Consider the following 72089-nt stretch of genomic DNA (forward strand, 5'->3'; position numbering starts at 1 on the left):
TGCTCTTCCATGAGCCTTCATTTTGTAAATAAAAATAAAATTGATGAATAAAAACAATCATTAAAAGCATAGTTGGGAAACAGACAATTTCCTGTTTCTGTCCAAAGCAGACCAGACTACCAGAACCTGTGGAATTATGGTTAGAGTGTGGGTTCTAGGCCTGGCGGTATGATTCTGACCCTGGTCAAGTCGTACTAAAGACTTAAAAATGGGGTGCAGGGCTTCCTCACTTGGCACTTCTCTTTCAGGAAATAGGGCATGAACATACCTCATGGGTTGGCATCTCATGGTCGATGAGGAGAAAGAGTGGTTGGGGTGGTAATTCTCCTTAAATGACCCACTGATTGCAGAGGGGGGGGGGGAGTGATGCCACAAGATGGCATCACCTGCGTCCTGATTGCTTCATGAGGTTAGGTCATCTCGCCAAAACTTTGTCTGAGCTCACGTATGCTGTTGGCTCATGTCTCTGTCTGCATGCGTATGTGATTTGTGTAGCAGATCCTTCATAACCTTTAGACCCTGCAGACAAACAAACAATTTTGGTACTCCATTGATTATACTAGTGCGTTTATCGGAGCTTGACCCAGAGTACGTGCTGGAGTATGCTCATCTGCTGGCCTTGGGTGGCCACTTGAGGCCAGTATTGGGGTTGGAACCAGAAGTAGAACTAGGTTTGGAACCTCTAAGTCGGCCCAAGAACGGTTAAATGTCAATTTTGTAGTTTCGGTGACATCCATGTTTGCTCCATTATCGTAAGAATATTTAAAACATTGCTTACAATGAGAAGTGGTTACGTAATTACTGACCTATTAATTGGTGTAACAGGTTAATTAATGACTTGACCTATTGCTTTGCTCATCATGTAATGTCCAAAGGTTGGGACCTTGATATGTTTCGATTTACAGCAACTTCTGCTCAAACGGATTCATTATGGGCTTATAACAATCTGTTGCCTTAATTTCTTTTTAATTTTTTTTTACACCATCAGAACTGCATAATCAGACATGGCTGCTAATCTTAAGGCATGATTTGCATAACATTAACTTATGGTGGTCATGTGCATTAAAATCGTTTTAAAGGTAAAATATTAAAAGTTTCAAATATACAAATTTGTTGTTGACTGTCTATGTGTGTAGGGCTGGTAGGACAGATAACGGGTTTACGCCCTCACTTCCGAGCTGCCTCGCATGGGGTCGAATCTCGACCCAACTATGGACTGTCATCCTGGTGTTTCACAGGCAGGGTGATCCATGAATGTGTGCGCCGTCCATTGGAGGGATGTTAAGCTGGAGTTGTTGATGGATGTTGGAAATCCCTCTGTGTTTTCTTTTTTCACAAAGAGGCAGCGATATCGCCAGCACCCTGAACAAAGTACAAATAATTACTGCCTAAGCTGTGGGTAGCCAGTGGTCTGGTCTTTTTGGACCAAACTTGATATCATGTTACCCTGCTTACTATATCCTTGAGTGTGCCTGCTGCCTTCTATGTTCGTGCGTGATGTAATCCAAGAAAGTGTGAAAGCAGGTATCAATTTATCATTAACCTCTGCCATCGAAGATCGGAGGTTACTGTTTTCACCCCTTTGTTACTTACGAAATCTAAAGATTTCGTAAGTATATTGATGCCTTCCGTTTCTGTTTGTTTGTTTGTTTGTTTGTTTGTAGGCACGATAACTCGAGAACGGAAGAAGCTACCAATGCCAAATTACACCTCGTGATTCAGGAGGGTGATTGCTGGTGCTGATTAGATTTTGGTCAAAATCGGTCAAAGGTCAAGGTCAGAGCAAGGTCAAATATTCGATTTTTGATGGTTTGGTACAGATAACTCGAGAACGGAAGAAGCTACCAATGTCAAATTACACCACGTGATTCAGGAGGGTGGTGGCGAGCGCTGATTAGATTTTGGTCAAAATCGGTCAAAGGTCAAGGTCACAGTGAGGTCAAACATCCAAAACATTCGATTTTTGATGGTTTGGTACAGAATCATCTTAGAAACTTCTGGTTTGCATCGCTACGTTCTCTCGAGACAGCCTTTATTAGACTAGGTCAGTGGTCAAGTTGACGATTTCGTGAGTACCAGTCTATGACTGCTTGTTTGTTACTTACGAAATCTAAAGATTTCGTAAGTATATTGATGACTTCCATTTCTGTTTGTTTGTATGTTTGTTTGTTTGTTTGTTTGTAGGCATGATAACTCAAGAACGGAAGAAGCTACCAATGTCAAATTGCACCACGTGATTCAGGAGGGTGATGGCTAGTGCTGATTAGATTTTGGTCAAAATCGGTCAAAGGTCAAGGTCACAGTGAGGTCAAACATCCAAAAAATGATAACTCGAGAACGGAAGAAGCTACCAATGTCAAATTACACCACGTGATTCAGGAGGGTGGTGGCTAGCGCTGATTAGATTTTGGTCAAAATCGGTCAAAGGTCAAGGTCACGGTGAGGTCAAACATCCAAAACATTCGATTTTTGATGGTTTGGTACAGAATCATTGTAGAAACTTCTGGTTTGCGTCGCTACCTTCTCTCGAGACAGCTTTTATTAGACAAGGTCAGAGGTCAAGTTGACGATTTCGTAAGTTCCTGTCTATGACTGCTTGTTTGTTTGTAGGCACGATAACTCAAGAACGGAAGAAGCTACCAATGTCAAATTACACCACGTGATTCAGGAGGGCGATGGCTAGTGCTGATTAGATTTTGGTCAAAATCGGTCAAAGGTCAAGGTCACGGTGAGGTCAAATATTCGATTTTTGATGGTTTGGTACAGATAACTCGAGAACGGAAGAAGCTATCAATGTCAAATTAGACCACATGATTCAGGAGGCTGATGGCTAGTGCTGATTAGATTTTGGTCAAAATCAGTCAAAGGTCAAGGTCACAGTGAGGTCAAACATCCAAAAAATGATAACTCGAGAACGGAAGAAGCTTCCAATGTAAAATTACACCACGTGATTCAGGAGGGTGGTGGCTCGCGCTGATTAGATTTTGGTCAAAATCGGTCAAAGGTCAAGGTCACAGTGAGGTCAAACATCCAAAATATTCGATGTTTGATGGTTTGGTGCAGAATCATCGTAGAAACTTCTGGTAAGTGTCGCTACCTTCTCAAGAGACAGCTTTTATTAGACAAGGTCAGAGGTCAAGTTGACGATTTCGTAAGTACCAGTCGATGACTGCTTGTTTGTTTGTTTGTTTGTTTGTAGGCACGATAACTCGAGAACGGAAGAAGCTACCAATGTCAAATTACACCACGTGATTCAGGAGGGTGATGGCTAGTGCTGATTATATTTTGGTCAAAATCGGTCACAGTGAGGTCAAATATTCGATTTTTGATAATTTGGTACAGATAACTTGAGAACGGAAGAAGCTACCAATGTCAAATTACACCACGTGATTCAGGAGGGTGATGGCTAGTGCTGATTAGATTTTGGTCAAAATCGGTCAACGGTCAAGGTCACAGTGAGGTCAAACATTCGATTTTTGATGGTTTGGAACAGAATCATCGTAGAAACTTCTGGTTTGCGTCGCTACCTTCTCTATTGACAGCTTTTATTTGAGAAGGTCAGAGGTCAAGTTGACGATTTCTTAAGTACCAGTCTTAGACTGCTTGTTTGTTTGTTTGTGAACAGTATTACGGAAAAACTCCTCGATGGATTTCGACGAAACTTGGTGGACGGAATAGGTATGGTCCAAGGATCATGCCGTTAGATTTTGGACTTGGTCCAAAATCCAATAAGGCCGCTATGGCGGCCATTTTGAAAAAATATTTGAATTTTTTTTTTTGCATTTCTACATGTTTTAAGTGATTTACAACACCCCCCCAAAAAAAAAAATTCTTAGAGAAAAAAAAAATTTGCAACTTTTTTTCAACAAAATTTCGATTTTTTTTTTTGCACTTCTACATGTTATAAGTGATTTCCAACAAAAAACACGCCAAAATTATAATTGCGGCTGATTTTGGAACTTCAGGTGGATATACCCACGTAAAATCAATTTCTGTCTCAAGGAATCTAGTTATGACGAATGAATCGAGTATGTAAAAGTTAAAAGTAAAAGGGAAAGTTACAAACTATAACTCTGTGAGCACTGTTGACGTCAAATTGAATGAATAGGATATCAGGTTCACTTGAGTGACCCAGCAGTATTGGCGGCGGAGGTTTTGCACTCTACCGAGGGCTCCCCCTCTAGTTCTCCTGTCTTGGCTTTGAGAAGTTGAAGCAGAGCAGTAATTTATTAGTAAATCGAGACATTAATGAGACTTTTGTTTGTTCTATGGGGGATATTTTGCTTCTTTTTTTTTAACGTTTGTGACATGGCTCGTGATTATTAAGCCGGTTGTCTCAGTTGCTTTCATTTAATTGCACACATCAAAGAAGCTTCAGTGTGTTTCACAAAAACCTAAGCCATATTCTCATTATCTGTCCAGGTCATGAAACATTTGCCACGTCCTGCAAAGTTTGGTTGGCCGGTTCATGTTCTCATCTGAAACCTGGCTTCAAATTCCTGATACCACGTGTTTGCCCGTTGTATACTGTGCTTACGATTCATGCCAAAGTAACCTTATGTCTTTGTCCTGCATGTGATTTATGTACAAGCGTGTCCACCAAATTCCTTGTCACACACCCAATGTGTCCAAATTTCATCCGAATCCGTTCATAACCTTTTGAGATATCCTGCACACAGACAGACAAACAGGGGTGAAAACTTAACCTCGGTCCCCCTTCGGTGACGAAGGTAATTAAAATAAAATCAGACAATTAATCCAATCCCAGTCCACCAGCCACTTGGCACCCAAAACAAACAGCACATCTCCATTTAATGTAACAATTAAGATCACTACATCCCTGGCTCCCATGAATCATGAATGAAGAACTCGTCTTGCTTGTGAATGCCGGTGTCGATCTGCATCTATGGACAGGTAGAACGATGGACGAAGTCAACAGGACCTTGACCAGGTATGCTATAACTACCCTGGGGGGGGGGGGGAGGAAGGGGATGCTGACATTTAATCTTGTTTTCCCCCCATTAATCCCACACATGTGCAATGTCCACAATGTGATTAAATACATTTTTGTTGTCTCTCCGTGTGACGTTTCCATCGTTTATGTAAATGTGTCATTATTTGGTCATTGGTGGGCCACCATCACTCACATGTTGTTGCATAAACTGAGCATGCCCTCAAGGCCGACAACGCAAATCTATGCCCCCAGGGCCGACAACGCAAATCTATGCCCCCAGGGCCGACAATGCAAATTTATGCCCCCAGGGCCGACAACGCATGGTCTATGCCCCCAGGGCCGACAACGCATGTCTATGCCCCCAGGGCCGACAACGCAGATCTATTATAATCTCGTCCGTATTTAAGCTTATAAGGCTATAACTATAATTATGCAAAATTGTCCAAATGACTGAGTCATGTTCTGTGTGCTCAGAAAGTTCAGTCTGACACATGGGTCTCTTCGAATTGTACCACGTGGTCTCAGACATAACCCTGCTTCAGGCAACAACGGGAATCGAACCCACGCGGGTAAGCACAGCGATCCACCTAACGAGACTTTAACCACGCAGACACTTGTTCATTCTGTGGGGTCGAGACTAAAAGGGTGGCTGCATCTCGGAGCACGGTCTCCTTTTTCACGTGGGCACCGAACGCCCTGAAACGTCCCACCAATTTCGAAAGCAGTAGGCCAATGTGCGCCGGTTCCCCAGCTGAATATAACGCATTGCCTGGAGATTGAATGACGCCTTCTCGCGGCGGGTATTGAAGTTAACAGACATTAAGTTGTTCGTGAGAATGTGATCCGTTCATGAGATATTCCTAACAACTTTCGGACGAGATTTAAGTTCATGGGACGTGGGTGGAGCACGGGACGTTCCGGGCGAAATGGCTTCCTCAGTTCGTTCCTGGAAACATCGTGTATTTCCTCAACGCACGAGGCTACTCGGCCCATTGAAGCCTGCGCTATGGTTGCCAACATATGGTTGTGATTAACATTATAATTAGGGATAGAAATGTAGATCAATTCACCAGACCAAAGGATCCATGTTTATTTATTACGTACGCAACTTTTGCTCCGACCGCCTGCCAGTCCCCCCCCCCCACTCCCCTGGTCCTAATTATTGCCATCTCCTCCATTCCTCCCTTCCATTTAACTTGTATTCCTTTTCTCAATTTACTATTCGCTAACACCCGACTTCAAGCGATGCACATGAAGTACATGGTAATAATACAACGTGAGAATTCCGGGTCCAATGGCCTCTTGAAAACCTCCTTCCATTTGACTCTGTCGCCTCATTCATCAACGTGCAAACACGAGACATAGGAGATACCGTAGGGCGTGTCACGATCTCGAACCAAATCTCGCGAGAAATATCGAAGGCGCTTCAGCCGCGTGTGTCACCATGATTGGTCAACTTGCAGCGCTGTGGCCCTGCCCCTCCGTGACTCAGAGTTTTCCGTCCTCGTCACAACACCGACCAATCGGCATCGGCCACTTGATGGCGACGGCCAATGATGAAGCGCCGTGCGTACCCGTCTGGCCAATTGGAAGCAGCCGTGTGTTAGCCTAACCTGTTTCCGGCATGTGGTGCGTGAGAAAGACAGGCAGAGAAAGAAACGAGAGAGAGAATTAATATTTAGATGTTAAACATCGAGATCTTGTTTTAACTTTGATTTTTCTTTATTTCATTTTCATCTTTTTCTTACCAACATTCGCCATCGTTTCTTTTTATTTAATTTGTCTGTTCTCCAGGGCTCATTGGACCGCCATGCTGCGAGAAATCTCGCTCCTGTTGCTTCTCCCGGCTTTTCTTTCCCCTTGTCATGGCGCTGTTTACTTCATCGAACAATTCTTAGATGGAGGTGGGTGTTGGTAACGATGTGTGTGGAGAAGGAACATGTTGTGATCATGATGATGGTGAACGATGTGTTTGTGCTGCAATGACAAAGATACTTTAATAATTAATGGGAACTGGTGGTGGTGTGTGTGTGTGTGTGTATGTATCTGTGTGTGTTTGTGTGTCTGTGTGTGTTTGACGACATTGGGGGTTTCATGGTGATATTGTGTGGTGCGCATGTGGTAGTTGTGTAGTTGTCCATTGATGTGTATGTGGTGATTCAGTGGTATGCATGCGGTGGTAGTATTTGTTCAGTGTTTGTCATGTGGTAGTGTGTTCCTAGTGGTGTTTATGCGGTAGTACAGTGTTTGTCATGTGCTGGTGGTAGTGCAGTGTTTGTCATGTGATGGTGGTGGTGGTATAGTGTTTGTTTCGTGGTGATAGTGGTGCAGTTTGTCATGTGGTGGTGGTGATATAGTTTGTTATGTGGTGGTGATAGTGTTTGTCATGTGGTGGGAATGGTTGTACAGTGTTTGTCATTTGGTGGTGGTAGTGGTGGTACAGTGTTTGTCATGTGTTAGTGGTGCTACAGTGTTTTTCATTTGGTGGTGGTAGTGGTGGTACAGCGTTTGTCATGTGGTAGTGGTGGTGCAGTGTTTGCCATGTGATAGTGGTGGTACAGTTTGTCATTTGGTGGTGGTGGTACAGTTTGCCATGTGGTAGGCATGGTGGTGCAGTTTGCCATGTAGTGGTGGTACAGTTTTTGCCATGTGGTAGTGGTGGTGGTACAGTGTTTGCAATGTGGTGGTAGTGGTGGTATAGTGTTTGCCATGTGGTGGTAGTGATGGTACAGTGTTTGCCTAGTGATGGTAGTGTTTACCATGTGGTAGTGTGTTCCCAGTGTTGTGCATATGGTGGTACAGTTTGTCATGTGGTGGTGGTACAGTGTTTGTCATGTAGTGGTGGTACAGTTTGTCTTGTGGTGGGACAGTGTTTGTCACGTCATGGTGGTGGTACAGTGTTTGTCACGTCATGGTGATGGTACAGTGTTTGTCACATCATGGTGGTGGTGGTGCAGTGTTTGTCATATGGTAGTGGTGGTCGTGTTTGCCATGTGTTGGTAGTGGTGGTACAATGTTTGTCATGTGCTGGTAGTGGTGGTACAGTGTTTGTCATGTGGTGGTGGTACAATGTTTGTCACACGGTGGTGATGGTGGTACAGCATTTGTCACGTCGTGGTGGTGGTGGTGCAATGTTTGTCACGTGGTGGTGGTGGTGGTACAGTGTTTGTCACGTCATCGTGGTGGTACAGTGTTTGTCACGTCATCGTGGTGGTACAGTGTTTGTCACGTCATCGTGGTGGTACAGTGTTTGTCATATGGTGGTGGTACAATGTTTTCCATGTGGTGGTAGTGGTGGTACAGTGTTTACCATGTGGTAGAGTGTTCCCAGTGGTGTGCATGTGGTGGTGGTGCAGTGTTTGTCACGTGGTGGTGGAACATTGTGTTGTCACGTGGTGGTGGTACAGTGTTTGTCTTGTGGTACAGTGTTTGTCTTGTGGTGGTGGTACAGTGTTTGTCTTGTGGTGGTGGTACAGTGTTTGTCTTGTGGTGGTGGTACAGTGTTTGTCATGTGGTGGTGGTGGTACAGTGTTTGTCTTGTGGTGGTGGTACAGTGTTTGTCATGTGGTGGTGGTGGTACAGTGTTTGTCATGTGGTGGTGGTGGTACAGTGTTTGTCATGTGGTGGTGGTGGTACAGTGTTTGTCATGTGGTGGTGGTGGGACAGTGTTTGTCATGTGGTGGTGGTGGTACAGTGTTTGTCATGTGGTGGTGGTGGTACAGTGTTTGTCATGTGGTGGTGGTGGTACAGTGTTTGTCATGTGGTGGTGGTGGTACAGTGTTTGTCATGTGGTGGTGGTATAGAGTTTGTCATGTGATGGTAGTGGTACAGTGTGTCATGTGGTGGTACAGTGTTTGTCACGTCATGGTGGTGGTGGTGGTGGTGGTGGTGGTACAGCGTTTGTCACGTGGTGGTGGTGGTGGTGCAGTGTTTGTCACGTCGTTGTGGTACAGTGTTTGTCACGTCGTGGTGGTGGTACAGTGTTTGTCATGTGGTGGTGGTGGTGGTACAATGTTTGTCATGTGGTGTTACAGTGTTTGTCACACGGTGGTGGTGGTGGTGGTGGTACAGTGTTTGTCACGTCGTGGTGGTGGTACAGTGTTTGTCACGTGGTGGTGGTGGTACAGTGTTTGCCATGTGTTGATAGTGGTGGTACAATGTTTGTCATGTGGTGGTAGTGGTGGTACAGTGTTTGTCATGTGGTGGTGGTGCTACAATGTTTGTCATGTGGTGGTAGTGGTGGTACAGTGTTTGCCATGTGGTGGTGTGTTCCCATTGGTGTGCATGTGGTGGTGCAGTTTGTCATGTGGTGGTGGTAGTGCAGTGTTTATCACGTGGTGTTGCAGTGTTTGTCACATGGTGGTGGTACAGTGTTTGTCACATGATGGTGGTACAGTGTGTTGTCATATGGTGGTAGTGTTTGTCATGTGGTGGTGGTACAGTGTTTGTCACATGGTGGTGGTGGTACAGTTTTCAATGTGGTGGTACAGTGTTTTCCTCGTCGTGGACTCGTGGTACAGTGTTTACCATGTGGTGGTGTGTTCCCATTGGTGTGCAGGTGGTGGTGGTACAGTGTTGTCATGTGGTGGTGGTGGTGGTACAGTGTGTTGTCATGTGGTGGTGGTACAGTGTGTTGTCATGTGGTGGTATAATTTTCATCAATTTGTGAATTTTGTTGTTGTTTTTGGCGGTGTGTAGTGTTCATGGTTGTGCTGTTTTCAGGGTGTTCAAATTCTCTCCATAGTCGTTTGAAACAGACCTGGAGGTGGAAAGGAATATATTGTTCCCTGGTGTTGCTCGTTTCTCACCCTCGCTATAGAAGGTTTCCGACATTGACTGTGACTGGTTTGTTCCATTGTTCTCGTTCCACACTTGGCCAGATAGGACCCACACTTGTCATCTGTAGTTGTTCCTATGTATCGCTGAAACCAGCTGTTCGTGTCCTGGACTCGATGCAAGTCCAATCCCTCCCACATTCACGAAATTGCTTTCTGCTATTACATCACATGAACTGCACCACAGTTCTTTGCTTGTAAACCTCCTATACTAGTGATCTTCACTATTATTTAGAGGGGGTGGGGGGGTCACTTTTGCTGATAAAACATGAGTGTGAGAGCCACCACACCACCTGCACGACTACACAATGGCTGCTATTAGGCCACGCCTCAATATACTCTTTGTCGTTGTGGTTAACTGGTCTGCAAGCATAATTGTTTGTACACTGCAACCGCATCCTGATGTAGTTGTTACTTTTATGCTTTACGTTGGAACACTCATTTGAAACTATTGGGTCATTTGATAGCATGTATGGTGGGGTGTTTCCACATTGTGTATTATCGGCCGCACTTTAGGCCGCCAGTGGCTCGCGAGCCGTGCAATGGAGAGCAGGGACCTATTCTCACCACCTGTCTAACTTTGTTGCAGACGGCTGGCAGAATCGCTGGGTGCAGTCGACATTCAAGTCCGATTATGGGAAGTTTGAACTCACTGCCGGAAAGTTCTACGGTGATGCGGAAAAGGACAAAGGTAATAAATAAAAAAATTGGAACCAAGGATCGTGGTGGAGTTTGTTCAAGCACAACACACACATGCATGATGAGGCACACGGACACAATGAGACGACTGTGTACTTTCTGGGAAGTGGAAGGACTAGACATTGTGAGATTTGAGACAAGCCACAGAGATCGGAACCTCAAACCTGCACTCAGTGCCTCTCGAGCTGCGCGCTCACTTGGCAACCCAAATGGGCCAATCCAAGGGGATTCCCTCGTTAAATATTCTTCGTTTTAACCTTGCTTTTCTTATTGACCATTGATGCATCAATTTCCTCTCTTGACTCCTCTCGATTTGATCCACATGTTTGCTCGAGATGGTGCTTCATTACAATTTTTTCCCCCATTCCTTCTTCTCTAAAATTGTTTTTTAAGGTTGCCCACTTCATTACCCTGCGCTCATGAAGAGAAAAGCAGAGTTAGGCATTCACTTGCGTACGTGCATGCGTGCGTGTCTGCGTTAAAAAAATTCATTTTCTCGGCAAACGTTGGTCCGATTGACATGAAATTTTACTATAGGATTGCCTCCGCCTGTAGATTTTTTTTATATTCATAATTATGACGACATAGGTCACGTGGTACAAATGCCATCTTGGAAAAACGTTACACCTCTATCTCCAAAACCGCTCAATAGAAAAAATTGAAACATGGCTCATTGTCAAGTACTCCCAATGGGGAATAAGATATGTTAATGATGATGTCAACGGTGCCTTCATTGTGATGTCATAATTTGACAAGTACAATGCTTGATCTGATCAGTATGAATTTTTTTTTTCCCCTCTGCAACTGTTAGTCCAATGGACACAAAAATTTCAGAATTATGAGCAGCTCCTCCTGTATAAGTATTTTAATGATAATTATGACTTCATAGGTTACGTAGATGCGCCATCTTGGAAAAATCGAAAAAGGTTGCACCTCAATATCTCCGAAACCGCTGCATGGGAAAAAAATTGAAATGTGGCTTATTGTCAGTACTCCCCTTGGGAAATAAGATATGTTCATGATGATGTCATCGGTGCCTTCGTTATGACGTCATAATTCGACAAGTACACTTGTGCGATTGTTATGAATTTTTTTTTTCTCAGCAACTGTTGGTCTGATGGACACAAATTTTCACCATAGGAGCACCTCCTCCTGTGGAATATTTTAATGATAATCATGATGTCATAGGTCATGTGGTGCGGGCACCATCTTGGAAAAACCGACAAAAGTTACACCTCTATATCTCCAAAACCAGTGACTGCGCAGGGTAAATATTCGATGAATACCATCTTCGTTGTTGAGTGATTTTGTTTTGTTTCATCTCTCCTTGGCTTCTCCCAAGCTAATTTCAAAGAGATTTTGCATGACTTGCTTTTGACAAATCTTTCGCAGTGCTCAGACCACGAGGCAATCCAAGTTGATATGTACAGACTCTTATCTCGTACAACTGTCACATGAATGCTTGAGTGAAGAGTCATAACTCTCTTTCCCAAAGGATCGACTTGATGCTTGCCTTTTCCCTCCACACTTGACTGATTCCAGTGCCCTAAAATGCTCCAGCAAACACGGTGCAGTGTGGTAATGATGCACGTGTTGCACGGGCCCTGCCAAATGAACAACTTAAGACGACACTCGATAACTGCCATTCCGAGTGGCAATTCAAAAGTACAAATTACTCATAATAGATGCTTGTATTAATCCTTGCACAATACTTTATAGTTTGAGTTGTACATGTACACAAGTGCAACTTTCCCTGTATAAGGATTTGCATTCCTACTCCTGTATTCTTCATACCATTGCAAAGAGAAAATGGATCCTTACAAACCCTGTTATTAGAATCTCAACCCCAAACTCTATGCCAAAGGTGTACATCCTGGCTTGCTGCACCGTTTGAGCCTCGTTGATTTAAAATATTGTGTTAAAAATACAACATGGTTGTGTCAACATCTATGACAGATCTCTGTTGCCTCGTTTTAAGATCGAGGCCCTGTATGACGCATGATAGTTTTGCATTATTGGACGCAAATGCTTGGATCCTGACTTGAGTTGGGACATTGGAGTATGATGGAAACGTTCCGTGTGTCTGTCCTTGAGCAGGATATCTCAGAAAGTTATGACCGGATTTGGACAATTTTATGGACAGGTTGGGTATGTGACAAGGATGAATTGATTCAATTTTGGGGAAGATCTGAATCCTGGAATATTTTTATTTATTTTTATTATTATTATTTTTTTTTTTTTACTGTTCTTCACCATTGAGAGATGGGGCCAACAATGATGTATACAGGGGTTCACACAATTTTTAAATTATTATTTTGTTTTGGTACTCACGAACATGATTCACCTTCATCCAACTTGCTATTAAGCTCTTCCTCCTCCTCAGTATTATGTCAACAGGTGAGGTTGAAAGACACACAAACAGTAAGAGGTGACGAGACTGAAAAGGAACCTTCCCCTCACGTTCACTTCGATACGATACGGTCCACTGGCAATCAAGATGCCAGAGTCAAACTTGTTTCTCCCAAACTGCGCGATCCACAACCAGATCTTGACAGAATGTCCATCGAGAATCCACACGCCGATCCCCTTTCATCAGCTTCCAGCATGCTCGTCTGCTTTCCCAAGCGCCACTCTAATTTTTAAAGTACCTCTCAGCTTTGTATGCGACTAATACTTCTCTGTACGTGCGCTCTCAGAACGTCTGCTCCAGATAAGATACTCGCAAGCTGCTTTTTTTTCGTTCTGGATGATCCTGGACCTCCTCTTCCTCCTCTTCGCTCACATGTTCTCCTTCGATATACATATTTTTTAATCTTACAAGTTAATAACTTGTAATGTTATAATTTATAACCTAATTTTGTACACTTGAATTTTGAAATTGAAATACTGTATATCATAATTATTTCAGAAGAATCTTACCTCCACTACCTGAGAAAACTTTCTATCCAAAGTCTCTGTTGTGGTAGTATGCTTATGATAACTGCATCCCAGTTTTGTGAACCCATGCAGAGATAGCATGACCTTTCAAAAACTCGTGGACAGGTTGGGTGTGACAAGGACTAACTGATTGGATTTTGGTTCAAGTCCGGATCCAGGGCAGATGCAAAACGTAAACAGTTCAGCCTGGTGGAGGTGTAAGCTCTACCGAGTGTCGTTCTAGTTTCCTTATTTTACCTTCATTTTTCGGTTGAATGTTCTAAATTTTGATTTGTTTGGAAGTACCTGTAGTACATTTGCTACGTTGCCCTACTTACTCGTCCACTCTTCCACAGGGCTGCAGACAAGTCAGGATGCGCGTTTCTATGCTCTCTCCACACGTTTTGAACCGTTCAGCAACGAGGGCAAGACGTTCATCATGCAGTTCACGGTGAAGCACGAACAGAAGATCGACTGTGGTGGCGGCTATGTTAAGCTTTTCCCTTCGACCCTTGATCAGGGAAAATTGAATGGCGAATCTGAATATTACATAATGTTTGGTGAGGAACCCATTGTGCTGGTGTTCTGTTGTTGCAATCCCCCCCCCCACCACACCCCATCCCTCTACACCATTTGTTGGTGAAAAACAATTTGTGATAGTCGTAATGGTTGCCCTTTGTAGTCAAAGATAGCCGTTCACATGTGGTATGTGAATTTGTTTATGTCAGAACTGCTGAGCCAGAAAACAACCACACTGAGATAGTAAGCAGTGCAACTTGCTGCCGAGGGATATCCGGGAAGACTAATCCACTTTTTACCCGTAGTTGAGGCAGGAATTTAGAATTTGTGGACGGGTTATGACAAAACTAAGTGGATGAGTTGGTTAGGTGACACGACTACAAGCCGATTGGATTTTGGCTCGGGTCTGGATCCAGATCCAGCCTGTTAGTGCGACACAAATCATACACTGTTCAGCCTGGCAGAGTTGTGCGCTCCACTGAGTGCCGTTCTATTTTTTTTTTTTTGTGATAGCATCCACTTTTCAAGTTTTTCTGTACAGGAGTACATCAGCAGGTATGATCATTCGTGTTTGAAGAAAAGAAAGTGGTATTTGGATCATCCTTGACAGCAGTTACCATTCAGTTACTAAATCGTACCCTTTCCTTTCATTTAAGACAAATTAACCATTATTTTGGCAGGTCAGGATGCCTTGAAGATGATGATGCTGCTTTTGCAGACCAGGTCTAAAGTCACAATATAAACATTGTCTCAAATTTGGGTTGAGTTATCGCAGCTTATTGACATTGTGAACTTTTTCGTAGCCATTTTGTCATTGTAGGTGATTTGAACATTCGTGTTGACAAGTTTATTGTCAATGAGGTGAAAACCTTGCATGACCCTCTTCAATCATGTGGGCTTATACAGTTAGCATCTGAATCGACACATTCGTGCGGTCATGTTCTTGACTTCATGATAGCTGATGGCTCAGATGACTATCTACAATGTATCTGTTTTGACTAGGATGTCCTCTGATTACACTGCAGTGATCTTCAGTGCATTGGTATCACAGCTTGACACTATGAAGCGTAGCATAGTTCTGGAAAATTTGTCGTATGGACTACAGTAAATTTAACATGACATCAGCGACTGTAACACAAGTCAGCCAATTGACAATTAATTAATTGAAGTTAATCACAACAATAGAGTTCGAAATGATATTCCTGATGAATATGGTCCCATCAACTCGTACAATATTCAGAATGAGGCCTTGCATGAGAAAGGAGGTGGAGAAAGTCTGGTTTGGCTGTTGATAGAGGTATTACATCATAAGTGCATCGAGTAACACAATGCTATGTCCATAGCTAAGCAAGAATTCTACCAAGACAGGATTGGAACCTGATCAAAGATAACTCTCCCAGTTTGTTAAGAACATGACTGATTAGAAACCTCTACGAGCGCTACTTCTCACAAGTCGAAGCCGGATCTTGCACGACGGTTCGCTTTCTTCTTTCAAGAAAAAGTCCGTCATCACCGAATCGCGCTTGATGTGTCGCAGTCATCCTCTGCTACTGCAACTAATGTTATAGAAAACAGCACATGCTCATTTTTGGAGTCTGATGCATGTCATCGTCCGACGTTTTAAAGATGCTGAAGCATTCTAAGGCCAAGTCCTGTACCCTTGACCCATTAAAAGTGTTTTGATATATTTGTACCGGAAGTAGGACATCATTAACCACTCACTCTTGTCACATGCTTCCACAAAACCTAAAATTAGCTTCAGTGACATCGATTCTAATTAAACCTTGTCTTGATCTAAAAGTCGTGAAAAATTAATCTCCCAGTTTCCAATCTTCCTTTCCTGGACAGTGATTGAGGGAGTTGTACTTCAACTGCTGTTCTCTTACCTGAATGCCAACTGTCTTCTTGCAGTCACAGTCAGCGTATAGACACCACCACAGTGTTTACCTCATGTTTACAATGATTTACTCCAGTCCCTTGCTCCTTAAAGTGAAGCCATTCTTCTACTTTTGAATTCATCCTCTGCATTTGATACTGTAGGTGTAGACCATCCACTTTAACTTGCGTGTCTGAAGAATAGATTTGGAATCAGAGACTCTGTTCTAAATTTGTTCGCATATCTTTGCTGGAGGCAACAGACTGTGGTTGTAGGAGATAAATGCTCTAATCATTTTATGCTGGACCCTGGTATGCCTCAGGAATCTGTTCTCGGTCTGATTATCTTTGTTACACTACTCCTCCTACACAAGATATTATTTTGTTGCGTTGCTTCGATATACCTCTATTTGTCGAATAATTGAATATAAGGTATTTTTTTTTTTTGTATACCTTGGTCGAGGCTCGTATGAGAGCTAACACACAACTCACAGCAAGGAGGCATGAGACAAGAGGGGTGGGAGTGGAAGGGACAAAACAGTGGGGAACAGACACATTAGGTGAACTGTGGAAGGGAGAGGGATGGGGATGGGACGGGGAACATGGCGAAGAGAAGATGGACATTTCAGGGACTTTCAGGAAGGAAAGCAGGAGAAATGAAGGAAGTGGGCTTGGGTGGATTATCGGGGGTAGAAAAGATCGAGGATTTGGATGGGGGAAGATAAGAGGTGGTGGTGAACAGCTGTTTTGAAAGCCTGGAGGGAAGAATGGGAAAGAATAGAGTGAGGAAGTTTATTCCAAAGGCGGGAAAAAAGAGGAATGAAAGAGTGAAGATGAGCAGTGATTCGTGATTTTGGTAGTTTTACCAGAAGGGGGTTGTTGGCGCACCTTGAGCGCCCTGTGGAAATGTGGTGGGGACAAATCGCAGAGAGAGCAGGGGGGGCAAGGCTGGAGAGGAGTCGGTAGAAGACAGAAAGACCACCGACCAACCTGCGGTGATTGAGTGAGAGGCCCAAAGACTCAGCTTCATTGCGGGAGATGCCAATGATCTTAAATGCCCTGGTTTCGACAGCGTGAAGCCGAGAAAGGTGGGAGGCAGGAGCACCAGCCCAGAGGGGAGAGCAGTACTCCATCAATTAATTTCTATTAACAATTTCTCCATCAATTTCTATTAACATTTAAATTCTTGAATGATATACGCACATTTTACATGTGCAGCTCCCAATCTTTGGAACATCCATGGGGAATCAATTTGAATAATTCAAACTCTTGATTGTTTCAAGAAAACTTAAGACACACTTTTCAAGACCACGTACAAACTACCCATCTTTGAAATCTTGCTTGGGTTCAAATTAGACTTGTGATTGTTTTTGTCATTGCTGCTGGTGAATACTAAATGCTTTATCTTGATTTTCTAAATGTTGACATTTAATCCTTTGATCAAATATGCCACAGGTTTGTGTATGTGATTTCCCTTTGTTTAAATCGACATCGCTTATGTATTCGTTTTGGTTTTATAGTTTTACTGTGTCATTCTTTTTGTATTTTCGAGTGATGGGGATATTATAATTTTGCGTAACTTAAGTTTAATTGCACGCTTAAAGACATTATACTCTTGTATGTGTTAACCTTTCTTGTAAAGCACATTGGGATTTCAAACTAAGGGTAATGCTCGATGTTTTAAAAAAAAAAAAAAATGTTATCACCAATTATAGCTAGGTTGAGATTCAAACCCAGGCTGGACAGTTCAGGGGCAAGTGGGTATACCACGAGGTTATCCTGTCAGCCCATTTGTGAAAACGATAGTTAAAAAGCAGGCACAGAAAGGGGGGGTGGAGCTGGGAGGGGGTGAAGGGGGTGGAGCTGGGAAGGTTGGGGGGTGGAGCTGGGAAGGTTGGGGGGTGGAGCTGGGAAGTTTGGGTTGGTGGGGTGGGAAGGTGGGGGTGGAGGCGGGACGGTTGGGGTGGGAAGGTTGGAGCGGGGGAGTGAGGCAGGGGAGTGGTGTGGGAAGGTTGGGGTGGGGGAGTGAGGCGGGAAGGTTGGGGTGGGGGAGTGAGGCGGGAAGGTTGGGGTGGGGGAGTGAGGCGGGAAGGTTGGGGTGGGGGAGTGAGGAGGGAAGGTTGGGGTGGGGGGGGAGCAATCCAAACATGGGTCGGTGCAGTCGTCTTACCGTTAACTCGTTCATTGTTGCATTTTTGTTAAGATTTTTTTTGTTGTTGCAATCTTGTGTGTAATTTTGACGTAACAGTTTTAACTTGATGCATCTTCCGATTCCATGAAATTTGTCTCTTGGCTTTGTTAGAGTGGATGCAAACATTATGTTGGGCACTTGTGTTTATCTGTTCCACTCCTGGTGCCTTGATTGAGATGCATCATGATATTTATCTTTCTGTATGTTGTGTTTGAGTAACATCTCGACTTCATTGCTTTGTTAGGTCCTGACATCTGCGGTTACAGTACCAAGAAGGTACACGTCATTTTGAACAACAAAGGAAAAAATCACCTCATTAAGAAGGAAGTGAAGTGCAAGGTGTGTTTTGCTTTTAGGCATCCATAATTTTTTTAATTAATTTATTTGTTATCTTCATCTTTTGTTGTTCTCAAAGTTGTGGTTTGGCAGCTCATAACTTATTCCGGAAATATGTCATGCTCTGGATCGGTTTTGATTCCCGTTATGCATTGAGATTGGAAGGTATGTGAAAGTGTCACGTGGCATTTTGGCTTTCGATTGCAAGAGTGAAAATTCTTTCAGTATCCATAGCAGTGCTTGGCTTGAGATGATGAGTTTCCAAAAAAACAAAATGTGTCTCCAAATCTATTTTTTGTCTCTCAAAAGCATTCTTCTCTTTTGCCACTTCCTTACTTTATTTTTATTTTTCCTTCCCATTTTTTTGCAACCTCAGGATGATGAGATGACACACCTGTACACACTCATGCTATACCCCGATCAAACTTATGAGGTTCGAGTGGACCAAGAGAAGATCGAGTCTGGATCCTTGACGGAGGACTGGGACTTCCTTGCACCTCCCAAGATCAAAGATCCAGAAGCGAAAAAGCCAGATGACTGGGATGAACGTGCACAGATTGAAGACACGGATGACGTCAAACCTGATGTGCGGTTGGAAATTTTGTATTGTTTGTTTGTATTTAATGATCCCTAAAAGATAGTATCTCAAACTGCCGGGAAAAGGTGCAGATAAAAAAAAAACCTTGTTGTTTATTCTCTTCCGCAAGAATACTACAGGTCATTAAGGTTTACCATTTCTGTGCAGCAAATACTACATTGTAAGACTTTTTTTTCTTAGGTTGTAGGTAAAAATGAGTCCACATGATATGTTTCAGCTTCAAAAGTAAATGGAACCAGCATTGGTGAGATATGTTTCAAGTTTATTGAGATTGCAGAATTTGAAAAACAAAGCCAATCATGAGTTGGTTAAAACTAGCATATAGGACTTGTCACTTCGCTGACAGGTTTAATCGAAAGACAGCATGTTGAATTTCACAAAGCTATTGCATGTCTATCTCTGAGTCTCATTGAGAATGTAAAATCAAGTGAAACGTGAAAAAAAAACATTTATTACAGGTAGTTGTTAGTGTGATCCTTCTGTATACATTTTTATACTTTTCTGTTTTGAGAAATACTACCATACTTAATTTTGTATGTTCCTTCCATGTCCATCAGGCTTTATTAGGTCATCTCTACCGAGATGACCTAATAAAGCCGGACCAAATGTCCGTCCGTCAACAATTTTTCTTTCCGATCTTGATGAAACTTAGTATGTGGGTAGAGGTCGATGAGTGTTGCACAACGATATAACTTTTGTCCGGGCTCAAGGTCAGGGTCAAGGTCACGAGGTCACGTAAGTTATAAAAACCGCCATTTTCAAAACCTATCTTGTCTGCCATTCTACAAGATATTCGGCAACTGTTTATTGATTATGATAGTAAAAAATATTGTCTTGTATCTAACTGGACAGATTTTTGAATTTCCTTCCCGTTTGATCGTCACGTGATCTGGAATTTGGCCAAAAACGCCGATGCGATTCGCAAAGAAGGAAGGAGAAATGAAATATAAATATTGTTACGAATCTACGCCCGCCCAGCGTGCGAACGACCGCTTTTCACTAATAACAGCCGCTCGCCCACCGAACGGACAATTCAGTCGTGACTTTCTGGAACAACGCCAGAAACCAGTCACTGGTGGGTTTTTAATCCCACCACGGCCCAGTCCGTATTCTACCCGTGCGAAATAGGGTCAATCGCCGAATATCGATATACCTAAGTACCCGCACGGGTAACCTACCGAGGGACCGTACCTCGGTGAAGGCCTGCTTGGACACTAACTGCTAAAGTGGTCCGTTCCGTTCTTGGATAACCGAGCGGGTATTCTCGCCGGACCCGATTCTATTTATCGGTATTCAAAACCCAACTGGTATTCCGAGAGCGAGATAGCGGTTCAATGGGGAAAAAAAAAAGACACGACGAACTGGTTTACATTCACACAAGCACATTTATTATTTTCCACACGTATACAGTCATGCAGGTATGGAATCAATAAAAGCAAGAGCAAAAACCGCTACGACGGTCTATGAACAATTATGTACAGTCACTTAACAGGTTTTACTTACAAGACTCAGCACCACAACATGCATTCGAAAGCAAAACCCCAGGAAAAAGACCATGCCCATAGACAGGGGAGTCAGACTGGGCCCGTGGGCCTTTATATCGTGGAGCCGTGTAGACCGCAGAGGCTCCGCGAGGCCACGCAGGTTACCTTCCTCACTGGGCGACCCATGAAGCTCCTTCCCCACGGCAGCGAGCGTAACCGCGGTCCAGCCCAGGCCTGGTGGTACGTGCCCTGGCCGGCAACGCCTGAGAGGAACGAACGGGCCTTTGCTCTTTTTGGAGTTGATGCTCTCGTTAAGAACCCGTTCGTCCCTCAGCAATGCTCGGACCGTTCCGAAGCCCGATCACCTCAGACCGTTCGGAGCTGGTTGGCGAGCTCTCTCCGGCTCGCACACGAACACGCAGCCCCGCGCGGCACAGCCGGCCCCATGCGTTCCCCGCTCCGTCTCCTCGGCGAACCCGGACCTCCACTGGACTCGATCTCCGCTCCTCTCACTGCTCCAGATCCCGACCGCTTCTCCCTCGGATCAACTCGACTCTCTTCCAGACTGGTTGAACTGGCGCTCTGCGCGGCCTTTTATAGGGCTGGTGAGACGAGATCTGATCGCCGCACTTTCACCTCTGACCTCTGTGTGGAAAGCGGACGTTGTGGAAATCACCGGCCCTCTGGATCCGATTCTCCGAGAGCGAGCCGACGTGTTTGAAATAATCATCCTTCGACCCCCATAGGCCCTGCCCCTTTCTCTCCTGTGATCCGTTTTCCGAGGCGAAGCTTTTACAGAGAGGACGTGCGTGGAATCACCGTCGCTTGCGCTCACAACGAAACCCCCCGCGTCGGTTTGCAGCGACGCTGTTCGCTGGGGACTCGCCGCGGCTGGTGCAAAGATGGCGTCGTTTCGGAGTCGAAGGTGAGGCGATGTTTGTGGTGTGGAGATGTTGATGGTTGCTGGCGGAGTGGTGAGGATGGCGTGGTTGTTGAGGCAGCTGTGGTTGTGGTTGTTGTGAAGCGGTTGATGAGAGTGATGTTGGTGGTTGGTCCAAAATAACGATAGTAAAGAAAAACGGCTAACTGAAGATTCACAGCCCTGATAACGTGAATAATCCCATTAAACAACGGTGGGGAAATCTAACTGAACACACATTATCGATCTAACTGAACTAAGGACCTTTATGGTGTTCTGCGAATTTCCACTGCCGTAACAATATAAACACATTTTTAGCCTTTTATATTTATACATTTTCCGCCGAAGGTGCAAAAGTTTCAAAACCCGAAATGTAAACGTCGGCATTTATTTTCAAAATATAATTTCGTGCGAGCGCTCCAAAATGCCGAGTCATCTTTAACCAAACTGCGCAGTAGTCTTCGGTCATAACTGAACATTGAGAACTTGTGGTATTTTAAAGATGACTGTCACCCCCACACGGGGGTAATTTTTATAAATGGTTCCTGCTGTCATAGGATATTAAAAATGGTGCCGTTGTAACTTCTACATTAAGCTCCAAGTCGTGTGAAAAGGCATTCTCATGATAAAACAGACATGATGTTTGACATCTTTAAAAGTTTTGTTCCAACTAAATCGATTACTAACTTTCCAATGGTACCATTCTTTTTTATATTTTATTCTATGACAGCAGGAACCCTTTAGGTTAAAAAAAAAAAAAAAACACACACACACACACACACACACACACACACACACACACACACACACACACACACACACACACACACACACACACACACACACACACACACACACACATACACACACACATTACACACACACATTACACACACACATACACACACACATACACATACACATACACATACACATACACATACACATACACATACACACACACACACACACCTCCTTTTGGTAATAGGTGAAAATGAGAGTTTCGACCATAAGGTTACCTTCACCTGGGATGGTTCTTGAGTGGGACTCTCGTCTATCTATGTTCGATGTGCCCTGGTGCTCGGAATGTAGTAATCCCAAGTGCAGGGTGTTTCAAAAAAGTGGACTATTTGAACGTGTTTTTTTATTGTAGAAAAATTACAAAAGGTAGCAAGTTCAGTAGTAATACGTTGATGGGAAGCATGCACCATGTCATTTTCAAATCGCTCATTATACTGTTTGTAATTGACATTTTCAATCTGTGCTCCACCTCTGTTCAAGCAAGCTTTGATTCTGACTCCGAAATTCTCCACATCTCATCTGCAAATGGCTGGAATGGTAGCCTGATGATAGTCCTCCACCTCTTGCTTTAGGACAGCCAGGGTTTGAGGTTTATTGGCATAAACTTGACCTTTGGCAGCACCCCAAAAGAAAAAAAAATCCAATGGATTGAAATCTGGGCTGTGGAGCTCCCACCCATGCGCTGTGCCCAGGCTTATGACATGATTTCCAAACAGCTGGTGGAGCAAATCGATGGTTTCAACTGCATGAACCACACAAGTCTGAGGTGGTTTGGAGATTAGAGTTGAGCAAGATCAGCATGGAATCAGCATAAGACCTCGTGGTACCGCTCACCATGGACTGTCACCATTTTACCATTAGCGTCCTCGAACCAAGACGGTCCCAGAATACCCAATCTGGTATCCATTGTACAGAAGCAAGTGAATTTGGGGCCCTTGAGCGACATCTTGGACACCTCAGGAGGCTCAGCACCTCAGAAGATGTTGTTGTGATTGTTGATAGCACCATTCAAATGGACGTGTGCTTCATCACTGAACTATAAGGAGTTGATCCAATTTGGGTACCTTTCCATTTGGTAACTGAACCAATCACACATTGTTACTCGGCTTGCCATGTCATTCATAGTTAGTTTATGTCTTTCAGATATGATGAAGGGGTAGAGTTTGAGTTCAGAAGTGAGAATGGACCACACAGATGAGACTAAGATTGCCAGTTCTCGGGAATGCCGACGGTGGGATTTCTTTGGACTTTCGATAGCAGAATCTCTCACAAGATCAATGTTCCCTTGTTTCTTGGTGGGTGGCCACTGTTGCCTTTATTTTGGAGTCTTGTTTGCCAGGCAGATGAGGAACTTTGTGCCAGTCTTATTTTGGACAAACATCATCTTTAAGGTTTGAGAGAATGATTATTTATTTGTCTTTCCACAAGTTTTATTATGAAGAAAATGGTGAACATCAGCTGGTTGTTTTAAAATCATTGTTTCATTTGAGCTTAGTTGTAAGCACCATTGCTTTCTTTGCAGTTTGATGACGACCGTAAGTTACTATGCAAGTTGATCTGTGACGAGCATCGAGATATACCTGTTGCTATGTTCCCAAGATGACTGTTTTTCATGCATTCAGGAGGTGTTTGGTTGATATCTGGTGTTTTATTTTCCCATTGAGCTACATTGGTCAATTGGCTCTTTCACTCGTCCTTTGATGCTTAAAGCTCTGTTGATAGCTCTGATTCTTATACACTATGGGTGTCAAAGCACATTGTTTGTCTCTTGCTTTGGTAGAATGGATGCAAACATCATTTTAGGCACTTGTGTCTATTTATTACATTTTGATGTGAATGCCAAAATTCACCAATCCTTATCTGTCATGCTCTTGTGGTCTAAACTTTTATGCTCAACTTTTAGTCTTTGGATGAACGCAATTTGCCTGTGCATATGTACATTTCTGATTTTGTTAGTCAAAAGGCCCCGATTATCAACAACATTATGGTGGGTTCTGCAACCTGTTTCGTCACCCCATGCACACGAAGCAAAAATTGGGGTTAAGCAATCGGGTTACTTTGTCTGTCTGTCCACAAATGTCATTTTATGATTGAGGAACAACTCTGTTTCAATTAAATGTTATATTTTGAACACTAATCGGAAAACAAACCTGTAGTTTAGCAGTACTTTGACTGAATTCGTCCCGATCGCACACCTGCAGAGAGGAGTGAGTTTTGTTTTTACTCTCTCTGCCTGTCTAGCAGTCAAACAAAATTGAAAATCATTCCAAACAGGATCTCACTGTTATTAAGGATGTTGTAAAGGATGCAAACAACAGCCACAAATAACTTATGTAACTTGTTAAATATGGTGGGGGGCTAAAAGACTGCATCAACGGCCAAGTTATTTTATATATTTATTTATTCTCCAACCTATAAAATCTTTATTTTATTTAAATTGAATTGTACACTTGAACACTGGAGAACACAAATTGCCTTTTCACTTTCAAAACCCTTCCGTCCTTCCGTTTAGTAGAACTGAGACAACATATTACGGCATTTTACATCATCTTGACCAATCAAACTAGCTGCTCAGAGACCCTGCTGACATCCTTTTTTTTATTTTATTTTTCTTGAGACTGTGCGGGGTATTGTGTTCTCTGAATTCTCGAGTTACGGTTTGTATCAACAGCCGCTTATTGTTAACCAACACGTTATGAGTCATTGACTATTCACATTCTGTATTATATACTCCATTGGCAACAACTCATGAATTTTGAGAACTTTTCACAAAACTATGTTTCAGACCATGAGATGACTTTGCCTTAAATTGTCATTCCTTTGCTGTTTCGTTTTTTCTTTCATTTTTAGTAAGGTTGCTTTGTTTATTCATTCTGTTTAAATTGTTTTTCAGTACTCATCAAAGTACTGAAAAACAGTTGAGTTGAGTTGAGCAAAGCCAAGCCACAATATAAACTGTCGTAGCCAAAAATATTGGCACCCTTGCTCGTTTTTTTTCAATTAATGCACCATTTCTTCCGAAGAATTGTTGAAATAAAAAAATATTTTGGTATCCCCAAATGTATTTCTTTGGTTTGCAGTGGAACAAAACAAGAGAAGCTGAAAAAAATTACTAATCTTAGCTTATTCCACACAGAAATCCTAAAATGGCCCAGACAATATTATTGGCACCTTTTGGAAGTTGTTAGAAATAATTCGATTTCAAGTAGGTGTGATTCTCCTTTATTTTGGAATTGAACTCACCTGTGGAGAGTTGCAGGTGCCTGCAATATAAAAATCACTCATTCAACCAGTTTAAACGGAGAAAAGGAGTCATTCTGCTGTTTTGTGTCACTGTGTGAAATAAATTTTGTGTCATTGTGAACATCAATGAGCATGGAGAAAAGAAAGAAAACCAGAGAATTGTCTGAGGAGGTCAGACACGATTGTAGGCAAGCATGGACAATCTCAAGGCTACAACTCCATCTCCAGAGACCTTGATGTTCCTGTGTCCACTATACGCAATGTTATCAGGAAGCTTAAGGCCCGTGACACTGTAGCCAACCTCCCTGGACGTGGCCGCAAGTGAAAACTTGATCAAAGATTTCAGTGAAGGATTGTTCGAATGGTGGAGAAAGCACCTCAATCAATTGCCAAACAGATTCAAGCTAACCTTCAGACACAAGAAATTCTTCTGGGAGAATTTCCTGTGGACAGATGACACCAAATTAGAGCTTTTTGGTAAAGCACATCATCTCGATGTTTACAGAAAATGAAATGAAACCTTCAAACAAAAGAACACCTTCCCTACAGTCAAACATGGAGGAGGTTCAGTGATGTTTTGGGATTGCTGTGCTGCCTTTGGCACTGAGTGCCTTGAATGTGTGCATGGCATCATGAAATCAGGACATTACCAAGGCATTTTGGAGAGTAATGTTCAACCCAGTATCATAAAGCTGGGTCTCCGTCGAAGGTCATGGGTCTTGCAGCAGGACAATGACCCCAAATACACTTCACAAAGCACCCAGGAATGGTTCAAGACAAAACGCTGGACTGTTCTGAAGTGGCTCGTCCAGAGCTAAATCCCATTGAACACCTGTGTGGAGATCTGAAAACAGCATTTGGGAGAAGGCACCCTTCAAATCTTGGAGAACTGGAGCAGTTTGCACAAGAAGAGTGGGACAAACTGCTAGTAGAAAGGTGTAGGAAGCTCATTCCTATAGGAAGTGCTTGGCCGTGGTTATTTTGTCCAACGGCTGTGTGTGCTTCCAAATATTAAGTCGAGGGTGTCAATCATTTTGTCAATGCCATTTATTTTTATTTTCTGATTTAAAAGGATATATTAAGTTCTGAATCGAAAACAAAGGTTCTATAATATTAACAGTGAAATAAAGAATTTTGGAGACAAATTCCTTTTGTCAATTTCAACTTTTTGTGAGTAATTTGAAAAAAGTGCAAGGGTGCCAATATTTTTGGCCAAGACAGTACATCAACCTTTGCATCTGCAGCAGAACTAGTTTTGGGTAGAATTTGGTCTCTTTCAAGAGTTCTGCTTTTCCCCAATAGATGAGCTGGAAGCAATTAAGTTGGATTTATCCTGAGTTTTGGCATTATAACTAATTATGATGCTTGTTGCAATGACTGACTGGAGGTTTGCTTTCTACGAGCCACTGAGGATGAGGAAATAATTTTCTTTTCTGGCAGGCTTCTATACAATGCATCATACTATGACGTAGTGGTTCTGAGTGGTTATTTGTGGCCACAGGATTGGGACAAGCCCGAGCACATTCCTGACCCTGATGCCAAGAAGCCAGAAGACTGGGATGAGGAGATGGATGGCGAATGGGAACCTCCACAAATACCGAACCCTGATTTCAAGGTATGTCCGTTGCACTTTAATATGGTGCTTGCTCTTTTTGGTTTGTGGACTTTGCTGTTAAATGTTTGGGTTTTGCTTGTATTTGGAGGTTATAAAGTTTTGCTGTGGAATTGTAGATTGTGAAGGCTATCGTTGCAATAAACATGACCGTAATGAGATGATGCTTGTGCATTCTTTTAATTAGGGAGAATGGAAGCCACGACTGATCGACAACCCCAAATACAAGGGCATGTGGCAGCATCCAGAAATAGACAACCCAGAATATATTTATGACCCGCATATCTATCGTTTCACAGACATTGGGGTCATCGGCCTGGATCTCTGGCAGGTTTGTCATGGTGGTTACAATCGTGAACTTTGGACTCACTCTATGTTGTCCTATTTGCTTTGCACTACCTCCTTGTCCCATCAATCTGGTTGAACACAATTGTTCCACTTTTGCTCTTATTCCTAGGTCAAGTCGGGCAGCATTTTTGATAACTTCCTCATCACTGATGATGTGAAATACGCTGAGGAATTTGGGCGGCAGACGTGGGGTGTGACCAAGGTATCTTTGCTTCATTGTATTGTTATTTGAGGCTGCTAAAGAAATATTTCTGTGAATACTTTTGTCATGATTGTGGAAGTTGACATATACAGTACGAGCTGGGGTGCACACCTTTCTCCTGCCCCTTCCCCTCCCTCATCTCAGCCCTGCCTTCTCCCATCCCACCCCTTCTCCTCCCTCTGGACTCTCACCCCCCTCCCCCATTTTCCTCCCCTGATTAGTGGAGGTTGGCTTTGGGGCTTCCCACTCTCTGGGGATGTGTAGTGCATAAATGCAAGTTGCCACAGCTGACTTGCAATACCCTCTGCCACCACCACACGATACACATCAACATAGAAAATTTTCGTCGACCTTCTCACCTGAACTCCGCAACTACAGATGACACCAAGTGCTGATGTTCACCACGAGGTTGAACTTAGTCCATGTGCCAAGTTTGGTGGCAATTAGCCCAGTAGTTTTAGCATGATTGGTGTTACAGACAGATAGGAAATGACATTTATTTATTGCAGCTCGTTTCGTATGCGATTGCCGAGCGGTTATATATCGCCAAGTCCCGTCGGACCCGATTATCTTATCGGTGTTAAAAACCAGCTAACAATCCGAACGCTCCATGGCAGTCAATGAGAGGAAGGGACGCACCAAGCGGGTGACTTTTAACAATGGGGACATTTATTTGAACACAGGCAATGCAATGAATGGGGGGGATGGGGAAAAAGAAACTAGCAAAAAAAATCGAACAGCCGAGTTCTATTCCAATGCGAAGCAAATACAACACAGGCACTTAACAGTTTCCTACTTATTACATGGGCCCACGGGCAAACACACACACACACATACACACAAACACCCAAGAAATGGTGGCTGATGCCTTTAATAACGGACTCCAGCTCGGAGGACAGATGAGCTGAAACCCAGAACCTATCTCGAACCCCTCCACCTCGTGTGGTCTTGCAGCCGGTGCACGCGTAACGTCCCGAAAACCTGTTCCGTGTGCTCCGCAAACAGAACACACGGTAAGCAGCACGAAATGTCCTGAACACGCGTCCACGTGGGGACCTGCGTGTTCCAAATCCACCTAACACTCGCCATCTTAACCGTCCTCGCGACGGCCTTTTTCGATACGCAGGACGTTCCCACGCCGGCTTCCCTGTACGAAAACGCGCGCGAGGGCCATTCATTACCTGCCGAAAGGGCCCCGCACATGACGTCCCATGAAACCGGCGTGGTTCTTTAAACAGCTACAAGCGGCCCTTTCGGCTCGCTGTTCCCGTCCCTTGTCTGGACCCGTCCGCGTTTCAACTCCCCGCATGCACTCACGCTCGCCATGACACTTGGACCATACTCATGTTTCAACACACTCGCTGCACTCACACCTTTAACCACACACACCGGGACAATTACACTGGGGATTCGCGCTACCACAAGGGATGCCGGGGCCTCCATACCCCCCAAGCTCCGCGTGTACACGTTAACAGCACTCGCCCTCCCCCCCAACTCGCAAGGCTCGACGGACCCACCTCGTCACGATCTGCTTCAAGGGGGCACATCATCTCCCTCCATTCCTGAAGAAGGCTATCCTGCTGCTCGCACCGGGTCACGACATTCCGCCAGCTCACTCCCATTGTCCTCCACTATCCCTACCTGTGTGTGCTCGTCAATTACCTGTAGTTTATCCTCGACTTGTTTTATCTCCGTCACCTCGTTTATTATTTCCGTTTTCTCCTTTATTATCTCCCTCGTCTCGTACACGTCTCGGTTACCCCATTTAATTTTTTCCCTCTCTGCCACCGTCACCTTCACGAGTCTCGCCCAACACGTCTCCCTTATCACCGTGACGGCGTCTCTCGTCACCTCTACCTCCCTTAATTTCTCCGTCTCCATCGTGGGACCGACACCATCCACAATCCCCCTTGTCAGTTTGATGCCCCTCGTGGCGAAGTCCCTGCCACGTGGCGTCGTCATGATTCCTCTTATGCCCGTCCTGATTGCCTTCTGCCCTTCCTGAAGATTTCGCCCCATGCGCTGTATCTCACCCCGCTGTGTTTGCATCTCACCCTTCATTACATCCATGTTGCCATCCATTTTATTTTCCATCTTTTGTGCATTTGTATCCATTTTAGCATCCCTTTCCTCCCTCCATGCTCGCATTTCGTGCATCATTCTTTGCATGAACTGTTCCATCATCTCCAGACACTGCTGCTCTGTTGTCCGCCCTGGCCGCCCCCACTGCCGACATTTAGTAGTGCGGTCGTAATAATAAAACAAACCAGATGAATGGCATCGCCACTTTTCCCAACCCTGGGGTAAAGATGTGCCTTCCTCACGGGTGTCCTGGACCATGGGTTCATCTACACTTACACTGCCCACCTGGTTCAGCTCGCCTTGGCTGGCCATGTCACGTGTTGGAAATACAATTTAACAATGCTCGTAATTTTGTGTGGGGGGGGTGGGGTTTGCTCCGTATACCCCTGATCCGAATCCATAAATTTTGTTACTTGGGGGAAGGGGGCAGAATCCCACTCCTGACACATGTTGTAGTGCCGGGGGTTGGCCGCGAGCCGACCGCTCTGACGGAGCCGTAAGTCGAGTCCGCCCGACCGATCATCCGGAATATACATCGCCGCCCGGATAACTCCGAGGCCGACAGGTCCTTGTGCAAGAACCGAAATACGCCAATGGGCAAGACCACGTGGGGTAGGGTCAATTGCCAATCTTCAATTTACCTAAATACCCACGCGATCCAACTACCGGGGTATTCCACCCTCGACGGAACTCGTACGGAACGAGCCACTTAAGCGAGCCTGTCGCGTGCGCGATTCCGAGTGGCTTAATCGCCGAGAACCGTCGGTCCGAATGTCCCCCTTTTACGGCAAACCAACGGCTTTCTAACTCCCAACACACGAAATGCTTCGTCAATGAAAGAATCGACGCGACGAGCTGAAAACATTTAACAATTGGGGTATTTATTAATAATAATGGGGAACTAGGGAAGCACATAAGAGCAGAACTATACCGACTATACGAAATGCAATGCAATCATTTACAGCACACAAAGCACTTAACAGTTTCCTACTTATTAGACGGGCCCACGGACACACGTACGCACACACACACACCCAAGAAATGGTGGGTGATGCCTTTAATAACGGACTCCAGCTCGGAGGACAGATGAGCTGAAACCCAGAACCTATCTCGAACCTCTCCACCTCGTGTGGTCTTCAAGCTGTTCGGACCCGGGCTCCAGCGAGAGCGAGCTGGATCCAATCGCCGTGAGCCGCGATCCTTCCTGAGCTCCAGCGAATCCTCTCGCGCTTCCGAACACGTGCTGGTGAGACGAGGCGCCGATCCTTCCCGTCGATGCGTCGCCTCCTCCTCCAAAATCTCAAAGAACCACCTCCAAGATGAGGCTGATGAGTCGCACCAAGCGGAGAACAAAGAGCTCCACGAACCAAGAAGAGCCAGCCGAGCCACCAGCTCAACTCTCTTCCGATGAACAAAGCCTCTCAACAACACGAACCAAGAACTCCGAGCCGAGCAACCAGCTCAACTCTCTTCCGATGAACAAAGCCTCTCTCAACACGAACCAAGAAGAGCCCAAAAAGCGAACCGAGCCAAGCAGACCCCGAAGGTCTGCTGAAAAGCCAAGCCGAAGCAAAAAGCTTACGAAAAGCCAAGCCAAAGCAGAAAGCCTTCAAAAAGCCTCCTCCCTAACCCAAGCCAAGCAGAACCCGAACGCCTACTGAAGAACCAGCCCTCTCTACCCGAGCCAAGCAGAGTGTCTCTTCTTTATTCTTATCTGTCCCCTCCCCCACTCCTGGCGTGACACATGCCCTCGTGCTCCATCCCCCGCTCAACCACGGGTGGGAGGGAGTTGTTTACGTCCGTGATTCAGGACGGGAGGGCTCTTCTTCCTCTTTGCAGAAGAGGGGGAGGGGCGTCTCCATTGTGTTATGATCGCTCCCTAACTATTAAATTGAATCGCAGCACACTTAATCGATTTCTGCCCATTAAACAATGGAAGGTGAGCTATCTCGGGAACAAGCACTTATCGACATAACTGACGAAAGGAACCTGAATGTTGTGTGCAATCGAATTCCCAAATTTGTAACAATATAAATAAATGAAAAAAATATGCAGGTGAGCGACCCGAGACAATGGGGAAGCATGATAATTTTGTGCCAACGGACATTGAAGCCGATACTCAAGGTAAAATTGCATAGCCGTCGGAAAGAATCCGTAAATGAAAATATAAATAAACTAGAAGGGCACTCGGTGGAGCGCAAACCTCCGCCACTTAATGCCTGATCCACGAGAACATATCGGGCCCAATCCATTTTTGAAATATCATGTTATCCAGTACTCTATAGTTTTTGCGCCCTGTCTCTCAATAGTGAAGAATCACTTTAAAAATTCTAGTCGTCGGATCTGGATCTTCACCAAAGTCTAAACAGTTTGCCCTCGTCATACACCCAACCTGCACACCAAATTTCGTCCGGATCCGTACACAGACAAACAAACGGTTGTCATATTTTCGAAATGGTAGTGAATTCAATGTCGGTGCAGTCATTTCTTAGAGTAAATCGACCCCATAGAGTTCGAAAATGCACTCCATTTCCACCTCGGACATCCAGAAGTACCCGTAATCGTACCGGACCATACCCTAACTTATTCGTCATGAGACTAAAAGTCGTCATATGGAGCAACCTCAAAATCACCTCCGATCAAGCTAAAAAAATTTATGCGCGTTATTGGATCTTATTAGAATAATTTTAAGCTTGTGGAGCAACATTCTATTTTTTTCGACTTTTTTGGACCACCCTAACAGACGTGATACACACATACACACACAAAAAGCTTTAGAATAAGTAAACTTAACAAAGCACAATTTGTAATTGGTATGCTTGTCCCATCTCTTGTTAGATATACTCTTTAAAACTTTATGTAACCTGTTTGTGAGATTAAGATGTTTTGGAAAATGGGTGAAACCAAGAATTTTTGAACTCTTGACTTGAACAATGCTCTCGAGTTCAATGATGTTGTTTTTGTTCTGAGCATCAAATTTGAATGCTTTGGTTTAACAGGACTTGGAGAAAGCGATGAAGGATGAGCAGGATGAGGAGGAAAGGAAAAGGCAGGCGGAGGATGACAAGGACAAGGCAGATGGCAAGGGAGATGAAGAAGAAGACGATGCTGAGGATGACGAAGATGATGACGACGACGATGAAGAAGAAGAAGAGGAGGATAAGGCTGGAGAAAGCCCGGTGGAAGAGACTCCAACAAAGGATGAGCTGTGAGATAAAATGGTCGCCCTGCCCCACTCCCTCCATCTCAGCATTTGAGCATTTGCTGTGACTCATCAGTTGGTGATTGTTAATTTAGCCCTTTCCCCATTTCCTCACCAACACTCGAATAATGTCCCTCACTCTCATGCAGACCCCTTTGTCTCCCAGTTCTTCCTGTTTGAATCCTGTGTCACATTTCAATTCAGTTATTTTTTTTAAGGACTGATTATTTTCTTTTATTTTCTTTTTTTTTTTCTATTTACTTTTTAAAATGTATTTTCCTTTTTATAATGCTGTTTTGTCCATGTCTATATTCCTAATTTTGTGGCTCTGGGGTCTTATTGTGAGGGTGTCGGGTTGAAAGTTGTGTTTCGGGTCGATCATGTGATTTATTCCGTCATAGGAGGGGTTTATGTTTTGGGAGGGTGGGTGTGAATGTTGGGTGTTTAGTTGACTGGGGAAAACGGGAAGGGTGAGGGATTGTGATTTGTATATTTTCGTTTTCATGGCCACTTGGGATGATTTTGGGGATATGGGTTGGTGTGATGTGGTGTTGAGGTGTAGAAAAGATTATTTCATCGAGGGAAGAATTAAGTCATGAAGTTAAAGGAAATGGTCTTGGAAGTGTGACTGTACAAATTGAGGGTTAGGGAGGGATTGTGAAATGGCATTTTAATTCTGCTGTTTTGCCGCTGTTCACGTGTTTAATCTTAATGTCTGTCCTATGGAAGTGGTTTTAGAAGCAAACTGTTTCTTTGATATGGGTAAGAATTCCCTGACTTGATACTACTCAAATCCTGGGCTCTGTGTCCTTACCTTCCCACCACCAACACGGTTTCCAGACCATGCGAATCAGACTTTAACTGGGAGCAGGTGTTGTACAGAAAATAAAGACCATTTCTATTCGGTCTCACATTTCTCTTGATTGGTATTATTACCTCCGTCACCAAAGGTGGACGGAGGTAATGTTTTCATCACTGTCTGAGTCTGTCTTTGCCTGTGAGCATTATGTCTCAAAAAGTTGTTGACTGATTCAGACGAAATTTTGTAGACAATTTGAATGTATGACAAAGACCCAATGCATTCAATTTTTGTGAAGATCTGGATCCAGATACTTGGGGTTAAGGAAAAAAAATATTTCTTTATTTTATATAAGTGACTTCACCATTGAGAGATGATGGGGCCAAAACGATATCTCAAAGTTATGGACGGATTCAGACGAAACTGTGGACAGATTGGGTGTGTGATGAGGACAATTTGATTCAGTTTTGGTGAAGATCTGGATCTGAATCCGAGAAATTTTTCGGGATTCTTCACTATTGAGTGATGTTGTTAAAACAGAAAAATAGCACAATGTCTCAAAAGTTGTGGACGGATTGAGACAAAAGTTGTGGACAGGTTGGATGCGTGACGAGGACAAATTGATTGGATGTTGGTGAAGATGCAGATACTTAAAAAAAAAATTTCATGATTCTTCACCATTGAAAGATGGGGCCAAAAATGATACATAACAGTATTTCAAAAAGGTTGTGGAAGAGTTATGACAACTTGATGGTTGAATTGGGTCAGTGACAAGAACAAGCCGATTTGATTTTGGTTCAGGTCTAGATGTAGATCAGCATATCAGTGGGACACAATGTAAATGGTTCAGCCTGGCAGAGGAATGCACTCTACTGAGTGCCGTTCAAGTTATTTAATTTTGTCTCAATGTGTTGGGAATACCGTTGATCATAGCTTGCGAGTTTGATTTCCTCATGTATCTGTGGCTCCAATGATAAAGTTGACGCTTCTTGGACGCATCGCCTATAATCATCCAATTTGTGTTTTGAACATCGACATGTTTGGTATGTGTAAGCTTATTAGGAATAATTATCCCCATGCTTTTTGGAAAAAAAAAATCATGGGGGAGCCCCCCAAAAATTGGCTGTTTGTTTGTCTGTCCATCCATCAGGCTATCTCTAATAGGTTGTGCAGAAATTCTCCAAACTAGGTAGTTATGATCACCACATGGCAAGAATGTATAAGAGCAGTACCATTTTTGGCCCCATCCCCTGGGGCTGGGTCAAAAGGTCAAATACCGAAATGCAATTACGGGCATATTTTTCAATGAAACCTTGTAGAAGTAATCAACATTGGGGGACGCATGAAATATGTAATGATACATATATTTTTGAATTTGATCCCCAGATTCATGCTCCAAGGTTTGGGGACTTGGGGTCACAGGTCAAAACGGGTACCGATACCTGTTCTCCAAGTCTTGCTTCATTGTCCAGGTGGTTACAGGATACAACGTTGTGGAAATGCACGGCACCCTCGGTTATTCAATTTTGAAGACCATTTCAACAAGTGGCACGAGCTCTGACGAAAGTGCAGAGGTAGCATGCTAATCATTGAGGTATATAGTGTCGGTTTGATTCCCAACTGGGCATAGTGGCGTGCGCCTGTAATCCGGCAACTTGGAGGCGTGAGTTGGAGGATCGCTTGAGGACGGGTGCTCTGCGCTGGGCCGTGCTATGAGAGGGTGGAGGGCAGCCCGGAATCATGGCGAAACCCAATCCTTATCCCTGTGTCGCAGGAGGTGACCAGGGCTGCGTCAGGAAGGGCATCCGGCGTAAAACCTGTGCCAAATAAGCATGCGGATCATACATATTGGATGATCCGCTGTGGCTACCCCGAACGGGAGCAGCTGAAAGGAGAACACAAACAAAGTGTGATCGATGGTTGTTAACAACTTCCAATCCTCCTCCTCCTCGTACTCCTCCTCCTCCTCCTCGTACTCTTCCGACTCATCGTACTCCTCTTCCTCCTCGTACTCCTCTTCCTCTCGTAGTCCTCCTCCTCCTTGTACTCCTCCTCCTCGTACTCTCCCTCATCCTCCTCATACTCTTCCTCCTCCTCCTCCTCCTCCTCCTCCTCGTACTCTTCCTCCTCCTCCTCCTCACATTTGTCCTTGTTTTTAGCATTAGGGAATGCAAACTGGAAAGTTGAAGCCTGGTGTTGGCGCAGTGGTTAGGGCAGCGGCTTGGGATCCAAGAGGTCCTGAGTTCAAGCCCCGTTGAGCCACTGAATTAATACACCAGGGGGTTGACTCAGCCTGTCATCCTTCCGAGGTCGGCGAAATGAGTACCAGTATACTGGGCCGGTGTATACCCCGGTTAAAAAAATAGGTGTACCATATCCCTGTGTCGTAAGAGGTGACCAGGGTTGCGTCAGGAAGGGCATCCGGCGTAAAAAACATATGCCAAATCACTATGCGGATCATATGGATGATCCGCTGTGGCGACGCCTAACGGGAGCAGCCGAAAGAAGAAGAAGAAGGAATGCAAACTGGAAACTCATCAAACATTAGAGTTTGGAGAACACAACATCCCATGCTGTGTTTGAGTATATACTTCAATTTAAATACAACTTGTGCGTGCCCGTACGTGCAAAAACAGAAAAAATTGTGACATCATAGCACCGTATCCTGTCATTGGTTTGGTAAATAAATGGCCATAACTTGGGAACCACTTGTCCGATTATTATCAAACCTTGAAAAGGCACATCCACAGGGCCCCAGCAATATACCTGGCAAGTTTCAATTAGATCGGACCAGTGGTTGTCGAGAAACAGTAGTCACAGAGATTGCTGCAATTATAGATAGACTCGTGCATGGCCGTACACGCAAAAAAAAATTCAAACCGCATGTCAAACAAAACTCACAGGCCGTTCCTTCGCTCTCGCGTGGCCGTACGTGCAAAAATAAATAAAAAAAACTTTCAAATAAACAGACAGGCCGTTCCTTCGTAAACGACGACTGGATTGGGGCATTGTGTTTTTCTATAAATGTGCATAAGAAATCGAGAAATTATTACAATAGTGTCATCACTATCCGGAAGTCGTACGTGCCTGTACGGAATGTTCACATGCATTCCATGAATTATCGCTTGCATTGAAGTCACAACTGCTGTGATACTTACACTCAGAGTTAATTAAAATCAGGTTTACCTCCCTGTCTTTGCTCGCCATGACATTTGCTGCCATTGACCATTAACACTCCGATGCCACGGTGAGGCGACAGGGTAGGATTTGTCTGAGACCTGAAAGTACAGTGTCATTAGGTATTCCATGTTCAAATTATTTGTTTTTAAAAAAGTCTGCAAAGCATACCACCAAATTGATATGTATTTCGTTGGCAAGCATGTTGAGTAGAGCTGAATTCCTTAATACTTCCAAAGGCCACACCGTTTTGACACTTGGAAACAAAAAAAGTTGTGCACTTTTTTTGATTATTTTTGGAACAATTTTTCTTCATTAAACAAACAAGCAGTCATAGACTGGTACTTACGAAATCGTCAACTTGACCTCTGACCTTGTCTAATAAAAGCTGTCTCTCGAGAAGGTAGCGACGCAAACCAGAAGTTTCTACGATGATTCTGTATCAAACCATCAAAAATCGTAACGTCGAACGAAGCAAAAATCTCCATTTCTCCACGCAATTATATTATACCTTAACGTAACTCAACGACGCGTCTGCTCGAGCGCACTGTATCATGGGACGACCCGTGACGCGTCGAGTGAAATATTTTTTATACAATCTTAAAACGTCTCCAAAACATCCGATTTTTACCAGAATTTCGACAACCGAGTTTTAAGCGTCCTAAGTGATCGCAAAAACCGAAGACAAAATTAAAATCGAAGTTAAAACGAACTCGTAACGTCGAGCGAAGCAAAAATACTCCATTTCTCCACATGAATTTACGGAATTATGTTTGACCTCACTGTGACCTTGACCTTTGACCGATTTTGACCAAAATCTAATCAGCACTAGCCATCACCCTCCTAAATCACGTGGTGTAATTTGACATTGGTAGCTTCTTCCGTTCTCGAGTTATCGTGCCTACAAACAAACAAACAGACAAACAGAAATGGAAGGCATCAATATACTTACGAAATCTTTAGATTTCGTAAGTAAAAATAATAAAAATTGTCTTCATGTACACGCCTTTATCTCGTTAGCACCTCTTCATAAACAACATTGCTGAGGAAACGGCGCATCCGGAAGTTCGCATATCGCAGTTACGATTATTCGCAATTTAGTTTTAACGGCCAATTATTCAATTCGCGCCAAGGTATTTTGCCTTTTCGCAATGTCATCGCAAGGAAAAACACAGAGAAGAGAAGAGAAAAAAGAAAAAAAAAACGTACGTGCAAAAAAAAAAGAAACCTTTCAAACAACTACACAGGCCGTTCCTTCACTCTCATAAACGACGACTCGATTGGGGCATTGTGTTTATCTATAAATGCGCATAAGAAATCGAGAAATTATTAGAATACAGTGTCATCACTATCCGGAAGTCCGTACGTAACCCGTAATGGTGAACGCGGCTGAGGATCTCTTCCCCAACGGCCACGCCTCCGCATCAATGTGTCCTGTGATTGGTAACTAAATGGTGCATCGGCCATGCCTACGCAGCAACGTGTCCTGTCATTGGTTGGTAAATAAATGGCTATAACTTGGGAAGCACTTGTCCGATTAATATCAAACCTTGAAAAGGCACATACTCAGGTCCCCAGCAATATATCTGGCAAGTTTCAATTATATCGGACCAATGGTTGTCGAGAAACAGCGGTCAGACACACACACACACACACACACACACACACACACACACACACACACACACACACACACACACACCTGGAATTATAGATAGATAACGATTTTAAAGGTTGTTAAAAAAAAAAAATTTAATTCAGAAGTTTAGCATGATTGAAGCACTTGTAACAACACCTTATTTAACATGTTCAAGTACTGCAAAACGGAAGGGTTCTGGAAGTGCAAAGAAGGCAATTTGTGTTCTAGTAATCCTGTAAAAATTCAATTAAAAATAACTGTTGGAAAAGTACAAGTAAATTATTCCGGAACTTACTGCTGTTCACGCAGTGTCGATTACACCACCCCCAACACATTACGTTAGTTATTTGTGCCTGTTGTTTATGTCCTATATAACGTCCTTAAAAACAGGTTCCTGTTTGGAATAATTTTCAATTTTGTTTGGCTGCCTGGCAGGCAGAAAGAGTAAAGAAAAAATCAAGCCTTTCTGCATACGTGCGATCGGGACAAATTCTGAGAAACAGTACTATTAATCGGCAGGTCTGTTTTTAGATTCATATTCTGATTAGTGTTCAAAATCTAACATTCAATTCAAATAAAGTTGTTCTGTAATGAAAAACCGACGTTTGTGGACAGACGGACGGACATGAACCAATTGCTTCTCCCACTTTTTGATTTGCGTGTGTGGGGTAACTAGGTCCAGGGCTTAACATCTCCGAGGAGGGAAATCCGAAAGTTCAAATTTCAGATGAGACCCACAGCCAAGGTTTAACTTGCTTGAGGATATTCAGACATTTTGCAGGTTTTATTGAACAATTCAAACATAATTTACCACAGGTAGATACCAGGCTTCACCAAGGTTCAAAAACATAATTTGCAAGACCTTTGTGTACTCAACGCAGGTTCCAATCATGTAGTCTTAGTCAGTGGCCACCTGAGGGCAGTGTGCACACAGTATCGTCATCTACAGTTTGTTTCTTTGTCCATTCATATCTTGCACAACTGGGTCTCAGGTAGAAAAAAAACGCAAAACATCCAGGGACCACACGATTCATGGACAACTAATAATATGGTACAGCTTGAAGCTAAAGAAGATAGGAGTATGATATAGCATGTAAGTGATATTTGGTTTAATGAAAGTCTGAGGACTGACTTGAAGGCTATACGTAGATGTGATCGGAAGAGAAAATTGGAGGATGTGGAGCAATCTGGGTAAAACACAACACAGTATAAATATGAAGACAGAGGGATTTTGTTTTTTTTATATTTCTTAGTCAGGTCTCGTGGAAGAGTTAGTGAGGAGGATGACATACCATGTAAGTGATATTTATACGGTAAACAAATCGAGACGTAACAGATGAAAACAGGACGCAAAACACGCATGCATGGGGTGGATAAAATGGATACAGAATGCAACTCCAAAGGGGGGAAATTGGAAGGAGGGGATTTGGGTGGGATTAATAAGGGTAGAAAAGATCATAGTTTTGGATTGGGGACAATCTAAGATGGTGATGTTCAGCTGTCTTGAAGACCTGGAGGGAAGAATAAGATTGAAGAGGATGTGGAAGTTGGTTCCACAGGTGGGAAAACAGAGGACCAAATGAGTGGAGGTGAGCAGTGATCCTGAAATTAGGTAGTTTCACCAGAAGAGGTTAATGGTGGATCGGGTGAGCCATGCAAAACCCGGAGTGTGGGGACAAAGCACAGAAGGAGCAGAGGGTGCAAGACCAGAAAGGAAAAAGAGGTGGGAGAAGACAGAGACCACCCACCTGTCTGCGATGGCGAAGTGATAGACTCAGCTTTAGAACGGAAAATTTCAATGATCTTGAAGGCCTTGATTTCCACGGCGACAAGCTAACCATGATGTGAGGCAGGGGAGCCAGCCCAGAGGGGAGAGCAGTACACCATCAAACTGGATGAAAGCCTTGAAGACGGATAGAAGTTCAGGTGTGCAAAGGAAGGACTTCGCACAACGGAGGATGCCCAGTCAGCGGCTGGCTTTGGAGGCCAACTTTGAAATATGGTTTGCCCAAGAAAGATCATGGCTGACAGTGAGTCCCAGGAGTATGAATGACGGAACTTCAAGAGGATAAATGCATGGCATGAAGGATGGAATTAATATCGGGGATTCTGTGTGGATTGAGATCAGAGATTACAAGAAAAGTGAGCCCTTTTGCAGGGCTCCTGGTATGAGGGAAGAACAGGAAATAGGGGTTCATGAATAATTTTAGAAAGGCCTGTGGAAAGGAAAGTATTGATTATGGGGATTTTAACTTGTTAAGGATCGGTTGAAAGAGAAAGAGCAGAGGAGGATTTTCTAGATCTAACACAGGATTCATTTTTAACCCAGCTTGGAGATAAGCCCACCATGGGGAGTCCAGTGTGTGTCAGAGAGTAAGTAACAAGACGTCATGTTCCATACTCCAACTCTCATTACCTTATTAGATCTCGTGAGAATATATTCCATGTGGATAAATCACCGTGCTATCTTTTACTGAGAATACACTTGGATTGATTGATTGAAATATGCATCTCCATGCGGCCTGGTCGTATCTGTCCGTTTTGTACATAATCTATCTATAATTCCAGCAATGTGTGTGTGTGTGTGTGTGTGTGTGTGTGTGTGTGTGTGTGTGTGTGTGTGTGTGTGTGTGTGTGTGTGTGTGTGTGTGTGTGTGTGTGTGTGTGTGTGTGTGTGTGTGTGTGTGTGTGTGTGTGTGTCCCCGCTGTTTCTCGACAACCTCTGGTCCGATCTAATTGAAACTTGCCAGGTATATTGCTGGGGACCTGAGGATGTGCCTTTTCAAGGTTTGATATTAATCGGACAAGTGGTTCCCAAGTTATGGCCATTTATTTACCAACCAATGACAAGACACGTTGTTGCGTGGGTGTGGCCGATGGGGAAGGGAAGCTCAGCCGCGTTTGCCATTACAGGTTACAACGTACGGGCTTCCGGATAATGATGACTTCGTGTATTCTTATAATTTCTCGATTTCTTATGCGCATTTATAAACACAATGGCGCAAGTTATGATCGTTTTCATATTAGACGGTGTATAAATTTCGGGAACATCAGAGTGCTGGTATGCTCCGAACCAGGAAGTAAATTTTTTCTCTCTTCTCTTTTATTGTTTTTCCTTGCCATGACATTGCGAAAAGGTAACATACGTTGGCGCTAATTGAATAATTGGGTATTAAAAATAAATTGCGAATAATATCGAACTTCCGGGTCACGCACGTACGGGCACGCGAGAGCGAAGAAACGGCCTGTGTGGTTTATTTATTTATTATTGTTATTATTATTATTATTATTTTTTTTTTACGGGCATGTACTAGTTCTTTAAAATGAGCCTGGTGTTGGCGCAGTGGATCGGGCAGCGGCTTGGAATCCAAAAGGTCCTGAGTTCAAGCCCCGTTGGGCCACTGAATTAATGCACCAGGGGGTTGACTCAGCCTGTCATCCTTCCGAGGTCGGCGAAATGAGTACCAGTATACTGGGCCGGTGTATACCCCGGTTAAAATAGGTGTACCATATCCCTGTGTCGTAAGAGGCGACCAGGGTTGCGTCAGGAAGGGCATCCGGCGTAAAACATGTGCCAAATCACGATGCGGATCATACGGATGATCCGCTGTGGCGACCCCTAATGGGAGCAGCCGAAAGAAGAAGAAGAAGAAGAAGAGTACTAGTTCTTTAAAATCCCAGAGAGCGCCGGCTCGCGAGAGCCCTGAGGACAATATAACCATGTTCATGTGTGACCTTACACAAATTGCGTCCACATCTGGAAACTGATTATGCAGGCTAGACCCATCAACAGTTCCATTCCTGTCCTGTAGGTGCCCTGATTCATGCCTTCCAGTAATGGGATACACGAGGAAGAGTAGATGCAGGAGGAGGCGACTCGGTCCATCACGCCTGTGCCACACTAACACCAGAACAATTTGTATAAAATAAAGAAATACAATTTTTTTTTTCATGCCTCTACCGACAAAATCGCCGGGCGAAGGCAGTTCTTGGGTTCAGTTCAAGAAACGCATATCAAAACCACACTCCACCCCTTAGTGAGACCCCTGCAGACACAACACTGCACAGGTGCATCTAATCACCCATCCAAACTCAAACTACCTAAATATCATGTCAACATCCCCATACCCCTCCATCTCCATAACTTCCAGGTACCCATCTATTTCTAATTTAAACTTATCTACTTTTTCTGCTGCTACTACCTTTCCAGGGAGGCCATTCCATGCATTAACTACTCTCTGAGTGAAAGTCCTCCTAACTACCATCTTAACTCTCCTGTCCTTTACTTGAACTATGGCCTCTGGTCCTATCACTGTCTACTCTGCTGAATAATTCTTCTGCACTTATTTTGTCCCTACCCTTCATTTTCTTCTTCTTGCATATGGCAGCTTGGCTTGCTTATGACTTGCATTACATGCATTTTGTTGGGGCACGACTATGCCGCTGATGCTGTGTCACTGTACCAGTACACCAGTACTCATTTCACCGACCTCAGAAGGATGACAGGCTGAGTAATCCAGTGGCTATTGGGGCTCGAACTTAGGACCCTGAGATCCCAAGCCAGCCACCCTAACCATGAAGCCAACATCAGGGTTTTTTTTCGTTATCTTAAACACCTCAATCATATCTCCTCGTAACCGCCTCCTTTCCAGTGGATAAAGCCCTGTCTCCTTCAGCCGCTCCTCATGGCTGAGTCGACCTCGGCCTGGAATCAATCCAGTTGCCCTGTGCTGAACCCTCTCAGTGGCATCTATGTCCTTCCTGAACTGTGGTGACCAAAACTGCACACAATATTCTAAATGTGGCCCTCACTAAATTCCTATACAATGTTAACACCACCTCTTTTGATTTATAAATGATCCCCCTCCGAATACAACCGAAAACCCTATTTGGTTTACCTGTAGCTGTCTAGCACTGTCACATTACGAGCACATTACCCCAGCCAGATTGGAGAAATAAAATGTTTAAGTGTTATTTTACAGGACATGTCATGAGCAACAGGGAAGTGGGGGGAATGAACCCATTCGTAAGGGTTGGTTCTTCTGGAGTTCAAAGTATCCAATTTGAAGCAATTTGTCTTAGTTAGCATGTCTTTACACAAGGAAATTAAATGCAGGAGGAGGCCATTCAGCCCATCATGCCTGTGCTACACCAACACCAGAGCAATTTATATAAAATAAAATAAAGAAATGCAATTATTTTTTGTGTGTTTTTCGTTGTTTTTTTTGGAGTTTTTGTTTTTTTTATGCCTCCACCAACCAAGTCACCGGAGGCATGTTTTGGGTTTGTCTATTAGGCTGTCCATGCGTCTCCATGCATCTGTCCATCCGTTTTAGGTTTTCCTTTTAGTGATAACTTAAAGAGCAGGTTTTGGGTCGCTGATGACTTCACGCGATTCGAAGGTTGTAAGCACATTAATAATCGTTGGGCAATTATTTTCTTACATTTGAAACTCAACATATGCTAAAATTAACTTTTAAGTCAAAACTTTTGTCAGTGATCGAAAAACAGTCCGAAAGTTACCGAAGATGCTATGACGTCACATTCTCCGAAAACTTCGTGAACATTCGGAAACAGCGTGTGAACAATGGCGAGATGCGAATCAGAGAGTGATTTCAGCGGCAATGAAATTGAGTGTTTTCATTCCGATATTGCCGAGGACGAGTCGGAGGATGATGGGAATTTATACTATGGAGTTTCTGGCCCTGAGCCATATAAATTTGAGCCACTTGCAAGTGCAAGAAAATGGCCTATTTCGTGTACAAATGGCAGGACTGACTGCCAGCTTAGGGAGGACGGAAACCTCCCGTGGAGCAGAAGGGCGAAAGCTCGTTTGATCTTGATTTTCAGTATGAATACAGACCGTGAAAGCGTGGCCTCGCGGTACTTTTGACTTTTTGGGTTTTAAGCAAGAGGTGTCAGAAAAGTTACCACAGGGACAGCTGGCTTGTGGCGGCCAAGCGTCAATAGCGACGTCGCTTTTTGATCCTTCGATGTCGGCTCTTCCTATTATTGTGAAGCAGAATTCACCAAGCGTTGGATTGTTCACCCACTAACAGGGAACGTGAGCTCGCAAGAATAAGGTAAGTTTGGTGCAATTGGAGCTTTTATTCGTCGAGTTATGAATGTTTCAAGTTGAGGGCGCCTGGCGCGTATGGCCGCGGGCGCCTTGGCTAGATCTAGGCCGCGGCGCTTTTTCCACAAAGATGAGGTTTAAAAATCATTTTTCATCCCAATAAGGGTTATCATCACATGCCTGATTTGTTAAGCTGTCGGATTATGTAAAGATTGTTCGTGGATAGCTGAATATTACGGTTTTATGACTTTGACAAAATAATTTAAAATAATGCCGTGAATTCCTGTGGTGAATTGAGATTTTTGCTTCGATCGATGTTGCGGGTTCATTTTAAAGTCAATTCAAATTCTGTTTTCGGTTTTTGCAGTCACTGAGGATGCTTAACACTCAGTAGTTGTGAAGTTTTTAAAATTTCAATATTTTATAAGGTTTATGTTGGATGGCGTGCAGGGCCTCGGGCGCCTTGACTAGATGTTAGGCCGCAGCGCTTTTTCCACAAAGATATTGTTTAAAAGTTTAAAAGGCAGGGAAATTCTCCCGTTTTGTTTGTACAAATCTTATCCACTGCCAGCAAATGTTTGATTCCTTCGGGAATCGGTGGGAGCGATTAGCCGTTTTCCAGCTATTTTCGCAAAACATGACGACACACGTACGAGGCATGATGTACAAATATCCAAATAACTTTGTTCTACAATAATTTAAAAAAAACGATAATACAGACAGTTGCAAGCTCAAAAAAGTGAAAGAACGGCCCGCTCAACTGGACACTTCTTCAATGAAAGAGTGAGCTTCTGCTTTGTTTTGGAGAACGTGACGTCACCATCCATATATGGGCACGCGGCTGTTTTTTTCAACAGCCTCGAGAAATAACAACTTCGGAGTTAAATTTCATTAATCTTCCCAATAGTTAGGCAACCACAATAGTTTGCATCGAACTATTTAATGCACATATAATCATATTGATAAATTTTCAGAACATGTTTGGTGACCCGCAACCTGCTCTTTAAGAATGGCTGAAGGGATCCAAGTCAAACTTGGTACAAGTATGTATAATGATACAATGATGAACTGATTAGATGTTGGGGTCAAGAAGTTAAAGGTCCCATTCGATAAAATTCTGTGACCGTACTAACTTGTGAACCAGTGATTGGATTTTGACCAAACTTGATACAAGTATGTATAATTATACAATGATGAACTGATTAGATTTTGGGGTAAAGAGGTCATGTCAGGTAAAAATGTGATACGTGAGAACAGCTGAAGGGATTTACAAATTTTGTACAAGTAGCCCATGTATGATGATGTAATAATGTGGGCGGAGGCATATAGGTTGACGTCATGACGTCAAAGCGTGCTGTTCTATTTATTTAAAAAATAGATTTTTTCTTGCAGTTTTTTTTTTGTAGTTTTTTTTCTTCTTTCTTTTCAGGGAGTGTGGGAGGGGCAGGGATCGAGTGGATGAAGGTGGTTCTTGGATGCGAAACACAGAATATCAACCACACACCACCTCTTGACGAGACCCCCACAGATAACACTCCACACAGATGCATACAATCACCCATCCATACTGAACTACCTCAAAGTCCTGCCAACATCCTGATACCCCTCCATCTCAGATAGTTCCAGGTAACTATCCAATTCCGATTTGAACCCATCTCCTGTCCCAACCACCACTACCTTTCCAGGGAGACCATTTCATGCATTAACTCTTTGAATCCTTTCCTGCTTGTAGCTGACCATTGCTGCAGGAGATATGTGGGCCAACGGACACGAGCAATGTCGGTACAGAACATGAAGTCGTCCAAATGTCAACTTTTTTTTTTAGTGCAGAAAACAGTCAAGGCTCGTGGAAGAGCTTCATTCAGACTTGGGAACCCCCAAAGGGTGCAAATAACACTCTGGAGTCGAACCAGTCTAACATCCAAAGTTCTTTGGAAGTAAACATCATTTTCATGCTGCTCAAGAATTATGAGATAGTGATGAAACCTTTTATCGGTATTGTTGCGTTATTCATGCTTTCTTGTAATTACGCGATCTGATTATACCCAAATTGATGACGTAGCATGGTGGGGTTTTGAGGTGGAATGCGCGTGCGTTTTCTGTTATCTATAACCAGCAAATGTCACCCATCGCTTCACTGACAGGAATACTAAGAAAGGGAGGGGGTGGGAGGTGAAGAGAATGAGGGGAGAGAGAGAGAGGGTTTGAGAGAGAGAGGGTTTGAGAGAGAGGGGGTTTGAGAGAGAGAGCGTTTGAGAGAGAGAGGGGGTGAGAGGAGAAAGAGGAGGAAGGGGGAGTAAGAGGGGTGAGGAAAGGGGAGAGAGAGAGGGGGGAAAGTGAGGAGGCATGGTGGAAGAGAAGGCAGTGGGAAGGGGTTTGGGAGGAGGTAAGCGTGAGGTGAAGGGAAAACAGATGTGGAGCGTTAATTACGATTTATACTGTCTGAAATACAGTTTCTACCGGACATTCGATAAACATCACCTGGAGATAAACACTGTCTGGAGACAAACATCATCCAGAGACAAACACCGCCAGGAGATAAACACCGCCTAGACACGTCGGGAGAAAGCACTGTCCGGAGACAAACACCACCCGGAAACAAACACTGTGAGGAGATAAACACCGCCCAGACACATCCGGAGACAAGCACTGTCCGGAGATAAACACCGCCTGGACACGTTCGGAGACAACCACTATCCAGAGATAAACATCGCCCGGACATGTTTGGAGAAAACCACTATCCAGAGATAAACACTGCCCGGACACGTCCAGAGATAAATACTGCCCAGACATGTGCGGAGACAAACACTACCTGGAAACAACTACCGCTCAGGAATAAACACCGCCCGGACACGTTTGGAGACAATCACTATCCAGAGATAAACATCGCCCGGACACGTTCGGAGAAAACCACTATCCAGAGATAAACACTGCCCGGACACGTCCAGAGATAAATACTGCCCAGACATGTGCGGAGACAAACACCGCCCGGAAACAAATACCACCTGGAGATAAACACCATCCAGACACTTTGGGAAATAACCACCATCCGGACACGTCCGGAGACAACCACCATCCGGACATGTCTGCAGATAACCACTGTGCAGACGTGGAGGTAAGCTTGGGGCCTGTTTAGTTTGGGCGTGTTTAACTTGCAAGTGACCCTTGCGGCATGTTTTAGTTTGCAAGTGACCTGCTTTTGCTGCTCTTTTGCAAACAGGACGCCCCAGGGGAGTTTTCCTTTCCTATTAATACATTGCCAGGCCACCTGCAAGCAGAGCATGCCCAACAGGGATGAAAAAAAAAATTCCCTGAAAAATATCGCTTTTCTATGAAGTAGGAATTGCTCGGAATCGACATCACTTCTGGTTCACTTCTCGTTTCCTTTTGATTCCATGGTTGGAATTGAGTACTTTGGAATTGATTAGCCCACCACTATAAAGAAAATATATTATTTAAATACCACCACTTGATTTACATTGTTATTCATTTGAATTTAGTGCTATGGTACTGCATCATGAGGTATTCAAAGAAGAAGAAAATCACCCCTGTCGTGAACCTAGTGAGTTTTTGGTATCGCCTCCAGCATTTATTCAACACAAACTAACACCGTCCGGACATGACTGCAGATAACCACCATCCAGACAAGTCAGGAGTATCAAATAATGTGTGAATATAACTCTGGATGTTTATAAGCATTACAGCTGATATGTGATAAGCGCTAGAATCTCTTAACCTGGACAAAAAAAAAAATTTGCTTCAAAAATGCGTTGCCTTGGAACAGACCGCAACGGTTTCTTCACGATAAAGCGTTCAAAATGTATTTGTTCACTTTCCTCACTCATCCCTTCGAATGCCGGATAGTCATACCTTTGAATCTCTGTATACATTGTAAAGTGCTTTCCAAGCCAGCTGTTCCTTATCAACCATTTGGTTGTTGTGCTTGCTTGAGTGCTTAAGACACTTGGCGATCCCTCTACAACTTGGTTTTTCAAACCCGGGGGCGCGACCCCAAGTGGGGTCGCCGAGCAAATTTCGTGGGGTCGCGGGCGTCCGCTTGCAGCGAAAAATTTGTCTATTTTCGATCGGTGTTCGCTTTTATGGGATGTAATATAAAAGGTTTGTTCAAAGTATGGGAACCGGCGCAACATGACGCTTGGAATGGGATCCAGCCGATGCGCGGGCTCGCTGAAGGGCGGTTCATTTTGGTGGGAGATTAGTGGTTTGATCCATGGCCTCTCAGACTCAGACTCTGACTCGATCATTAACGTCTATTCACGTCTCCACGTACGACTCGAGACCTTATTTGTGATGGCAGCACCGGCCACCAGCCAATCTCGAGAACATTCTTACCAGGATAAATTTTTGGACCTTGGATTTTACTACGTGGTGGATAAAAGTGGGGCACAGAGGCCTCAGTGTGTGAATTGTTTTGAAGTGCTTTCTACGGAGTCTATGAAACAAAATAAGTTGCGGAGGCATTTGACTCCAAAACATGCGCCTTATCAGGATAAGGAGAGAGCGTTCTTTGAGAGGAAACTTCTTGCACTCAAGAATACGCGTTTTGACAGAGAGGGTACATGCCATCAGACCAATCATAGGGCATTAGAGGCCTCGTATCGAGTGTCGCTCCATGTTGCCAAGACTAAAAAGCCTCACTCTATTGCGTTAGAACTCGTGCTGCCATGTGCAAAGGACATGGTATCTCTGATGGTTGGGGAGGAAGCGGCAAAGAAACTGGCAGTTGTACCCCTCTCTGACAACGCCATCCAACGCAGAATTGAAGATATGAGTCTGGACGTAATGGCTCAGGTCGTACAGAAGATCAAGGAATCGCCGTGGCACGCCATACAGTTGGACGAGTCCACTGATATCGCATCGTACGCGCAACTCATCGTCTGGGTCCGCTTCATCAAGGCTGATAACTTTGTCGATGAGCCTCTGCTCATCAAACCATTGGAGGCCACCACCAAAGGCGAGGACATTTTTGGGAAAGTAGAGCAGTTTTATCGTGACCATGATCTGCACTTCGGAAAGTTGCTCGGTTCTACAACAGACGGCGTGCCAGCAATGTTAGGAGTGCTTTCTGGATTCAAGCCTAAATTGCTTGAGGTGGCTCCTCAGACCTCCATGGTACACTGCATGATTCACTGAGAAGCGCTCGCCTCTCGTACTTTGCCAGAAACCTTGCAGAGCATGCTCTCAGAAGTCGTAAAAATGGTGAATCACATCAAATCGAGCACCCTCAACACTAGGTTATTCAGGCTATTCTGCCAGGAGATGGATGCCGACCATAAGAATTTACTATTCTACACTCAAGTCAGATGGTTATCTCGAGGAAACCTTCTTCTGCGCGTTTACAAGCTCAAAGAGGAACTGAAGGAGTTCCTATGCACACAAGGGAAAACGGCATGGGTAGCGTTGCTCGAGTCGGACTCTTGGCCGTCAGAACTGTGCTATCTCGTTGACATCTTTGAACGTCTCAATGTCCTCAACCGCTCCCTCCAAGGCAAAGACGCCAACCTCATGATTTTTCAGGACAAAATGAGCAGATTTCTGGCAACTCTAAAATTACTGGCAGACAAAGCAGCTGTTAAGCCTTTTCCCCCGTCTGGTGGAGCATCTAACGACCTGCCAGTACGATGATACTGAGCTCGACAGTCTTTCTGGGGAGATAGCACGTCACCTTCGGTCGCTCATTGAACAGTTCGAGCACTATTTTCCTGAGCTGGATGTGCAGTCCTTTTACGTGGTTCGGGACCCTTTCACGGCTCCACTGGACTCGATTGCTGATGAAGATGATACAGCACAGGAAGAGCTTGTACAGCTCCAGCAGGATTCAGGAGCGCAGGCTCTTGCGCGGACGAATTCGTTGTCGACATTCTGGTGCAAAATGCTGCCGTCGTACCCGACCCTGTCCTGGCACGCCATTAAGGTTCTCATGCCATATCCTTTATCATACTTTTGTGAGCAGTCGTTCTCCACCATGGTGGTGATTAAAACAAAGTACAGAAATCGCCGAGAAATGGAGCATGATATGATCCTGGCATTGTCATCTACTTCTCCATGAATAGAGAAGTTGGTTTCTGAAAAATAGGCTCATCCTTCTCACTGATATATCTAAATGTCATTTGGAGTAAACTTCTGAAACATTCAACTGAACTATTTGGATACTGTCGGCTATTCTCCGTTTACTCATCTCTGCAAACATGACGATGGTGAATAAAGTAAACAGTAAATGTTCTTGTGTCAAATGAAATCTTATCTTGTATATTATGAATTGGGTTTTGAATATTTTGGGTCGCGAGATATAGAGAGGTTCTGAAATTGGGTCGCCACTAAAAAAAAAGTTTGAAAAACACTGCTCTACAAGCGACTTGGTAATGGAACACACCCATGTTTTACCATTCTCTTCCCTTTCCATTTGCTTTATTTGTCATGTTGCTAAAATATTTGTGATGACTTTGTTGCTCAACTTTGAGTGGTATTCTTCAATGTTTGTTTCCAAGCCATGTCGATACAGTCATCACTGGTCCTTTCTTTTTATGGAAATACAGTCCCTTTTTCGGGCCACGTGGAACAGACCATATATGCCAGATTAAAATTTTATTTATTTATTTTTTAACACAAAATCGCATTACTTCACCTTTTTGTACGATCTGCTTTCATTTAGGATGTTATTTCATTAGGAGCTTGGAGCAATGTTATCTTCTATAGAGGGGTTTCAGTACCCATGATGCAGTGCTCTGGTCCCAGTATTTGTTGGCAAACTAAATACAAGGAAAAATATAAGGAAATCTAACACACGTGGAGGCCATTCAGCCCATCATGCCTGCACGACCACCATACAAATTTATCGACACAAGATCCAAGAAAGAAAATGCAATACATTGTTGCGGCCTCGGGTACCGAGACACCAGCTTGTCACTCAGGGGGATTAATCCCCGGTTGTCCTCGGAAGAGCCGGACCTGGGACCACCACTGACAATTAACATTGTGGTACGGTGGGTTGTTTTAAAACCACGAACGCCACCCAGTCAACCATGAGTTCCAGTACAGTGTCCACCGTCTAATTATGCCGTTTAACTAGAGGTCACGTGGTTACCTGAGCGGGGAGAGCGCCCTCGGCAAAGCACCAATGTTATCTCGATTATATTTTAATTAAGGCGGCCGAGCGTTTTAACCGCTGGTGCGTGCTGACTATTTTTGGTCAAATCTGTGGTAATTACCTCCCAGTCTATCTAAGTTCGGACAATGCTAGACCAATGGAAGGAAAGGACATACACGGACAGGTCAGGTGAGGTATGGGAGCATGCGCCAGAGCATCCACTTTCCGCCGGTACTCCAGGGGCCTCCGTCTGGCCATCCCCCAGGCAGATGCCTGGCCCATCCCCATCTCCTTGAGATGCCGATCAACCTGCTGCAACCACGAGGCACATGGCCGGCCCATTGGCCTCCTCCACTCACGAGACTCCCTCGCTGAAAGAATCTGGTGAGCAGGGTCAGCATCAGGAAAACGAGCCACATGTCCATACAGCCGCAACTGCGCTCACGAACTATGCAGGTAACAAATATTATTTGAGTCTCTCTCAGCAACTGCTCGTTCAACACAAAGTCCGACCAGCGATAGCCAAGGATTCTCCGAAGAGACCTAGTACCAAAGGAATTAAGTCTCCATCTCAGATCCTTGGTCAGAGTCCAAGTCTCGCATCCATAGAGCAAGACTGGAAGCACCAAGGACCAGAAGACTCGGACTTTCAACCTCCCGCACAGGTACCGGTAGAGCCACACCCAATTTTCCAGTGAATCCATGACTCCCCAGGCCCGACCCAGACGTCTATTGACCTCTGACTCACAGCCAGCAGAGACATAAATATCACTGCCAAGGTAAGTGAATCTCTCCACGACCTCAACATCCTCACCACAGATTGGAAGTCAGATAGGTTGGAAGTCAACAAATGATTTATTAATAATAAAATAAATAAATAAATAAATAAAAAGAACTTTATTTTCTGAAGTAAATAAATGAATTAATGTCAAAGCTAACAAAATTAATAATTTCTCAGGCAAAATCAATCAAAATGCAAGGAAAGAGACAAAGAGCAGATGCTTATAAGGGGGGGGGGGGGTTGACTTACAGCTAAACACAGACAAGGGTACCCAGGAGATCATTCAGGGGGGTGGGGGGTGGAGAATAGTCATCTCACTCACTAGGGAGTAGTTTTCCATGAAGTGAAAACATCCTGAAATGTGTGCTTGCGTGTCACATCCGTCGCCAGCACCCAGCCTTGCCGTGCACCCTCTCGTGAACAGTCTTGAATGCCAGTCGATGTCTGGAGGGCACCGAGACGGTCTGTCGCGGGTTTAAACCCTGGTGCTGTGACACGGGCAGTTCCTCACACTTCATGAAACTGGTGACGTCCAGTGACCCACACGGTCCATCGGTGATTGACCCGCGCCTCACACGTTGGTGACCGACCCGTGCCTCACTCGTTGTTGGCGCTGCTCACACGCGCACCACACACTCACTTGCTCAAGCACTGGGAAGGACAAATTGTCTTGTTGACGCTGGTCAGACACCCACACGCTCGCTTGCTCACTTGCGGACCTGCACGCTTCCTCTCTGGCTCACTTGTTCCCTCGTGTGCTTACACCCGCTTCTTGCGCTTTCCTGTCCTCTCTCCTCTTACTTCTCTCTGGCTTTCCTTCTCGTTCTCTTCTCCCTCCTCTTACTTCTCTCTCCTTCTTTCACTTATCTCGCCTCAGAACGGACCTCCAATTCGTTTTATATCTGCGGGCCGTCTCGGCAGGCGCAGAGTCCGCCCCAAGCTCACCTCGCCCCACTTGCGCATGGTTATCATGATGACCCGTGCGCTCCAAAAAAAAGGTGGGCGTCGGAGCTCGCGAAAGAACGTTGCTGAGGAAAAATAAGGGCGGGTGTCAGGGCTCACTAAAGAAATGTGTGTAAACGTGTTTGTCGTAAAGAAAAAAGCTTCCCATAAGAGAGGGGATCTATTCTTCACCCTTCTCAACGCATCACATTTAAGATCCCATTAGACATGGGGATGGGGCTAATCTGAACATGCATTTAAGGAAATAATTGTCTGAGGACCTGGATGTGTGGATGCATTCATTACACCGGATTCTGAAATCCGTAACAATATTATTTTTAAAAATCTGTTTATTTTAAGTTTTTATAGTTTTGGCATTTTATTTTCCTTCGTCCCCTTAGGGGAGGGGGCATGGGCTTGGTTAAAAACACACAACATCAACCACACAACACCCCTTGACACCCCTTGACCAACAGCACTCCGTACACAATCACCCATCAATGCTCAAACTACGTAAAAGTCCTCTCAACATCCCCATACCCCTCCATCTCCATAACTTCCAAGTACCTATTTGATTCTAATTTAAACTTGTCTACTTTTTCTGCTGCCACTACCTTTCCAGAGAGGCCATTCCATGCATCAACTACTCTCTGAGTGAAATTCCCCGACCTCACTACCGTCTTAACTCTCTTCTTTACTCTCAGGCTATGGCCCCTGGTCCTATCACTGTCTACTCTGTTGAATAATTCATCTGCAATTATTATGTCTGTACCCTTTATTATCTTAAACATCTCTATCATATCTCCTCGTAACAACCTCCTTTCTAGTGTATAAAGCCCTGTCTCCTTCAGCCGCTCCTCATAGCTGAGTCTAGCTTGGTCCGGAATCAATCTAGTAGCCCTGCACTGAACCCTCTCTGTGGCATCTATGTCCTTCCGGAACTGTGGTGACCAGAACTACACACAATGTTCTTGATGTGGCCCTCACTAAATTCCTGTACAATGTTAACACCACCTCTTGATTTATAAATGATCCCCCTCCAAATACAACCTAAAACCCTATTTGCTTTTCCTATATCTGCCTGGCACTGTGCTACCTGCTTACCTCCTATATCTATTACCACCCCCAGATCCTTCTCCTGTGTGACAGGCTCCAAAATTACCCCTTACTTCCTGTAATCTCTTTTTTCATTGTTCTTTCCCATCCCCAACACCTTACATGGGCTCAGGTTAAACTCCATCTGCCAATCTCTTGCCTAATCCATACAAGTATCAATACTTTCCTGTATCTGATCACCACCCCCTCTGCTATCCACCTCACCTCCAAGCTTTGTGTCATCTGCAAATTTGGAAAGCTTACTCTTTACCCCATTATCCAAATTGTTGATGTAAATAATGAATAGTAATGGTCCGAGTACTGATCCTTGAGGTTCCCCACTACTTACATCCTCCCAGCAAGACATCCTCCCACTCACAGCCACTCTATTACTAAGCCATGCGATCCAATTTGCTACTTGACCAGCCACTCCACAAGCCCTCAGAAAATATGTGAGAAAAGTAAACAAGGCCAAATAATTAGCACAACCTTCCATTGCAGAAAGTCAGAATAACTAGATAAATGTGCTGGAGTGTAGAGCTACTGATGCTATCGTTGTCAAGGAAGTGAATAGAATGAGGAAGGGGTTTTCAGCAGTCATTTTCTCATAATTCATAGCTTATGAAACCAGTAAATACAACCCGTCGCTTCACTGACAGGAATATTAAGGTGGGGGTGGGGGGGGAGAAAGAGGTAGAGGAGGGAGGGGAAGGATAGAGGAGGGGAGAGGAGGAATGTAAGGGAGTGAGAGAGGATAGAGGGGTGAGGGAGAGGAGTAGGAGAGAGGCAGAGGGGTCAGAGAGAGATAGGGGTGTGAAGGAGAGAGGTGGGAGAGAGAGGGATAGGAGTAATAGAGGCAGAGGGGAGAGAATGGGGGGGTGGGGGAGAGAACGGGGGGGGGGAGGGGAGAGAACGGGGAGGGGGGGTTCCGGCAAATGTGACGCACAGTTTAACATCCATCTGAGAGAGGGAGCACACATTGATGAATCACCTTGCCTGTGAAACACCAGGATCACAGTTTATAGCTGGGTCAGGATTCAAACTCAGGTAAGATAGCTTAGAGCGAGTGTGCATGTACTACTTGGCTATCCTGCCGTGATGTTCATGAAACATTTCATTTTTTTTAAATCTGTATTTATTCAACAAAACAGTTGATAATGAACGGCTGGCTTAGCAAGCAATTGTCGATCCATCATATTAAACACACACGTCCCAGAGACACCCGGAATATCAAACTATGTCCGAATTAGACAAACTAGTGCATGCCCGTACGTGCGTGGCCATACATGAAAAAAAAAATTTCAAACCGTGTGCCAGAAACAACCACACAGGCCGTTCCTTCGCTCTTGCGTGCCCGTATATTAAAAAAAAGAAAAAAAAAAAAAAAAAAAAAAAACTTCGTCTTCGTCAGATTCCATTGCGCGTGCACCACACGCAGCTTCGTTCCTTCGCTCTCGTAAACGCCGACTGGATTGGGGCATTGTATTTAAGAAAATCGAGAAAGAAATCGAGAAAGAAAGAATACAGTAAGTCGAGAAAAAAAAAATCGAGAAAGAATACAGGTACAAAGAACGAATACATCTCAATTATGGTGAGATGAGAATCCATACATTTCTTAACTTCCTCGGTGAAAATGGACTGCATTTCCGAACTCAGTGGGGTCGATTTACTCTAAGAAATGTTTAGACGGAAACAAATTTATTAGAGATTAGAAAATATCGAAATGAGTAGGATTAGTTACTCAACTCCAGTAATGATAAATCTTGTTTTAAGTCATATTTTCAAAATGGTGGTGAATTCAATGTCGGTGCAGTCATTTCTTAGAGTAAATCGACCCCATAGAGTTCGAAAATGCACTCCATTTCCACCTCGGACATCCAGAAGTACCCGTAATCGTACCGGACCATACCCTAATCTAACCAACTCATGAAACTAAAAGTCGTCATATGGAGCGACCTCTAAATCACCTCCGATCAACTTAAATTTTATTTATGCGCGTTATTGAATCATAGTGGAATAATTTAAGGCTTGTGGAGACAACATCTGAATTTTACAAAATTTTTTGCTGTTTTTGGACCACCCTAATATATATATATATATATATATATATATATATATATATATATATATATATATATATATATATATATATATATATATATATATATATATATATATATATATATATATCTTCTTCTTCTTCTTCTTTCGGCCGCTCCCGTTAGGGGTCGCCACAGCGGATCATCCGTTATGATCCGCATAATGATTTGGCACATGTTTTACGCCGGATGCCCTTCCTGACACAACCCTGGTCGCCTCTTACGACACAGGGATATGGTACACCTATTCTAACCGGGGCATACACCGGGCCCAATACACTGGTACTCACTTCACCGACCTCGGAAGGATGCAGGCTGAGTCAACCTCCTGGTGTGTATTAATTCAAGCGGCCAATGGGGCTTGAACTCAGGACCTTTTGGATCCCAAGCCGCTACCCTAACCACTACGCCAACACTACGGGTCAATAAAAATATATGTATGTATATATATATATATATATATATATATATATATATATATATATATATCATTAAATTGATGTAGTTGGGACAATACATCATTCAGCTACACAGCACAGCCAACCAATACATCGAAAAAAGTCCAAGTGAACTCTACTCCCAAATTTTTTTGCAAATAGGAGAGTCCTAAAGCAATGTTTCGCTTGCGGTCCACAAGCCTTCTCAAGCCAAGAGGCACAGCTGACCACATGTGGCCATTTGTAGCTTGGTACGTGGCTGCGTGGCTGCATCATTTTCTGAGGGTGCCGCTGTGTCACTATGTAGGTGATGACGTATCGACATGATTTCCAAACATTATAGGTAGAGAGTTTATTCTTCTTCATTTTGGTTCTTTTTCTTACATATATACGTGTTATCTATAGAACGAATTGTTCGTTTCTTTTTCATAAACACACAAGCCACCACCTGTCACCATCTCCGAGGGTACATCCATATATACAATGCTTTATAAAAATCCCAAAATTTCGCTGATATCAACCCAGGATACTTATATAATTGGTGAGATGGTGAGCTCCTATCATCAAATATGGCATCAGATGTTAAAAATAACTGCTAATTAAAACATTATGATGGGTAAGTTTGGCGAAGAATGAATCACGTGACCTCTCAAATGTGCTCATCGCTAATTATTCAAAAAAACATAAATAGTACAAACACAACTTGGACATCGACTTAAAGATAATGTTCCTGCTCATCTAACGACATAACTCTCAAGGGTAAAAGAAGAATTTGTAGAAAAAAAAAAGTTGCCACCTTAGCTAACTTCTCCAAATATGCACCCTGCAAAAATTCCTTTGTGGGAGATAAGATAAGAACTTTATTTCGACAGGTGTAAAAACACAAGGGATGGGTCGTGGTGTTGGTCACACAAACAATCACAAAAAATACACCTGTGCGGGAGAGATGGTCATCTCTGCGAGAAACTAGCCTTCTCGCTGTTAAAATAAAAAAGTGTTGCGGTGTTCCGAACGAGAGCCGAATAGGGTCTATTTCCTGACTTACCACACAGCTGTAGCTGTCTACCGGACACCAATCACCAAATTTATATACTATACTCTCCTCTGCACTAATAACGAGTCCGTCAAATAATGTCCAGTAGGTAGATGGCCAAGAGTCCGTAGTGGTATAATCACTATCACTCTATGTAGTAGAGTAGATAGGTACATTAGCAAATGGCAGACAGAGAACTACGACACAAACCAGTCAGTCAGTGGATTTGATGGGTAGATACGTAGGCCTAGCCTTTTTGTTTTCCAATCTCTTATAAAAAGTGCAACAACAACACTGACGACACCACACTACTCACTCTTACTATCCACAGTTCTGTTCGTTCAGTTCAGAATATTCCAGTGGACTCCACTGGACCAACGGATGACCAAGACAACCGATGACTGTGCACTATATACAGGAATAATGTTTATATGTGTACGACATAAGATAAACGCGGAAGGAAACCGGAAATATCACAATCGCACATGGCGATTATTTGACGAAGCAGTGCTAAACACCGGAAATATCAAAAACACAACAACACCGTAAAAACTTCATATGACTGGACACCTGTCCCGTCGTGTCGGCTGCCGATCAATATTCGTGTCAAAAGAAAGATGGCGTATTTCAAAGTGCTGGAAAACAATGGAGATCTCTCTATTGTTTTCCAGCACTTTGACGTATATTAAACACATAACTATATGGCATCCGATAATTTTCGATTCTGATAGCTTCTATGACCTCGGCCTATGGCGATTTGGTGGGGACATTCGGCTCTGAGTAGGGGTACCTAAAAAGCTATGCTATGGGCAGGCAGGCAGATTATATAATAGGGGTCACAAACCGAGAGTTAATGAATACCAAACGTGAGAACGACCTTTACAAGCATGAGTTCCTGTTACTATAGGGTGTAGTGTTCTCGGGTCAGGAGGGATTTTTGGCCAACTTTGAAGTCACGTGACGCGAAAACGAAAGCGAATATCGAAAATCCGGCCCGACCAAATCTAGATATTGTCCGATAGATTCATATGCCATAATCAAATTCAAGATAACTTAAGAAATGTAGGAGGAGATAGATTTTGAAAAACGTCATTTTGCAATTACATGAAGCAGTTTTCGCAAAATTCAAAGTCACGTGACGTGTACGTATTCGAAGATATCGGTATTCTTTCAAATGGACATGAAAGACAAGGTCAGCTGCTATGCAATGACACCATTCACTAACTTTTACCATGCCCAGTAGAGAATATATAGCCTCCTGAAGGTAGGGCAGTTTTTGCAAACTTTGAAGTCACGTGACGCGAAAACGAAAGCGAAATTCGAAAATCCGTCCTGACCAAATTTAGATATTGTCCCATACATTCATATGCCACAATCAAATTCAAGGTTGCTTGAGAAATGTAGGAGATAGATTTTGAAAATCGCCATTTTCACATTTTTTGCCAACTTTGAAGTCACGTGACACAAAAACAAAAGCGAATATCGAAAATCCGGCCCAACCAGATTTAGATATTGTCCCATAGATTCAAATGCTACAATCAAATTCAAGATCGCTTGAGAAATGGCGGAGGAGATAGAATTTGAAAATCGTCATTTTCGCAACTTCAAAGGCCTCGTGACCTTGACCTTGACCTTCGGTGACCTTGAAAGTCATACCATCGTGTACGTCTCATCGACCTCTATCAGGATCACTAATGACCAGATCTCCCGCTTCAACTTCATTGTGAACAGACAGACGGACGGACGGACATAGACATCCATATTATTAGGTCATGCTCGAAGAGATGACCTAAAAAAATCATACTCAGCAAAGCTAATAATGCATCGAATAATAAAACTCAAATAAGAATAAACTCAAAACTATGCAAATATAAAACAATAACTCAATATACAATATCATAAGCACAATAAAATATCAAAAAAATTGAAATGGTACAATCCCTCATGTTCACCCTCCTCTCCCCCAACCTAACCTAAAAAACCAAACCTACTCTCAAGTAAAATAACCAGACACGTGATGAGCATACATAAACCATTAAATACAATAGTCATAAACACCGGAGTAATAAAACTACAAATGAATAGCACCCCAACTCCTCTCCCTGCCTCGAGCAATCAGTAACAACCAAATAATGCAAACAGTAAGACCATATCACAAAAAATGTCAAAAGAAAACCCGCTGTTGGTAGTGGAGTTGGACAGTTCAATAACTGCCTGAGGGTAAAAAACAAGGTTCCTAAAGAGATTTGTCCGACACCTGTGTGACCTGTATCACCTTCTAGATGGTGAAAGCTGAACCAGGACCATTGGCTGGATGCGAGACATCAGAGACTATCCTCCACTATCGATTCACAGAACGCTCTGTATAAATTGAAGTCAAAGAAGGAAACACACATCCATTAATCCGAACAGCAGTGCACACAACCCTCTGGAGTCGAAGCTTCTGTCGCTGGGTACAGCTACCACATCTACCACGCTCACAGAGAAAAATCAAAACGCTTTCTACAATGGCCCCATAAAACTGGATGAGAATCTCCCTGCGAAGGCCAAACTTCTTTAGCTGCCGCAGGAAGTGGAAGCATTGCTGAGCTTTCCTGATAATAATATCTGTGTTGTGGTCCCACCTAAAACTACTGGAAATGGTTGTACCTCGAAGATTAAAGTGGTCAACCATTTCAATAACTTCACCATCGATCGTAATAGGGTCGACCGAACGTTTCGTACTATGAAAGGCAAACGACTCTCTCCTTCGTCTTTGCAGTCTTCACATCGAGGTTGTTGTGTTTGCACCTTGAGACAAACCCATTAACTTCCTCAAGGTATTCTGCCTCATCAGAATTCACGATAATCCCTTCGATGGACGAGTCATCGGCAAAATTCACGAGCTGCACCTACTCATGATGAGGCACCCAATGATTGGTGAAAATGGAAAAGAGAAGAGGTGACAGCAGACACCATTTTGGAGCACCAGTATTCAAGACAATAGTCTTGGACAACTCATTGTTTAAAGAGCAGGTTGCAGGTCACCAAACATGTTCTGAAAATTTATCAATATGATTATATGTGCATTAAATAGTTCGATGCAAACTATTGTGGTTGCCTAACTATTGGGGAGATTAATGAAATTTAACTCCGAAGTTGTTATTTCTCGAGGCTGTTGAAAAAAAACAGCCGCGTGCCCATATATGGATGGTGACGTCACGTTCTCCAAAACAAAGCAGAAGCTCACTCTTTCATTGAAGAAGTGTCCAGTTGAGCGGGCCGTTCTTTTGCTTTTTTGAGCTTGCAACTGTCTGTATTATCGTTTTTTTTTTAATTATTGTAGAACAAAGTTATTTGGATATTTGTACATCATGCCTCGTACGTGTGTTATCATGTTTTGCGAAAATAGCTGGAAAACGGCTAATCGCTCCCACTGATTCCTGAAGGAATCAAACATTTGCTGGCAGTGGATAAGATTTGTACAAACAAAACGGGAGAATTTCCCCCCAAAGAAAACGGGTAAAGAGGACCCTTTGGATAGACTTGTCATTTGTGGTGACCATTTCACAGCCGAGGATGACGAAAGCAACGCAATGAGTGAGCTCGGTTTCAAAACAACTGCTCACGTGAGACTGAAGCGTGACGCTGTGCCCACCATTCAGCCTTCTCCTCCTCAGCTGGCTCCTGCTTTGACATCTTCTCACACGGTCACCTACGATTATTCGCAATTTAGTTTTAATGGCCAATTATTCAATTAGCGCCAACGTATTTTGCCTTTTCGCAATGTCATCGCAAGGAAAAACACAAAGAGAAGAGAAGAGGGGGAAAAAAAAGGTGCAAAAAAACAAAAACAGGTGTAAAAATAAAAATAAAAACACTTTCAAACAACCACACAGTCTGTTCCTTCGCTCTCGTAAACGACGACTGGATTGGGGCATTGTGTTTATCTAAAATGCGCATAAAAAATCGAGAAATTATTAGAATACACTATCCGGAAGTCCATAGTTGTAACCCGTAATGGGGAACGCGGCTGAGAATCTCTTCCCCATTGGCCACGCTTTCGCAGCAACGTGTCCTGTCATTGGTTGGTAAATAAATGGCCATAACTTGGGAAGCACTTGTCCGATTAATATCAAACCTTGAAAAGGCATATCCTCAGGTCCCCAGCAATATACCTGGCAAGTTTCAATTAGATCGGACCAGAGGTTGTCGAGAAACAGCGGTCACGCACACGCACACACACACACACACACACACACACACACACACACACACACACACACACACACACACACACACACACTGCTGGAATTATAGATAGACTAGTGCGTGCCCGTAGCTGCAAAGAAAAAAAAACAAACTTTCAAACCGCGTGCCATAAACAACAACCACACAAGCCGTTCCTTCGCTCTCACGTGCCCGTACGTGCGTGATCGTACGTGCAAACCCCCCCCCCCCCCCAAAAAAACCTTTCAAACAGCTACACAGGCCGTTCCTTCGCTCTCGCGTGCCCGTACGTGCGTGACCGTACGTGCAAACCCCCCCCCCCCCAAAAAAACCTTTCAAACAGCTACACAAGCCGTTCCTTCGCTCTCACGTGACCGTACGTGCAAACCCCCCCCCCCCCAAAAAAACCTTTCAAACAGCTACACAGGCCGTTCCTTCACTGTCGTAAACGACGACTGGATTGGGGCATTGTGTTTAAGAAAATCGAGAAAGAAAGAATACAGTAAGTCGATAAACCAAGAATAAAAAATCGAGAAAGAATACAGTAAGTCGTCACTATCCGGAAGTCCGGAAGTTAAGTCCTCACTGTCCGGAAGTTCGCATATCGCAGTTACGATTATACATTCACAATTTAGTTTTAATGGCCAATTATTCAATTAGCACCAACGTATTTTGCCTTTTCGCAATGTCATCACAAGGAAAAACACAAAGAGAAGAGAGAAAGGAAAAAAAAACAACAAAAAAACTTTCAAACCAAGAACCAGAAACGACAACCACACAGGCCGTTCCTTCGCTCTCGCGTTCTCGCGACAACCACACGTCAACACACAGAGTTAATTAAAATACAAATTAAAATCAAGTTTACCTTCCTCTCTTTGCTTGCCATGACATTCATTGCCATGTAACCCGCACGGCCCGTGACGTCATCGTCGGCCGGTCGAGCACTGCCTACGCAGCAACGTGTCATATCATTGGTTGGTAAATAAATGGCCGCCGCAACATGTCCTGTCATTGGTTGGTAAATAAATGGCCATAACTTGGGAACCACTTGTCTGATTAATATAAAACCTTGAAAAGGCATATCCTCAGGTCCCCAGCAATATACCTGGCAAGTTTCAATTAGATCGGATCAGTGGTTGTCGAGAAACAGCGGTCACAGACACGCAGAGATTGTTGGAATTATAGATCGATATGCCACAACAGTCTCTTGAAAGTTGGGGTTTGTTCTAACTGTTCACTTTTGCTGGGGTCAAGCTCAGCTGTCAGAAAGACTTCAACGCCAAGGCTACGGTGTATAATATATTTGGGTCCATTATTGATTCATTCTATTTCTGACTCTTGAGTGACTAGAGGGTTGGTGGTGGTGGTATGGCAGCTTAGCTGCCAGGGTAGCTATCATTTCTTGAAGCGCTACTGTGTCGCTGATGCAGTGCCCCTCTACCAGTACACACACTGGAACTGGTACTCATTTTGCCGACCTCGGAAGGATGACAGGCTGAGTCAACCCCCTGGTGTTAATTCAGCAGCCAACGGGGCTTGAACTCAGGACCCTAGGATCCCAAGCCGCCACCCTAACCACTGAGCCAACACCAGGCTACTAGAGGGTTAAAAAAAATTATTATATCAAGTCACAGACGAATCAAACTTTACATTATTTTATGCATTGAACAAGAAAATGAAAATCTACAAACCAATCTGTCTGGTGGAGTCTGTCAGTGTGAACTGCTGGACAGTCAGTCCTGCCACTTGTATACGAAATAGGCCGTTTTCTGGCACTTGCAAGTGGCTCAAATTAATTGCGAACGTAGTGAGCTTCATACTCAATGCATTCACATGAGAGAATAGGAAACAACAACAACAATACCCTGCAATATGGAATCCGTGTCGTCGGCTATGACCCTTTTGTTTCCGGTTTTTGTCATGGGGAATTATGCGTCCCGGGAGATAAAGGCATCGTCGGAGACATGAAAGACCCAAATATCATACATGGTATATATTTCCTCCACTGATTTTAATAAAGATATCTCCCGCATCATCAAAAAATAATTTTAATCGTGATTTACATTATTTGATCGCTGATCCCGAATCCAGGCCAAAGTAACCGGAAATTGCAGCATCGAATGCAAGAAGAATTATACGTTCGCTTCGAGGCTTTGCCTATTCCATATTATGGCTCAGGGCCAGAAACTCCAGAGTATAAATTCCCATCATCCTCCGACTCGTCCTCGGCAATATCCGAATGAAAACACTCAATTTCATCGCCGCTGAAATCACTCTCTGATTCGCATCTCGCCATTATTCACACGCTGTTTCCGAATGTTCACAAAGTTTTCGGAGAACGTGACGTCATAGCATCTTCGGTTACTTCCGGACTGTTTTTCGATCACTGACAAAAGTTTGGACTTGAAAGTTAATTTTAGCATATTTTGAGTTTCAAATGTAAGAAAATAAATACTCAACGATTATTAATGTGATTACAACCTTCGAATCACGCGAAGTCATCAGCGACCCAAAACCTGCTCTTTAATTTCACTGTTTGCGATCGGTTAAGGGGAAAATCCAGTAGCAAATTGAGGAGGGAAGGCTAAGGAGCTGGATTTGATTTAAACGTTTGAGGGACAATGGTATTAAAAGCAGAACTAAAATCAATAAAAAGAACACGAGCATAACGATTTGAAAACTCAAGATGCTGAAGAACAAAATGAAGAACTAAGGCAACAGCCTCATCGACAGAAAGATTTTCCCAATAGTCAAACTGATGAGGATCAAGCCTAGAGGTGGTGATAGACTCCAGGTGCCTGAGAACCAAATGCTCAAACACCTTCATCACCACTGAGGTGAGAGCTACGGCTCGATCTATAATCGTTGAGCGTTGTCATCTTCGATTTGTTTCAGACAGGAATAATAATAGAAGATTTCAAACAGAAGCATTATGGACTGTTGCAAAGAGCTGTTGAAAATACAAACAAAACAGAGAAGAGCTGTCACAAACAATGCTTAAGAGTTGCAGCAGAAACACCATCAGGACCATTTTTGCATTTTGCATCCTGTTTTTGTCTGTTGCGTGCTGAGCCATTCCGTTTACCAGCTGTTCCACGAGCCTCGACAAGAAACTCACCAACCCTACTCCTGACACTCTGCCTCAAACTCACTGTACTTTCCTCTGTTCTTCTCCTTCACCTCCTCAATGTTCTCTTCCTAAGGTACTGACAACTCCCCAAAGACTTCCTTGTTGTACTTGACCAGATGACAATGTCAGGCCACAACCTTGTCATGTAGATCTCCTCCAGGAATATTATTTGCTGCTTTCGTTCTGCAACCACCTACCAATCATAAGCATTTGGCAGACCTCTTGACTTCATCCTCCTTCTTCCGCCTCTTGCCACCTGGGTCTCTTTTACAAACAACACCCTTTTCCCATCGGCCTCCTCCTTCTTCTCTCGCCTCTCCCTCGATCTCATCACCTCTTTTTGCATCATGTCCACTACCACTGCCACCACTGATATCTTCCTGCTGCCAGTGCTACTTCATGCATGCACTTTGTGCATGCCCCATTGTTCCACAACCTCCACACCAAGAGCAGCTCCCCTCCTGAAACAACCACCACACCCTCAAATTTCCTGATGATGTAAGCACATCAGATGTTGCCCACAACAGGAAATTCACCAGTGTTGGCTCCATCCTCCAAATCTCTTGCCACTTCAATGTCCTTACCTGCATTTTTATTTTGCCAGTGTGTGTGTGTGTGTGTGTGTGTGTGTGTGTGTGTGTGTGTGTGTGTGTGTGTGTGTGTGTGTGTGTGTGTGTGTGTGTGTGCGTGCGTGCGCGCGCGCCTGTTCTTGTTTCTGTGTTTCCAGGGCACAAACATGGCTGGTTGTGTCCAGGTTGGGCATGGTGATGTGTGGGTTGCATGATTGGTGGAGTTTTCATTGGGTATTGTACATGTGTGGGTGTGGTGTGGGGAACTGAGCAATGGTTTTTGCTCACCTTGTCCAGTTGTTTGCACCATCCAGTTTTTGCCATTCGTATCAGAGGTGTGTATGTATGCCCACAGTTTCCCCAGTTGGACCACCCTCTCTGCTCTTGACGTGCCATGCCTCCAGTATCAATCTGTGCCATTTGGTTGATGTCATGTCGAGGACATGGGTCATATCAAAGTCAAATTTATGACCAGAGTGCAGGCAACGACTTGCTACAGCCTACTGTCACCTTTCCAAGCTTACCTGCTCAATCATGTTCATCTAGCCTTTGTTTTAAATTTCTTACAGTTTCACCAATGTATAATTGGTCACAGTCTCTGAATGATGAATGGTAAACTACTCCAGATTTATCACCAGTTGCTATTGGGTCCTTTAGTTTTGAAATTACATTACAGATGGTGCGTAGAGGCTTGTAGGCTACACCAGTCCATGCACTGCATACTATCTTGCCAATCATTTTGGAAAGGCGAGGGTAGTATGGCAGTACCCAGTGCCCAAGCATGTCTGGCTCCTTCTGTTCGGCCAGTTTTGGTTCTTTCAGAGTAGGGAGTATCCCTTTGTTGTACACACTATTGAGCAGGACTCCTCTTACTAATCTAATTTCTTTAATTGCATCGGCTTTGGAAGATAACAGAGTCCATGCCCGAGCTGCCAAGGCCCGTGCTCCACTGCGTCTGTGGGTGATTGGGTTGCAGGAGTTAAAATCCAGTAATCTGATTGGGTGGGTTGGTTTCCTGTAAACCAACGTCTTTAGATAACCATCAGGTAACCGGTAAACCTTCACATCCAAGAAAGCTAATTTGCTTTCTTTTTTTCATTTCATTTGGAAAGCTAATGCTGAGAAATACTCGGACAAGTTTCCCAAGAGTGTGGTCTGCCATGTTTCTATGTACAGTGGTGAAGTTGTCATCCACGTACCTGTTCCAGTACCATGGGAGCCAATTCTCATGAGACTTGAATATATTTTGCTCAAGTTCCTCCATCAGCAAGTTAGCCACAACAGCAGAGACTGGTGAACCTTAACTGTGCCAAATGTTTGTCAATAGTGTGTAATGATATAGATGAAGGTCATGATATTTAAACACATCTTCAGCATGCTGGCAACATCCTCAGGCATTAATTGGCTATTCTGACAAGTCATTTTCCAATCATGAGAATGTCTCAATCAATCGAGCAGGCACACCACCAGATCGATGTGGATGATGTGGTTTCACTCTTCACCAATATCCTAAAAGGGAAGGAGTACAAATGGTGTGGACTGGGTGTGTGATGAATGAATGAAGAGGAAGCACATCACCCTACTTTGATGAATCCTCATCTTAGAAATAGGTAGATAGATGGGATTCTGCTGTTTCAGAACATGGAAGCTGCAATGGTGCTGGTGCTGATGGAAGCAAGGTGATTTTAAAATGGTGTAAATGTGCAGTGAACGGCTGGGAGTGTGGCAGAGTGGTTCGAGTGGCAGACCATGCCTGGGGTCTCATGGCCAGCATAAAATCATCAGGAAACGCAGGGTGTGCGATGTAGTTAGGGAGTCCGGCTACCTAAAGAGGATCCAAGGCGAGAATGCCAAGAGGACATGGTAGTTTCTGGGAGCCAGTGAGAGCTCCACAATAGTTAGGAGCAATGGATGATTCTACAGGCGGGTCCCCAGGGCTCAGATGCCGCAAAGATTAGTAGGCTGGTAAGCCAAATTGGAGCCACACTGCCCAGCCAGTAAATTGTGCTGGAGCACAGGAATGCAAAACTGAGGGCCAGGCCCAAATCCAAGGATGGCACCAACACCCAGAACCAAGGGTTGTTATTATCCTGATAGAGAGGGGTTAAAAGTAAAATGAAATCAAGCATTTGGAAAGCTCCCAAGTTAAGTATGCACCGTGCCTTCAGAAAGTATTCACACCCCTCGACTTTTGTCACATTTTGTTGTGTTCCAACCTGAATTTAAAATGAATTAAATTGAATTTTTTTGTCGCCGATCTACACAAAATACCCCATGATGACAAAGTGAAAACATGTTTTTAGAATTTTTTTTACAAATTAATTAAAAATTAAAATCTGAAATGTCTTGTATCAATAAGTATTAAACCCCCTGAGTGAATTCTTTGTCGAAGCACCTTTGGCAGCGATTACAGCTTTGAGTCTTTTTGGGTATGATGTATCTTCTTTCCACACCTGGATTTGGGGATTTTGTCCCATTCTTCCTTGCAGATTTGTTCAAGCTCAGTCAAGTTGGATGGGGAGTGTCGGTGAACAGCAATCTTCGAGTTTTTCCACAGATTCTTAATGGGATTCAAGTCTGGGTTTTGGCTGGGCCACCCATGTACTTTCACGTTCTTGTTCTGAAGCCATTCCAGTGTTACTTTGGCTGTATGCTTGGAGTCATTGTCCTGTTGGAATGTAAATCTTCACTACAGTCTGAGGTCTTTTGCACTCTGAAGCAGGTTCTCTTCAGGGATTTCCCTGTATTTGCTCCATTAATTATTCCTTCTATCCTTACAAGTCTCCCAGTCTCTGTTGCTGAAAAGCATCCCCATAGCACGATGCTGTCACCACCATGCTTCAAGGTTAGAGTGGTTATATATGGGTGATGAGCTGTGCTTGGTTTCTGTCAGACGTTGTGCTTTGCTCTTTTCTCACCAAACCACAGAATCTTTTCCCTCATGCTCTCAGAGTCTTTCATGTGGATTATTGCAAACTCCAGGTGTGCTGTCCTGTGCCTTTTTCTCAGGAATGGCTTTCATCTGCCCACTCTCCCATAAAGCCAAGATTTGTGAAGTGCTGCAGAGATTGTTGTCCTTCCGGCAGGTTTTCCAATCTCAACCAAGGAACTCTATAGTTCTGCTAGAGTGGTCATTGGGTTCTTGGTCACCTCCCTGACCAAGGTACTTCCTGTCCAGTTGCTCAATTTGGTTTGACAGCCATCTCTCGGAGGAGTCCGAGTTGTTCCATATTCTTTTCATTTCCTAATGATGGAGCTCACTGTGCTCTTGGGAACATTTAACACTCTAGAAATTGTTTTGTACCCTCCCCAGATCTATCTCGGAGTTCTACGGACAGTTCCTTGGACTTCATGGTGGAGTTTCTGCTCTGACATGCACTGTCATCTGTGGGACCTTATATAGAAAGGTGTGTTTCTTTCTCAATCATGTCCAATCAATTGAATTGGCCACAGGTGGACTCCAATCAAGTTGTAGAACATCTTGAGGAAGATCAAAGGAAATTGGATGCACCCGAGCTCAATTTAGAGTGTCATAGCAAAGGGGTTGAATACTTTATGACACAAAACTTTTCAGCTTTTCACTTTTAATTGATTTGTAACAATTTCTGAAAACATGTTTTTACTTTGTCATGATGGGGCATGTTGTGTCGATCGGTGACAAAAAATTAAATTTAATCCAATTTAAATTAAGGCCGTAGCACAACAAAATGTGACAAAAGTCAAGGGGTGTGAATACTTTCTGAAGGCACTGTACACTTCCCCCTTCACACCATTTGTCGCCTGCAGCTGCTGGAAAGAAGAGGACTCCCAGCCGTTCACTACACAGTTCGCATTTGTGAGGGCCTATTGAGCCACAAATTCAAAGTATAGACAACAACCTGTCTGATGTCGTTGATGACCTGTCTAATGCCCTTCTGCCTGCAAGACCATCTGCCAACAGCTAAGACCTGTCAATATCTGCCTGCCTGCTGGCCTATTAGCCGGCCATTGCCATTGTCCGCCGGTCATCATTGACCATTTGAACACTTATGCCAGCCATGCGAGCTGATGAACAGTGGATTGGGGGAGCGACCTGGAGGGAAGTTAACTTTTGGGAATAAGGAATGTGATGCCCCTCCTCAGCCACTACCCCCTTGTAAATTATTATTGAAAATTGTTATGTCAGTTAAGTAGTGTGAGAATGTCAAAAAGTTTCTCAACAGGGAATTAACTGCAATGCATGTGAATTAGACTAAGAGGGGAGTTGTGTGTATGGTAAATGGTGAGCCGTACACAGTCCTTACTGCAGACTGAAAGATGAGTCTTCTGGAGAGGTGGGGGCTGTGTTACAGATCTGGTCCAGGGGGGTAAATGGAAATAGATTAGAATATTATTTCCTGGGTGCATGTTCGAACAAGTATTGTAATTCCTGTAATTAATGAGATTAGTGTTGACTGAAGTGTTTAGGAAGCTCTCATCTTCCCTGCCTGAGTGTTTGTGTCGAAAGCCCATCTTCACTCCTCCCTGTCATGCATTTGTCTATGTGTGGATGTAAATGGCTGTTACGTGTGCTCAGATTTTTTTTGTCTGCTGAACCATGACATATTTGGTGATGGAGATATACGGAAAAGAAATTCAGTTAACACCCGTCCTCTTCGACGCCATATCAATGACCGTTTATGAGAGAATTGAAGAATTTTGTGCAGAAACAGACGAGCGGGTTCTGTACTTGGAGTGACTGCCGATATTTGGACATCACGTCAGGTCAGGTATGGGAGCATGTGCCAGAACAGTGGGTCGCTGCGTCCACTTTCCGCCAGTACTCCAGGGGCCTTCGTCTGGCCTTCCCCCAGGCAGATGCCAGGCCCATCCCCATCTCCTTGAGATGATGGTCAACCTGCTGCAACCACGAGGCACGTGGTCAGCCCATTGGCCTCCTCCACTCACGGGACTCCCTCGCTGAGAGAATCTGGTGAGCAGGATCAGCATCAGGAAAACGAGCCACATGTCCATATAGCCGCAACTGACGTTCACGGACCATGCAGGTAACAAATCTCATCCGAGTCTCTCTCAGCAACCGCTCGTTGGACACAAAATCTGACCAGCGACAACAGCCAAGGATTCTCCGAAGAGACCTGGTCCAAAGGAATCAAGTCTCCGTCTCAGATCCTTGGTCAGAGTCCAAGTCTCGCATCCATAGAGCAAGACTGGAAGCACGAAGAACATGAAGACTCGGACTTTCTTCCTCCCGCACAGATACCGGCAGCGCCACACCCCATGATCCAGTGAATCCATGACTCCCCAGGCCCGACCCAGATGGCTATTGACCTCTGACTCACAGACAGCAGAGACATGAATATCACTGCCAAGGTAAGTGAATCTCTCCACGACCTCAACATCCTCACCACAAACAGACACAGACAGGACAGCAGAATCCAAGATGTCATTGAAAGCCTGGATCTTAGTTTTGACCCAAGAAACCCGTAATCCCAGCGGTTCCGACTCCTCATTCAGCACCTCGAGGGCCCCCAAAAGGATGTCTAAAGTCTCTGCAAAGATGACTGCATCATCTGCGAAATCAAGGTCCAAGATCTTGACATTCCAAAACGATGCACCGCAGCTTGATCTTTCCGACATCCTCCCTAAAATCCAGTCCATACAAGTGCTGAAAAGTGTGGGAGCCAGCACACACCCCTGACGGACTCCAGTAACAACTGGAAATAAGTCAGAGATGGTACCACCACATCTCACAGCACTCTCAGTACCAGAGTAGAGTTCAGACATCAGATCGATCAGTTTTGGTGGCACCCCCCGAAGACCAAGAATCCTCCAGAGGACATCCCGATTCACTGAATCGAACACTTTACAGAGATCAACATAGGCTGCAAGCAGCCCCTGCCGAAACTATCATATGCGTTCGGTGAGGGCACGAAGAGCAAGGATACCCTCAATCGTTGACCTCTTTGGTGTAAAGCCTGACTGCTCTGGACGCTGGTGCTCAAGCAGATGGTGGCAAACCCGATCAAGAATTATCCGAGCAAAGACCTTGCCCGGCACTGAGAGCAGCGTCACCCCTCGGTAGTTGTTGCAGTCTTGGCGATCACCCTTCCCTTTCCAGAGAGGGACAACAAGGCCCCTCTTCCAGTCAGTTGGGATGATGCCTGTGTTCCAGGCAGAGCACAAAACTGCATGCAACGACA

The 72089-nt window shown here is 44.0% G+C and overlaps 1 protein-coding gene and 1 long non-coding RNA gene across 2 annotated transcripts; one reads left to right on the top strand and one right to left on the bottom strand.

Moving 5' to 3' along the window:
- Positions 1-4794: 4794 nt before the first annotated feature.
- On the bottom strand, positions 4795-6453 carry LOC147025184 (uncharacterized). The gene is made up of 2 exons (XR_015059375.1): positions 6327-6453; positions 4795-4967 (listed from the first exon to the last, which is right to left on the bottom strand). It is a non-coding gene; the product is annotated as an uncharacterized LOC147025184 (long non-coding RNA).
- A 5-nt stretch (positions 6454-6458) lies between these two features.
- Positions 6459-33727, top strand: CALR (calreticulin). Its single transcript, XM_085885863.1, has 10 exons — positions 6459-6583; positions 6749-6858; positions 10379-10480; positions 13761-13964; positions 18234-18328; positions 18702-18911; positions 26872-26985; positions 27170-27313; positions 27440-27532; positions 32614-33727. The coding sequence occupies exons 1-10, from the start codon at positions 6579-6581 to the stop codon at positions 32824-32826; spliced, it is 1290 nt and encodes a 429-aa protein (XP_085741989.1). The 5' UTR covers positions 6459-6578; the 3' UTR covers positions 32827-33727.
- The last annotated feature ends 38362 nt before the right edge of the window (positions 33728-72089 follow it).

This window comes from Eptatretus burgeri, chromosome 6, assembly GCF_056783735.1.
Source record: "Eptatretus burgeri isolate ZD-2024b chromosome 6, Ebu_testis_v1, whole genome shotgun sequence".
In the NCBI taxonomy this organism is placed as follows: Eukaryota; Metazoa; Chordata; class Myxini; order Myxiniformes; family Myxinidae; genus Eptatretus; species Eptatretus burgeri.

What these genes read in the sequence shown, in the direction of transcription:
- CALR (XM_085885863.1), top strand. An exon ending in TGAATATTACATAATGTTTG is followed by an intron (nt 13,965 to 18,233) that starts GTGAGGAACCCA and finishes TTGCTTTGTTAG; the next exon opens with GTCCTGACATCTGCGGTTAC. An exon ending in TCGGCCTGGATCTCTGGCAG is followed by an intron (nt 27,314 to 27,439) that starts GTTTGTCATGGT and finishes TCTTATTCCTAG; the next exon opens with GTCAAGTCGGGCAGCATTTT.